This window comes from Pelobates fuscus, chromosome 10 (genome assembly GCF_036172605.1).
Source record: "Pelobates fuscus isolate aPelFus1 chromosome 10, aPelFus1.pri, whole genome shotgun sequence".
Taxonomy (NCBI): Eukaryota; Metazoa; Chordata; class Amphibia; order Anura; family Pelobatidae; genus Pelobates; species Pelobates fuscus.
In genome coordinates, this window is record NC_086326.1 from 5,961,466 (window position 1) to 6,033,554 (window position 72,089).

General features: G+C 42.2%; 1 protein-coding gene across 1 annotated transcript; it reads right to left on the bottom strand.

Moving 5' to 3' along the window:
- Positions 1–15,915: 15,915 nt before the first annotated feature.
- Positions 15,916–50,573, bottom strand: LOC134574896 (pancreatic triacylglycerol lipase-like). Its single transcript, XM_063433944.1, has 10 exons — positions 50,525–50,573; positions 48,510–48,558; positions 48,248–48,402; positions 47,634–47,759; positions 46,947–47,081; positions 39,779–39,887; positions 36,485–36,604; positions 36,221–36,340; positions 17,211–17,329; positions 15,916–16,156 (listed from the first exon to the last, which is right to left on the bottom strand). Exons 2-10 carry the CDS (start codon positions 48,556–48,558, stop codon positions 16,046–16,048), a joined length of 1,044 nt encoding a protein of 347 aa, XP_063290014.1. The 5' UTR covers positions 50,525–50,573; the 3' UTR covers positions 15,916–16,045.
- Positions 50,574–72,089: the final 21,516 nt, after the last annotated feature.

Below are 72,089 nucleotides of genomic sequence, written 5' to 3' on the forward strand. Positions count from 1 at the left end.
GTGTGCTGCCAATTTACCTCCCTGAAGCTGCGGTTAACCACAGCTTAATTGATTGTTACTGGGTGGCCGCTGTTACACTTAGAGGCCGCTAGGTGGCGGTGTTCTGGAGCTCCCCAGGCAGCCAGCGCTTTTCTGCCCGGCTTTCATGCACCAAACCCGGACACTTTTACGTGCAGGCACCGCTGAACCTCCAGCCCCTGGTTCTAATTCGTATGGATTAAGCAAATGCATGCAAATTCGGTATTTTGTGTTGGAGGAATGTTTTAACCCAGATAGCCATGCCATGGAGCATATTAGTGTAATTAAAGACTTTGGCTCCATGGCAATTAAACTGTATTCGTGTGATCTGAGTGCCATTCACCTAATAATGTGCACTCAGACCTGAGCTATCTGGGGATATGTGACATGTCTGTGTTTTATGTATAAAATGTGTCTTTATGTATTTTAAAGTGATAGTCTGTCTTTGTGTCCCCACGTGTGTAATGGAGTTTTGCCTTTGTCCTGGGAGATAATTGAATTACTTCTCCAGGGCAGAGGGGAGGAAGCCAGGATGCATTGTGGGGATGTTTTACTGCTGTATGTCTGTAATTGGTACTTGTCTGTCCGTCGTTACTGTCTCCCATTTGGTCCCCTAGGGGAGTGTCCACCAGGTGGGAGACCTGCATAAATACAGGGGCAGGTAGCCCTCAATAAACAGACCACGGCTTGACCCTCAACATGGAGCCTTGTCTCGTTCTTGGGGGGATTCACTGTATGCTGATAGAGACTGATTGGCAGGAGTGTAAGCCGCTTGGGAGCTTTTCCTGTTCGTCTGCTAGCAGCTATTCGTGAGGTTTCAGTTCGGGAGTTTGGAGTGCTACCTTATTCCCTTGTATGCAGTTCGGGAGTTTGGTGCATTCACTTATATCCAATTCGTGAGTTTTGGTGATTTTACAGTAGCTGTGCCTGTCTGTGAAAAGGGGATTATCGCCTAAACGATTTTTACCCCTTGTCTGCTGAGACGGTCCGTTACATATAGGTTTAAGTAGAAATTGCGTTCACAAATGGCCACTCACACTTTCACAGAAGTTTGCAAGCCTTGAGATTGTTTTCTTTTCAGAATAGGAGTTCCAAATCTTCCAAATTCTATCTGGGTTGGAATCTTCATAGATGTATTTGTTTATATGTGTTCAAGAAGAAAATATAATAAAAATAAGATGCACATTCAGAGTGAAGTACAAAAATAAGTAATTTAATAACTTACATCAAGGTTTAAAATCATCAATGTAGTCCCTCTATGTCACCACCAGGGGTCCTACGCGTTTCATCCAACAAAATAGGACTTCCTCAGGGACTTGTGTGGTGTTTGACAAGTACAGATAAACAAGCAATGAACAATAACATTCCCCTCCCACCCCAGTCCTTATATACACCCCTCTGTGTCCACATAATCACGGAATTAAGCCGCGAAAAAAAGAAAAATGAAGCACCTGCAAGATATCATCGATTATGTGGACACAGAGGGGTGTATATAAGGACTGGGGTGGGAGGGGAATGTTATTGTTCATTGCTTGTTTATCTGTACTTGTCAAACACCACACAAGTCCCTGAGGAAGTCCTATTTTGTTGGATGAAACGCGTAGGACCCCTGGTGGTGACATAGAGGGACTACATTGATGATTTTAAACCTTGATGTAAGTTATTAAATTACTTATTTTGTACTTCACTCTGAATGTGCATCTTATTTTATTATATTTTCTTCTTGAACACATATAAACAAATACATCTATGAAGATTCCAACCCAGATAGAAGATTTGGAACTCCTATTCTGAAAAGAAAAAAATCTCAAGGCTTGCAAACTTCTGTGAAAGTGTGAGTGGCCATTTGTGAACGCAATTTCTACTTAAACCTATATATACAGTTACACACTATGTTGTTTTATTTGTAATTGGTTCAGCAGATCATCCCTTATTTTTTGTCTGTAAGCTCGTTTGAGCAGGGCCCTCTTCAACCTATTGATCCGGTAAGTTTTCTTGTAATTATCTCATTTATTGCTAAATCTCCCCCTTTGATAATATTGTAAAGCGCTACGGAATATGCTGGCGCTATATAAATACCAGTAATAATAATATATATATATATAGTACAACAGTCTCAATGTGCGACAGTGCTATGTCCTGATACATATTATTATAATTTCTTATAAGAAAGAATCTCAAAACATTACCCATGCGGGCAATTTAAAAAGGATTTACCAAAATATCTACTTCATTGTTTTTATTTCTGTTAGTTTTGGACTAGATTTCCCCTTGCATTTCGTAAATAAACGCTAATAAATCTTTCTCTTATTTGGCTCAGGAGAATACATGCACCCACGTACATCTTTTTGAAATTTTAAACACGTCTCATTATCATTCCTTTGTTAATGACAAGCTATATCAAAATTGTAAAAGCATTTTGGAAATGTTTTAAAAATCCTAGAAACTCCTATTTCTATATTATATATGGTTGGAATATCTATTCCTGTGCTTATAGATCAAATCGGAAGAAATAAAGCATTGCTTTCCGAGTCACAGTAAACTAAGAGTGGTAGATGAATGGCTCGACAAAAGCATGGTATGGTGTAGTCATGTGCCATGAATTAGTTTATATACTGTCGGAGCGTCTATAGAGACAAATCATTGGATGGGATACACATATGCCCACGTATCACAAAACTTTACATTATTTTCTCTTGTTATAAATAGTGAGAAACATGAGACTTAAACACGTGAATACAAGGTCGCAGGAGTTTTTTCCATCACCTGGTTCTAAATGTGATTTGTTTGTTGAAAGCAAAGATGGTATCACTAAATGTAATCGTACAGCCAAGGACATAGAAACATAGACATATGGACGTAGCTATTACAGAGGTATTTAAAAACTCTAATATCTCATGATTTAACCATTTCATAACTTGAGAGAATCCCCTAACATTTCTAATTACATTTCTATTTTTCTATCATGGATGGAGCTAGTCATGATGATAATCCTCTATGTAGGACAAACCAGCGTTTGACTAGTCATAAAGTCAAGCTTTTAGTAGCATTTACTTATAAATATGGCATTATATACAGGAGGTCTCTCATTGGGCGTTCTATGCGTTAGTTATAACACACAATGACTTTACCTGTCTCTTTCACCTATGTTTTATTTTTTTAATTCTTTATTTGTATTGTGTGTTTAATAGACAAGTCAGCATTAGACACGGCATCGTTTCCAAACATTAAAGAGTCATAACATTGTGATTCAAGTTGGCCGGCAGAACAGCACATTATTACTAACAAGACATTAGGGTATTAGGTGCTCAAAGAGCTAATTCCCCCTGGAGGCCCCTTGTTAATGATATAAGGCAAGTAATACTAAAGTATCAGGTATGGCTAGATACTGTGTGCTAAGAAATGTCCCAGACTCCCCATTCACCCTATGCCCACAATGGGCAGAGAGCTGTACATAACTTTGAATGGATGCTTCAAGCCTATGTGCTTAAATGGGAGCCGGTGGTACACAGCATACCCCACCTTTTCACGAGCCCAAGCATTGGTCTGTGTCTGAACCCGCTTCAGTGCCACTGTTTGGTTAGGCGATTAACGTGTAAGCCCACCCGCCACCTAGTGTAGGTGAGTCCTACACTAACCATTCACCTTGCTTACTTCAGCTTCAGGTAAAAAAAAATCTCTAACGAGACAGAGAGGGTTATTTTTCTAAACCCCTATATACTTATTAACCCTTAATAGGGGACACATGGGGTGGGCGGCAGCATTGTAACATGACTGTGTTATACAAAAAGTAAATACAAATACACAAAATGAAGCCCTGCGCTCAAACTCCCACTATTCTAAACGGCAGCAATGACCATAGTGCACATTAGCCCCAATATATACAAGTGAGCTTACACCTGAACAGCCACTGTAACGATACTAAAAACGTCCAGCTATTTAAATGTGCATTGGGGATTTATACAAATGCTCAAGTTTTTTCTTTGAGTTTTATTGTATGTATTCGGCTGATACAAAGGTATGCTGTATGTTGCCTCATTTGCTAAATAAAACGAATGGGAAACATGAAGCTTTGTAATTATATTAAAGAAAGAACTAATCGCTTTAATGTCTACAGTTACCAGAGGAACAGGTTTTGTGTACACCAGCAGAATTTTCACACAGCCCCATAAAACAGAAAACCTTTGCTTTATCACTGATTTGATCACATTCTAACTTTAGAATTAAATTGCCTGCTGTTATCAAGCTATTTATTTTATATCCCTGTTGAGAAATAAGTCGATGTAAAAAATAAATGATACGGTTGGTATGGCTTCACCATCTAATAAACTGATTTCTTAAAATACTTGTTAATATAAGAGAAAAACAAAATATTAGAACAAAACACTAGCGGCCAGTTGTAAGGTTTTAGCTCACTTTAAAGAAATAAATAGTAACACAATTGTTAAAGACGGATCTCCTTGCTCAATGTAGACCTCAAATTGCTTACTAAGATCTTGTCTGCATGACTGGGAGTGATTCTGCCAAAATTAGTCCATCCAGATCAAGTGGGATTCATCCCAGGTAGTGAGGCAAGGGATAGCACCTTACCAGTCACCTCTCTGTCCAACACATGGCGAGACAGACTGGAAAACCTCTGCTCTTGCTCTTTACTGATGCTGAAAAGGCATTTGACCGGATGGACTGGGCCTTCCTCCTGGCTACACTACGTGGCATGGGCTTCCAAGCATTTTCAATCTGCAACAGTACCACACATGGGTGCCCGGTATCACCTATGCTTTTTGCATTTACATTATAACCATTCTTAGTGGCAGTATGGAGCAATGCTGTCATTGTGGTTTCATTTGGTTACGGACGATCTTCAGCTTTTCATTAAAAACCCCAGGATGACTTTGCTACCCTTGGTGGAGCTGATTGAATTCGACGGTGCCCTATCAGGCTTTAAACTCAAATGTCAAAATGTGGGCTACTTAATGTCTCGTTGACTGCTACGCCACTAATTTCCATTTCACTGGTGCAGCTCCCACATGAAGTATCTGGGTATCCTGAGCACAACGAACCCTGCTCACCTATATCACACGTGCTTTGCTTTGTTAGACATAGCCTTAAATTAGAGGGGCAAAGGTTTAAACATAATATCAGGAAGTATTACTTTACTGAGAGGGTAGTGGATGCATGGAATAGCCTTCCAGCTGAAGTGGTAGAGGTTAACACAGTAAAGGAGTTTAAGCATGCGTGGGTTCGGTATAAGGCTATCCTAACTATAAGATAAGGCCAGGGACTAATGAAAGTATTTAGAAAACTGGGCAGACTAGATGGGCCGAATGGTTCTTATCTGCCGTCACATTCTATGTTTCTATGTTTCTACGAATACAAGAAGACATAAAAAAATTAGAACTACCCGCATATTTTCTGTTTTTGCAGAATTGCCATATTAAATATGAACATCCTACTTAGACTCTTGTACCTTTATCAGATGATTCCTATAGTATTTCTGACAGCTCATTTTACATCACTTCGATCAACTGTGCTAAAATACAGGATAAATAGAACATGGTGCATTGGGAAAGGGAATACTTTGTGATATTCTGTCCTTCAAATAAATACCAGTAGCACCATGGTGTGCACACAACAACTTTTTGCGCACCTCTTGTTTGTTCCTTCTACCCTGTATGTTTCCACTGCATGAGCAGCAGTGTGGGGCTTTTTGCTGCATGAGTACTATATTTTTTTCAAAGGTTTTTTTTATTTTTTCGGGAACCCCTGTCCAGATCCTCATATCTTCTTCTTTTTGTACTAAAATACATGTGAAGGGAGAAAGGTCGAGACTCCGACACAAGCTACTCTGTTTACCAAGAAGTTGGGATGGCCTAGCTCTTAAGAAACCAATTTTCTTAAGTATCACCATGAAACTGCATTGCAAAGAATTTTGGAATGGCATACTCACCCACCACAAAAACAATTGATCTCTTTGGAACATGGAAGCTTAGACCCGTTCCTCATTGCTTCCGTATGGACCTCGAAAGGAATGGCACTAAAAAGACAGACCACATTCACCATGGCGAAAAAACATGGGAGGCTTTCAGGAAGGCTTCCTGTGTATCTCCTAAACCGAGTCAGATGATCCCACTCATGATTAATGCTCAGATGGGTGGTGGCTGCGTGCCCAATATATTTTGTTTTAGAAATGCTTTTTGTACCTTTTCATGCTATCTCCAATAAAAGCTTTGGTTTTCAAGAAAAATAAAATTGTATTTTCTATAAAATCGTACAAAATTTAGGGATTTATTGATGAATTGGCACCACAAAAAAAAATAGCTCTACTGCCTTTTTGCACCAAAATGCTATTAGCTGTATAATTAATCAGTGCCCCAGAAGTAAATAAATCACAGAAACAATGGTGCCATGCATGTTTATTTTGGCATTTTGTATTGCATAGTCTCACATTGAATCCTATCACACAAAAAGTTTCAATGGACATCTACAGGATTGTCCTCATTAGCCCTGTGGAATCTGGGTACATCCAGAATGTGACATAATTAGTGATATAATTAGGGAAGACTGATGTCACCAGGAGCTAGGCTTTCCCATTGTAGCATTGTGATTAATTAGCTTAAAGGGACTCTCCAGTGCCAGGAAAACAATCCGTTTTCATGGCACTGCAGGTCCCCTCTCCCTCCCACCTCCCATTCTCCGGATGCTGAAGGGGTCCATTTTAGATCAAGGGCCATCTTAATCAATCCTCACGTACCTGTTTTGGCCCATCCTCCCTCCCTTTAAGAGGGTTTTAGATCCTGTTTGGTCACGGCGGCGGGGGATGGATAAACAAGTAGATTTTGGTTGGTTCAAGCTCCTCGGTAGCTCCGAACCTGGTGTGTGTAGGATGTATCTTGGTATACCCCTACATGGTGGGACATGGTAAATCATGCCCTCGGTGGCAATGGTTTAAGTGGTTAGATATTATTTATGTTAATATATGGTAATATTGTTTATTTATGGGGGTCATTGTCAGAGTCGAAATGTTAAAAGAGTTGGGGCTGAGATGTTATGTTAAATATGTTGGCAATGACCTTTAATAATTTATATATTTTATTTATTAATAAAGCTGTGATAATTTTCCCAAATATAAGGTGTCTGAGTATCCTTGGGGTTTGTTTTTTTTTTTTTATACCACATATGCCGAAAAGGCGACTATGCATATGTCATGTTTTGTTTGTACTCTCTTTGTAAATTTTATGTATGTATCTCCAAATACAATTTGTCTTGTATGTATTCAATATAAACATACTGCATATATTGATGTAAACATATAAAACCTTTAATGAAAAATATTTGAAAATAAAGAATACGTGGCTCACAGGCCGCGCCGCGGGTTATAACTCCCGTATAAAGGCTGTAGCAGAGTTCTACAGCTGGTTTCACAATTTAATGTCTTTATATCAGGGAGTTCATTGATCTGCAATTTACAGTTTTACAAGACATGGACCGATTCATTATCTCTGTTATAATATTTCACATCCTGCTTATCTATATTGCATGTCTCCACCCAATTCAGATCATCTCAGATTGCCCAGCCGCTGATAATAATGTAACTGTGTTTTGTTTGGTGGAGATTAATGTTTGATTGTTTCTCCTGCTTTGGTATGGGTTTAAGAGAGGCCGTTTGTAACGCAGAGTATATATGTAAATATTATAATCCAGAATTAAACCTGGGTTAGGGTCCACCTCGAATTCTGGAATTATAACAGAATTTGACAATTAAGAAGAGTATCCCAAGGCATGGGGTTATCCTAAAAAAAAAAGAGTTCTTAAATGAACACTATAGTCACCTAAATTACTTTAGCTAAATAAAGCAGTTTTAGTGTATAGATCATTCCCCTGCAATTTCACTGCTCAATTCACTGTCATTTAGGAGTTAAATCACTTTGTTTCCGTTTATGCAGCCCTAGCCACACCTCCCCTGGCTATGATTGACAGAGCCTGCATGAAAAAAAACAACTGGTTTCACTTTCAAACAGATGTAATTTACCTTAAATAATTGTATCTCAATCTCTTAATTGAACTTTAATCACATACAGGAGGCTCTTGCATGATCTAGCAAGCTATTAACATAGCAGGGGATAAGAAAATCTTAATTAAACAGAGCTTGCAATAAAGAAAGCCTGAATAGGGCTCTCTTTACAGGAAGTATTTATGGAAGGCTGTGCAAGTCACATGCAGGGAGGTGTGACTAGGTTTCATAAACAAAGGGATTTAACTCCTAAATGGCAGAGGATTGAGCAGTGAGGCTGCAGGGGCATGTTCTATACACCAAAACTGATTCATTAGGCTAAAATTGTTCAGGTGACTATAGTGTCCCTTTAATGAATTTCCAGGAACCAAACCGAAAATAGTGTTTAGAGAGGCTCCCTGCCTTAAGCAGAAATTAATACACAGTTTAATTAAAAACGTAAAGAGAATTTTAGACAATACAGAAAGGGTTTCTTTCGATGTGGGGATTGTATGCAGTGAGAGCAAACCCAGACGCGAAGATAGCTGTAAGGAGTATAAGGAATGTAAGATCCAGAAAATGTTGAGCTGCCAAAGTTTTGACAAATATTTCTAGATCTGTTAGGACAGATTTAGCTTGCGTTTTTATCCCCCCCTTTCCCCGGAGGCTTCAGAATTTTCAGATTCAGGAAGCGCGGAGTGCCGCCGGGCAGGGGCGTGCTAATAGGATGAGAGCGGTCAGCTGACACTCTCAACCAATCAGTTATTCCCCATTCACTAAACTGGATTGCAAAGAACCCTTTTGTGAATGGGGAGTCACTGATTGACTGAGAGTGTCAGCAGACTGCTCTCATCCTATCAGCAGACGGAAATCAGAAAATCAGTGTTGCCTATATTAGACTGGTGCGAAGGGGGGCAATGTGTTTAAATTGGGGTGAGGGCAGTGTATTAATTTGGGGGAAGGAGGGGCAGTGTATTAAATTGGGGGAAGGAGTGGGGCAGTGTATTAGAGTGTTGGGGGGCAGTGTGTTACGTTGGGGGGGTCATTGTGCTAATTTGGGGGAAGCACAGTGTATTAAACTGGGGGATGGAGGTGGGCAGTGTATTAAATTAGAGTGGAGGAAGAGGGGCAGCGTATTAGATTAAGAGGCAATGTATGATATTGGGGGTGGGGGCAATGTATTAGAGTAAATCGAGGGGGGAGTTTATTAGATTAAGGGGCAATGTATTAGATTGGAGGGGGGGCCAGTGTGTTGGATTTGTGGGCAATTTATTAGAATGGGCAGAGGGGGCAGTGTATTAGATTGGGTCTTCATGGAGGCGCTAAACGCTCCATACAGAGATGGGAAAAGCATTGGGTTGGCTGAGATCATCAAGTTTGATGATCTCAGCCAAAGTGAAGAACACACTCATAGGACTTCAAAGTCTACAAGATAACATCATTTGTTTTTTTACAGCTGTGCAACAGCATACATTCACCATTTCAGTCCTATTATCAAAATTCTCTTAATATGTCATGGGAGTTAGACTGAAACGTTGGTTATATGCAAATACACGTCTCCTTAAAATAAATCCGCTCTTTTGTTTACTTTGAAGCCCTACGAGCGCAAGGATGTCCAGTGTCAGTTAGGCACTTTGTTTATACTGTATTTACTAAATAAGAATAGAAACAACAAAACATGGGAAATGGCTGTATAATCTAAAAGAGAACACAACACAGACAATAGTGTAATATTGTTATAAATTATATATGTGCGCTAATAATTTTTTGCACTCACAAGATTGAAGATATAAACACATTCAAAGGGTGCCTCCCCCGATGGTGTTGGGGGGCTATGAACCCATGCTTTGGTCCGTGTGTACTCCTTTGAGAAGAGGAATCCAGAAGATGGTGGTAAAAATATATTCGGCTTTATTTTTAAATAAAAGGTGAAAATACACCAATAGAATAAGAACAGAAGTTTGTTCACCCATTTCATCCAAGTGCAATTGGACTTCCTCAGGAACCTATAATAAATCTGTATCACAGTAGCATGCAAAATGACACACAAGAATAAAGCAACCTGACCCTCCCACCCTCAAGTCCTCTTAAATAGGGCTAGTCCCTAAGTTCATTGGTGGATCCATGGGCGTGTGTTCTCCTTTGGAATCAGGAGAGTTAGTTCACCTGTGTGGATCTTCAATAACCAGCTTTCTCGGTAAGTGTACAGGTGGCCGTAGTTACTCGAAACCGGAAGTGTAATATCCTCAATACTTCAGTGCGTTCCACCTGTGGTTTATAGTTGAAGTTAATTTGGCCGTGCTTTCCACCGATGGTGATACAGGCGCAATGTGCGACCCCTGGTGCTGATTAATTAATGAACACTATCTATAACGTGAAGCATGGATAAAAATCCTATAACAGATCTGCTGAAGAAAATGAAGATTATTCCCACATAGTGATCCAATATATCAACGTTTTGTAACTACAAGACATTTTTAAACAAATTGTGAAAGCTCTCTTGTAATTTATCTGATAAAACTTTAATTACGTGAAAAAGAGATGATTTAAGAGACCTTCCTTGTCTCCATGTGATCTTAATTATTCAAATGAGAATTTGTCTCATCTTATATATAACCAATTAATATCCAATCATTGGTAAGATCTTTCCAAGTGCATTAATGTGTTCTCTATAAAATTAATAATATAAGTGAATGTATGTAGCCACGCATACCTATCTTCATCCTAAAATTAATCTCGGTTAGTTAGTGGAAACAGAGTTACAATGGAAGTGTATCAAATCCCTATTACATAAAGGGTTAAATAAACAGTATAATAAAAAAGTTCATCTGATCCATAACAAGGTTTCTCAGACACTATTTACATAGCTGTTTTTGACAGAAAAAAACAAACAAGAAATATCATAAAAAGCTAACAAAATCTATATCTACATTTAATCCCTTTGGTTCTAAAGTTTGAAGTTTGTGTATCCAAAAGGTTTTTTTATTCCTATCACCCCCTCCCCCCTCCAATATGGTGTAACCCTCTCAATGCCAATGCACTTAAAATTCCTAAAAGAAAATAGAGGGCACGAATTACAGTGGGCCGGGACTGAATGTGTCCTCAAATTCCTTCCTAATATTGCCTATATGCTCTAGGACCCAGATTTTAAAAGCTCTCTTAGTACGGCCTACATATTCTTTGCCACACGGACACTGTAGCAAATAAACCACAAAGTGTGTGTGGCATCCAATGGGGGATTTTATGCAAAAGCGATCACCTGTAACAAAGCTAATAAATTGATCTGTTCTTTGGAGACAGATGGTCAGACAGGCATTACAGGAATTACAACCTCTGAACATACCAGCCATCTCTTTGGTGTTATTCACATGAGTTTTGATTGTAATTTTAGGGTATATCGGTAAACAGTTTCCCAGAACTGGATCTTGCAAAGTATTGACCAATGTTTTGATAGACCTCTTTTGATTCTGTCATGATACAAATTATACTGGGCCATAAATGCTGTCATAAATAAGTCATGTTGGGATAATTGTTAAGGTTTATCCATTAGTAATTGGTTTCTATCCATTTGTGTGGTTATACGGATCTCTCTTTCCAAGGCCCTTTTCCCAAACCCCTTCTCCATGAGTTTATTCTTAATATGTTGGGACTGGAGAGAAAAATCACGTAGGTGTGAACAGTTGTGTCTAAGATGTGTGAATTGCCCTTTCACTATGCCCTTCAGCCAAGGACGGTGTTGGCAGCTGGCATGATGGACATATCCGTTGCCATCAGTTGACTTAAAATAACATCTGGTTTTAATCTGTCCATTCTCACCAAATAAAGTCAAATCAAGAAAATGAATTTCATATTTATTCCAGATGGGGTAAATTTCAAATTATATTGATTATGATGAAGGAAATTAACTAAATCCGGAAAAATAAACAAGGGCCCTTTCCAAATAATGATAATATCATCAATAAATCTCCGCCAGAGCACCAGGTTCTCCCTCCAGTCATGACCGGACCACACAAAACGCCTCATGTAGGTGTTGGCATAACTGGGGGCAAACCTGGTGCCCATGGTAGTGCCCATGGTTTGTGAATAAAACTGACCATTAAAGAAAAGATTATTGTGTTCCAAAAATGATTTTAACCAAAATTAAAATGAATTGATGTACATCACATGGTAGCCCAGAATCTTTGGTCATAAAATGGCCAATGGCTTCTAAACCTGAATCAATATTGATAACAGTATAGAGTGAGGTTACATCGAGTGTAACCCAACGATAACTGGGATCCCACTTGATGTTCTCAATCTCCTGTAGGAAAGACTTAGTGTATTTTATATAAGAAGGGGCTCCTTGAGCGTATTTTTGTAAAAAGGAGTCAGCAAAGGCTGATAAATTTGCAGTTATTGAATCGACCCGCTTATGACAGTTAAACAAATGTCAACGAATTTTCGGTAAAAAAAAAATGGGAATGGCTGGATATTTTTGAAATAGAAAATTATAATTCTGTTGTGAAATAATATTCTGATCTTTAGCTTTATCCAGTATTGTTTTCAGTTGTGTATTGAACTGAGTAGTGGGATCATTTTTTTAAATGAGATAAGTATTTTTATCACCCAGGATATTTAAAGACTCCTGTAGATAATAATCAGTTGTCAATAATATGATACCCCCCCCCCCTCCCCCTGTTTATCTGCTTCCTTGATAATTATACCTCTCCTCTCTATTAGATTTTTAAGGCACAGTTCCTCCTTTTTAGTAAGATTATGGGTATGTTTGTTTATATTTCTTCTGGAAAAGGCCTGGAATTCTTGCTCAACCATGTGTTCAAAAGTTTCCAAAAAAGGTCCCCTACTCTGTATAAGAAAAGAATGAGACTTGGGTTTAGAACTTTTAGATTGGAAATGTATTATCATCTGTATTTACAACGCCTGGAGAAGAGGGATGGAGAAGAAAATGCCTTTTAACCCCTTAAGGACACATGACATGTGTGTCATGTCATGATTCCCTTTTATTCCAGAAGTTTGGTCCTTAAGGGGTTAATGGTAAACGACCTCTATAGAGATCAAATCAGTTAGCTGTTTTATTCGGGGCAAATTTTAACCCTTTCGATAGTAGATCAGTTTCATCATCTGACAAGTGTGTACCCGTTAAATTAAAGATACCCTTCTCAACCTATCATATCCAAAGCTGGTTGTGTCAAAAGGTTATCTTTTAATCATCCACCCTTATTCTTTATTGAGGGGAGTCCAGATGTAGAAGGGAAAATCTGTTGTGATGTAACCATGTTTGGCCCCTGGGGTGAAAATAATTGGTTATAGTTTTTTCTTCTGGCCCTCTGGGTCTCCCGTGAAAATGTGTTTCCCTCTCATTGTACTGACTATTGGTACAATGTGTCTGGTTAAAAATAAAGCCGAATATATTTTTACCACCATCTTCTGGATTCCTCTTCTTAAAGGAGTACACACGGACCAAAGCGTGGGTTCATAGCTACCCAACACCATCGGGGGAGGCACCCTTTGAATGCGTTTATATCTTCAATCTTGTGAGTGCAAAAGATTATTAGCGCACATATATAATTTATAACAATATTACACTATCGTCTGTGTTGTGTTCTCTTTTAGATTATACAGCCATTTCCCATGATTTGTTGTTTCTATTCCTATTTGATGTAAGATCACCACCTGAGAGGTGATCAGTGGGAGGCTGCCCAGTTTACTATTAGGATAAGTATATGTTATACTTTATCACATTATCTACACATTTATCTCTGTGCTGATAGCACATCAGTTTTCTAAATAAACCTACGTTTCTATGAAAACTGAAGTTTTTGTTTTTTTTTGTGGCCCATATAAATTTAAACCTTGTTTGTTTGGCCCGTGTTAGTCTTTGAGTTTGACATGCTCGATGTAATATGTAACATGAAGAAAACACAAAGAAAAGTTCAGAGTGCAGTATCCCTCCTTAGCGCTCCCCCGTGTTACCTTTTGTGCTTTATACTGTATAGATATAGTTTATGTATTTATATCTCTTAAGATAGCGCAGTTCATGGCATTTTGTGGTATTTCTTTGGTGTTTTACCAGGTAATGTCTTTTCTGTTTTAATGAGCAGCGGCTTTTTTTTTAACATAGTTTACCGTTTAGCCCTTTCAGACTTTTTTGTATATTTTCAGGATATGTAAATGTTGATTGCTGGGCAGGTAAGTGGTCTTATGTTTGTATGAAGATTTCGTTTTCTGTGTCTATGAGTTGTCATGTTACATTTTTTTGTCCTTGTTACTTCGTTATGTTTTGAAAAACAATCCAATTAAAAGGTTATTCACTAAAGAAGAGAAAGCAAAGTGAACTCAAAGTTGATTTCAAATTCAAGCCGAAAGTAGCTGAATTGGGGTGAAAAGTCAGCAATGCTTCAACACCTCCCAACTTTTCAAATGGACAGAGAGGGAGACTTTAATTTTAGGAATTTAAGTGTGACTGTGGTCAAGGGCGGGGCTGTTCTAAGTCTGAGGGTGGGTGTCCACGGGTGGGGCTGTTCTGAGTGTGGCCATGCGTCGGAATGTTCTGAGTCTGAGTGAGGGTGACCAGGGGCAGGACTGTTCTGAGTCTGATTGGGGGGGTGTCCTGTTCTGAGTCTGAATGGGGGGGTGTCCAGGAGCAGGGCTGTTCTGAGTCTGAGTGGGGGGTGTCCTGTTCTGAGTTTGAGTGGGGGGGTGACCAGGGGCAGGGCTGTTCTGAGTCTGAGTGGGGGGTGTCCAGGAGCAGGGCTGTTCTGAGTCTGAGTGGGGGGTGGCCAGGGGCAGGACTGTTCTGAGTCTGAGTGGGGGGTGACCAGGGGCAGGACTGTTCTGAGTCTGAGTGGGGGGTGACCAGGAGCAGGGCTGTTCTGAGTCTGAGTGGGGGGTGTCCAGGAACAGGACTGTTCTGAGATATTTTGGGTGACTTCTACTAAATATTTATACAACTAAAATGTAATTTTAGAAGAAGAAAGGATCTAATTTACACAAAATGATTTCTAAACACATCTTTGCATTTTAATTGTGTTCTGTATTTGCCATGGGTAGAGAAGACTCCTTCCTTTTTTAACTTGTTAAAATAAGAATGCAGTAAGATTTTGTATTTTCAGAGTATTTTTCAGGCACTGACAAGGCGAGTAAGGGAGGGTATTATTTACTACAATGAGGGGATTACGGACCCATGGTCAAATGATGGTCAATTGATGAGGCAGGTTTAGTTATTCTCACTTTGGGATTGGTAATACACTTGTTCTATATTATAAGGTTATAGGGGGCTCATAGTTGACATCAGGCCAGTGTCTATGGGGTTCAGGGGACTGGATTCCTCCTGATTGGTTTTATATTTGGACTTGAGTAACCCAGTCCACCATTTATCTTCTAAAGCGCGTGGCATAGGACTAAAGGGTAGCAGCCAAAATCAAGGCAATGATCCCAATCTTAGTACCTTCCACCTCACTGTGCACACTATAAAGGGAGAGGGGGTAATCCATCGGTCCCTTCTGGTTTTAGGTAGGATTATTACATTGGTCTTTCCATGTTACTAGAATGTGTTTGGGAAAATCTCTTTTTGTCACCATGTGCCCCATTCTGCTTCCATTCTGGTAATATAGGGGTTCTAGGTCCTTGTCTGTAGTCTGACGTATACATGTTCTGCTAAATGCAGATATATAGTACACCTAATGAAGGCTCAGAACCAAGTAAGCAGTTTTTATGAGTGGATTTAAAGACATTTTTAGTCATTGTGAGGAAGATTCATCCACATAACATATGGAGTATGTTATTTATCTTTTTGAGGTTTCCTCCTGACATTAAACTATATTTACAAATGTGGCATTATAACCTTGCCACCTCTTTCAACGCAGAACCAACTGAACATCACTAAGAAACCTATAGTGAGCCAGGCACGTGCTGTTAATATTTATTTAATCATCAAATACAATGGCCTCTGAATATCTGATGGAAGCAATGGTCATTGTCTTTCATGGAAAATATGTTTATAACCAGCATATCAATCAATGTTTTATCAAGCTCGGTTTAAGGTGTGTTTAGATAGAAGATTTGACTGGAAGATGTCAGCCCCTTGAAGGTATCAGCATAGTGACCCATCTTAGGACATCCAGCGCTGGGGCAGGATTTGCAGCTACCCTGTAAAAAACAAAACAAATAGGGATATAGGTCAAGCATGCTGTGGCAGATTGTGTGGGTTAATGCAGACTCAAAAGACTGTAAAATGCAGATGGCAAGACCAGTCTCACTTCCCTTGGATAATTTGTTTCCTGTTACTATTGCAGTTTTATAACATCTGGCCATCGCCTTCGATACTCTAGTCTTAAAAAGTTCTATGAGTCAGGAAGCCAAGTAACCGTGATATTATTTATGGTGTCCGTATTTATATTTTCATGAGAATCAACACTGTTTCTAAAATGGAACAATAAATGATTACCCATCACACTCGTTTTTATCTGCAATCCTAAATCGCCATATAGACTTGATGAACAAATGATTCATGGTTCGGAGAGTTCCACTCATGGAGCCAAAACAAGAGATGTTTGATTGCTAAAAATATGACTGATGGGTAGGAGACAGTCACTAAATGTTGGATTTATTCACAGATTTAGTGAGAAGTAAACAATAGAAGGATAAAAGGAGGCGTAAAGAAAAGCTATACATTTAATAACGTTATACAATATAAATATATTAATTTACTGCTTTCTCTATATTGGTTACTGGAAAATGCTCCTATCAGTGCAAAATATATACATAATATTTATATAATAATATTATAATTCTTATTATCAATAATACTATGTATATTAGGTATATATTTTACTAAACACCGATTACTCTATTTCCACACCCTGTTTGGCAAAGTCAAATGAAACAGTGTCAGAAGTCACAAACGAAATTTAAATTTTTAGAAAAAATGGTTCAAGTGAGCCAAATCATTCGTCGGTACCGAAGCTGAGTGTTCGATGTATTTTCATGGCATGTCTGAGAAAAATAAACTTGGTCCCAGCAAGCGTATTACTGGGTAAATCCCAACATGGCCAAACTACTTGTGATAGGAGTGATTAGTCGTGACGGAGATGCTATGTACTATTTACTTTGTAACTGAAAACACAGTAAAATTCCCCGTTTCATTGAACAAACCATTTCATCCCCAGTTGACCCATTTTATATATAAAAAAAGACCACTTACCGCTTTATAAGTGTTGTAATCTTTGCAGGGATAGCTAACGAAGCTGCCAGTCTGGCCAATGCTGTCGGTATAGTACTTGATGGCGCGCATGTGGTTGCAAGTCACAAAGTTCACAACACCTGAAAAAAATAACATAATACTCGTAAGTTAATGGGGAGGGGGCGGTGACCCAATCTGCAATGTCCAAAATACACCACTGGAAAGTCAATGATGGGCTCATGAGTGCGGAGATGTTTTCCCGATGTATCCAACATTGGAACACTGCCGATGTCCCAGCCAGTAACTATTTAAGTGCCAGGATTTGTTGTATGCTCTGTATGTTGTTGTTTATGTTAATAAACCTACCACCCTGCTTTAAAATGAGTTTTTATTGAAAGGAGTCTGTTTATGGTTTCTATGTGTAACTCGGAGTCTGTTTATGGTGTACTATGTGTAACTAGGAGTCTGTTTATGGTGTACTATGTGTAACTAGGGGCTGTTTATGGTGTACTATGTGTAACTAGGGGCTGTTTATGGTGTACTATGTGTAACTAGGGGCTGTTTATGGTTTCTATGTGTAACTAGGGGCTGTTTATGGTATACTATGTGTAACTCGGAGTCTGTTTATGGTGTACTATGTGTAACTAGGAGTCTGTTTATGGTATACTATGTGTAAATAGGGGCTGTTTATGGTATACTATGTGTAACTAGGAGTCTGTTTATGGTTTCTATGTGTAACTAGGAGTCTGTTTATGGTATACTATGTGTAACTAGGGGCTGTTTACGGTATACTATGTGTAACTAGGGGCTGTTTACGGTATACTATGTGTAACTAGGGGCTGTTTATGGTATACTATGTGTAAATAGGGGCTGTTTATGGTATACTATGTGTAACTAGGGGCTGTTTATGGTATACTATGTGGAACTAGGGGCTGTTTATGGTATACTATGTGTAACTAGGGGCTGTTTACGGTATACTATGTGTAACTAGGGGCTGTTTATGGTATACTATGTGTAAATAGGGGCTGTTTATGGTATACTATGTGTAACTAGGGGCTGTTTATGGTATACTATGTGGAACTAGGGGCTGTTTATGGTATACTATGTGTAACTAGGAGTCTGTTTATGGTATACTATGTGTAACTAGGGACTGTTTATGGTATACTATGTGTAACTAGGAGTCTGTTTATGGTGTACTATGTGTAACTAGGGGCTGTTTATGGTATACTATGTGTAACTAGGAGTCTGTTTATGGTATACTATGTGTAACTAGGAGTCTGTTTATGGTGTACTATGTGTAACTAGGGGCTGTTTATGGTATACTATGTGTAACTAGGGGCTGTTTATGGTGTACTATGTGTAACTAGGGGCTGTTTATGGTATACTATGTGTAACTAGGAGTCTGTTTATGGTGTACTATGTGTAACTAGGGGCTGTTTATGGTATACTATGTGTAACTAGGGGCTGTTTATGGTGTACTATGTGTAACTAAGAGCTGTTTATGGTGTACTGTGTGTAACTAGGAGTCTGTTTATGGTATACTGTGTGTAACTAGGAGTCTATTTATGGTATACTATGTGTAACTAAGAGTCTGTGTATGGTATACTATGTGTAACTAGGGGCTTTTTATGGTGTACTATGTGTTACTAGGGCTGTTTACTGTGTACTATGTGTAACTAGGAGTCTGTTTATGGTATACTATGTGTAACTAGAAAAGCTACAATTTCTGGGGAAATTGTGTGAAGTGTTCTTGTCTCCACCAGTAGTCTACAAATGGAGTGGGCGCAGTAACTGTTATCATTTATATAGCACATTTAATTGCAATGTTGTTGCACAGTTACATTAACCCCTTAACGCCGTTATGGCGTACCATGCCGTCACGCATTAAATGGGCTTTAAAGCCGTTGCGACGGCATGGTACGCCGTAACGGCTTAAGCCCCCAAGAAGAGAGGTGTACTTACCTCCGCCGCGATCCTCTTCTGGGGGGCTGCCTGAGAGCCCAGGCAGTCCCCTTCCGGCAAATGAGGCCCCCGGGGGCCATGTGATCGCTCCAAAAGAGCGATCACATGGCCTCCTATAGCTGGCTGTGGATCTGCCAGCAGGGGGACTGTCTGAAATATCAGACAGTCCCCCTGCTGGTAGGAGGTGTAAAAAAAATAAATTAGACATGTGTAAAAATAAAATAAATATATTTATATATATATATAATATGTATATATATTATATATATATAATATATACATATTATATATATGTAACGTCATACAAAGTGTATTTTAATATTAATATAAGTACATATATTAATATTAAAATACACTTAGAATGATGTTACATATATATATATATATTATATATGTATATATATTATATATATAATAGATGTACATATATATATTATATATAAATACGTATAATTAAAATAATAAATAAATAAAATAATAAAATAAATAAATAAAATATTGAAACAAAATTTAATATAAATTATATATGCATATGTAATTTCATTCTAACTGTATTTTGTTATTAATATATATATATCGGTAACAAAATACACTTAGAATGACATTCTATATATATCTATCTATATATAAAATACAAAAAAACGCAAATATATATATATAGATAAATACATATAATTACATAAAAGATTACATTAGTATACGCGTAGAATTTAAATACCTATAAATGCATATATATTAAAATTCTACGTGTATATTTAAATAATCTTTTAACGTAATTATGTGATTTGATTAATTAAAATTTGATTGACATGCCTGACAACACAGGGAGAAAGTGCAGAGAATTTAATTCGCAAGCACTATATTTGACCCTGTAACTCTCCAAGACACCATAAAACCTGTACATAGGGGGTACTGTTTTACTCGGGAGACTTCGCTGAACTCAAATATTAGTGTTTCAAACTGGTAAATTGTATTACAACGATGATATTTTAAGTAAAAGTGACGTTTTTCGCATTTTTTACAAGCGAACGGCACTTTTATGGTCTATATTATTGTTGTAATATGTTTTACTGTTTTAAAACACTAATATTTGTGTTTAGTGAAGTCTCCCGAGAATAACAGTACCCCCCATGTACAGGTTTCATGGTGTTTTGGAAAGTTAGAGAGTCACATATAAGGCTTGCATTTCATTTTTTTCACATTGAAATTTGCCAGATTGGTTATGTTGCCTTTGAGAGCGTATGGTAGCCCAGGAATGAGAATTACCCCCATGATGGCATACCATTTGCAAAAGTAGACAACCCGAGGTATTGCAAGTGGGGTATGTCCAGTCTTTCTTAGTAGCCACTTAGTCACACTGGCCAAATATTTGTTTTTTGCTTTTTTCACACAAAAACAAATATGAACGCTAACTTTGGCCAGTGTTTGTGACTAAGTGGCTACTAAAAAAGACTAAACATACCCCACTTTCAATACCTTGGCTTGTCTACTTTTTCAAATGCTATGCCATTATGGGGGTAATGCTCATTCCTGGCTACCACACCGTCTCAAAGGTAACATTACTAATCTGGAAAATTTCAATTTGAAAATGGAATGTTCTATATTTGACCCTGTAACTTTCCAAAACAACATAAAACCTGTTAATGGGGGGGTACTGTTGTACTCGTGAGACATTGCTGATTACAAATCTGTGCATTTTTTTTTGCAGTAAAACCTAACAGTGTTATGACATTCACAGTTAAAATGTCAGACGGAAATGCACATTTTAAAAAAAATCTAATTTTCTCACATTTTTTTTAATTTTATTCATAATAAATTATGTTCCATATATGAATAGTTAATGATAGATTAAAGCCCTGTTTCTCCTGAACAAAATGATATATAATAAGTGTGGGTGCATATAATTTGAAAGAGGGGAACTACGGGTAAACAGACATATAGCGCAAATTCCAGTTTTTGTTTACGTTTTGTTTTGATCAGAACGTGCACTATTGACTCCGTCCTGAAGGGGTTAAACCATACATTTATAAAAACATTAGCAGGTGCAAAAGGCCCTGTCTATGACATCACTTGCTGCTGCAGCCTTGCACAGGTCAGAGTATGTTTGCGGTTGCCATCTTCAAACGGTCGTATTTTAAAAACTATAACTCCTACAGTGAAGAGCTTTATATTGTGAGAATCACAAGACCCAGACCTACATTTTGATGTATAGTATGTCTCTGAGATATTAACAATGAAGGCACAGTCGCAGTTTAGAAATTGCCCTTCAAATGTGAGCTTTGCAGAGTGGAGTTTCAATGAATGTCAATGGATGGTGTGAGTTGCAAACAAATGGTCATATTGTGAAAACTATTCGGACTATGGCTTAGCCGTGGACATTTTTAGTGACAGCAGGGATAGCTGAACGTTTTGATATACGATTTGTGTAGGTGGGCCTGAAAATGAGGGAGTGGTGGCAGTTTAGAAATCATGTCCTGATTTTTCAGCTTTTGCCAGCTCCCACTCTAGCTTTGCCATTCATTCCTATGGGACAAATTTTGCCTCAAGAACAACGATATTCCGTGAACCATTCGGCGAAACGTTCCACAAAGTAATAGCAATCCGATCGGGAACAATCTGCACGTTGTGGTAAATTTTTGTATATGTAGTGTAAAAACTGTGGGAGGAGTTAGGGTGGCAAATTTGGCTATAATAAGAATAAGAATAACTAGAAAAGCTACAATTTCTGGGGAAATTGTGAAGTGTTCTTGCCTCCACCAGTAGTATACAACTGGAGTGGGCGGAGTAACTGTTATTTATTTATATAGCACATTTAATTGCAACGTTGTTGCACAGTTACATTAAAACATACAGTTATAAAAACATTAGCAGGTGCAAATGGCCCTGTCTATGACATCACTTGCTGCTGCAGCCTTGCACAGGTCAGAGTATTTTTGCGGTTGCCATCTTCAAACGGTCGTATTTTAAAAACTATAAATCCTACAGTGAAGAGCTTTATATTGTGAGAATCACAAGACCCAGACCTACATTTTGATGTATAGTATGTCTCTGAGATATTAACAAGGAAGGCAGAGTCGCAGTTTAGAAATTGCCCTTCAAATGTGAGCTTTGCAGAGTGGCGTTTCAATGAATGTCAATGGACTGCGTGAGTTGCAAACAAATGGTCATATTGCGAAAACAATCAGGACTATGGCTTAGCCGTGGACATTTTTAGTGGCAGCAGGGATAGCTGAACGTTTTGATATAAGATTTGTGTAGGTGGGCTTGAAAATGAGGGAGTAGTGGCAGTTTAGAAATCATGTCCTGATTTTTCAGATTTTGCCAGCTCCCACTCTAGCTTTGCCATTCATTCCTATGGGACAAATTTCGCCACAAGAACGACGATATTCCGAGAACCATTCAGCGAAATGTTCCACAAAGTAATAGCAACGCGATCGGGAACAATCTGCACGTTTTGGTAAATTTTTGTCTATGTAGTGTAAAAACTGTGGGAGGAGTTAGGGTGGCAAATTTGGCTATAATAAGAATAATAATAACTAGAAAAGCTACAATTTCTGGGGAAATTGTGTGAAGTGTTCTTGCCTCCATCAGTAGTCTACAATTAGAGTGGGCGGAGTAACTGTTAGTATTTATTTATATAGCACATTTAATTGCAATGTTGTTGCCCAAAGTGCTTCACAGTTACATTAAAACATACAGTTATAAAAAATTAGCAGGTGTAAAAGGCTTTGTCTATGACATCACTTGCTGCTGCAGCCTTGCACAGGTCAGAGTATTTTGGCGGTTGCCATCTTCAAACGGTCGTATTTTAAAAACTATAATTCCTACAGTGAAGAGCTTTATATTGTGAGAATCACAAGACCCAGACCTACATTTTGATGTATAGTATGTCTCTGAGATATTAACAATGAAGGCACAGTCGCAGTTTAGAAATTGCCCTTCAAATGTGAGCTTTGCAGAGTGGAGTTTCAATGAATGTCAATGGACAGCGTGAGTTGCAAACAAATGGTCATATTGTGAAAACTATCAGGACTATGGCTTAGCCGTGGACATTTCTAGTGGCAGCAGGGATAGCTGAACGTTTTGATATAAGATTTGTGTAGGTGGTCCTGAAAATGAGGGAGTGGTGGCAGTTTAGAAATCATGTCCTGATTTTTCAGCTTTTGCCAGCTCCCACTCTAGCTTTGCCATTCATTCCTATGGGACAAATTTCGCCACAAGAACGACGATATTCCGTGAACCATTCGGCGAAACGTTCCACAAAGTAATAGCAATCCGATCGGGAACAATCTGCACGTTTTGGTATATTTTTGTCTATGTAGTGTAAAAACTGTGGGAGGAGTTAGGGTGGCAAATTTGGCTATAATAAGAATAATAAGAATAATAATAATAATATATATGTGAGATAACATTAAGTGGTCTTGCTATGCAAGAACACTTAACTAGAAAAGCTACAATTTATGGGGAAATTGTGTGAAGTGTTCTTGCCTCCACCAGTAGTCTACAACTGGAGTGGGCGGAGTAACTGTTATTATTTATTTATATAGCACATTTAATTGCAACGTTGTTGCCCAAAGTGCTTCACAGTTACATTAAAACATACAGTTATACAAACCATTAGCAGGTGCAAAATGTCCTGTCTATGACATCACTTGCTGCTGCAGCCTTGCACAGGTCAGAGTATTTTTGCGGTTGCCATCTTCAAACAGTCGTATTTTAAAAACTATAAATCCTACAGCGAAGAGCTTTATATTGTGAGAATCACAAGACCCAGACCTACATTTTGATGTATAGTATGTCTCTGAGATATTAACAATGAAGGCACAGTCGCAGTTTAGAAATTGCCCTTCAAATGTGAGCTTTGCAGAGTGGAGTTTCAATGAATGTCAATGGACTGCGTGAGTTGCAAACAAATGGTCATATTGTGAAAACTATCAGAACTATGGCTTAGCTGTGGACATTTTTAGTGGCAGCAGGGATAGCTGAACGTTTTGATATAAGATTTGAGTAGGTGGGCCTAAAAATGAGGGAGTGGTGGCAGTTTAGAAATCATGTCCTGATTTTTCAACTTTTGCCAGCTCCCACTCTAGCTTTGCCATTCATTCCTATGGGACAAATTTCGCCACAAGAACGACGATATTCCGAGAACCATTCGGCAAAACGTTCCACAAAGTAATAGCAATCCGATCGGGAACAATCTGCACGTTTTGGTAAATTTTTGTCTATGTAGTGTAAAAACTGTGGGAGGAGTTAGGGTGGCAAATTTGGCTATAATAAGAATAAGAATAAGAATAATATATATGTGAGATAACATTAAGTGGTCTTGCTATGCAAGAACACTTAATAACTAGAAAAGCTACAATTTCTGGGGAAATTGTGAAGTGTTCTTGCCTCCACCAGTAGTATACAACTGGAGTGGGCGGAGTAACTATTATTTATTTATATAGCACATTTAATTGCAACGTTGTTGCACAGTTACATTAAAACATACAGTTATAAAAACATTAGCAGGTGCAAATGGCCCTGTCTATGACATCACTTGCTGCTGCAGCCTTGCACAGGTCAGAGTATTTTTGCGGTTGCCATCTTCAAACGGTCGTATTTTAAAAACTATAAATCCTACAGTGAAGAGCTTTATATTGTGAGAATCACAAGACCCAGACCTACATTTTGATGTATAGTATGTCTCTGAGATATTAACAAGGAAGGCACAGTCGCAGTTTAGAAATTGCCCTTCAAATGTGAGCTTTGCAGAGTGGCGTTTCAATGAATGTCAATGGACTGCGTGAGTTGCAAACAAATGGTCATATTGCGAGAACAATCAGGACTATGGCTTAGCCGTGGACATTTTTAGTGGCAGCAGGGATAGCTGAACGTTTTGATATAAGATTTGTGTAGGTGGGCTTGAAAATGAGGGAGTAGTGGCAGTTTAGAAATCATGTCCTGATTTTTCAGCTTTTGCCAGCTCCCACTCTAGCTTTGCCATTCATTCCTATGGGACAAATTTCGCCACAAGAATGACGATATTCCGAGAACCATTCAGCGAAACGTTCCACAAAGTAATAGCAACGCGATCGGGAACAATCTGCACGTTTTGGTAAATTTTTGTCTATGTAGTGTAAAAACTGTGGGAGGAGTTAGGGTGGCAAATTTGGCTATAATAAGAATAATAATAATAATATATATGTGAGATAACATTAAGTGGTCTTGCTATGCAAGAACACTTAATAATAATATATATGTGAGATAACATTAAGTGGTCTTGCTATGCAAGAACACTTAACTAGAAAAGCTACAATTTCTGGGGAAATTGTGTGAAGTGTTCTTGCCTCCACCAGTAGTCTACAACTGGAGTGGGCGGAGTAATTGTTATTATTTATTTATGTAGCACATTTAATTGCAACGTTGTTGCCCAAAGTGCTTCACAGTTACATTAAAACATGCAGTTATAAAAACATTAGCAGGTGCAAAAGGCCCTGTCTATGACATCACTTGCTGCTGCAGACTGGCACAGGTCAGAGTATTTTTGCGGTTGCCACCTTCAAATGGTTGTATTTTAAAAACTATAAATCCTACAGTGAAGAACTTTATATTGTGAGAATCACAAGACCCAGACCTACATTTCGATGTATAGTATGTCTGTGAGATATTAACAATGAAGGCACAGTTGCAGTTTAGAAATTGCCCTTAAAATGTGAGCTTTGCAGAGTGGAGTTTCAATGAATGTCAATGGACTGCGTGAGTTGCAAACAAATGGTCATATTGTGAAAACTATAAAGACTATGGCTTAGCCGTGGACATTTTTAGTGGCAGCAGGGATAGCTGAACGTTTTGATATAAGATTTGTGTAGGTGGGCCTGAAAATGAGGGAGTGGTGGCAGTTTAGAAATCATGTCCTGATTTTTCAGCTTTTGCCAGCTCCCACTCTAGCTTTGCCATTCATTCCTATGGGACAAATTTCGCCACAAGAACGACGATATTCCGAGAACCATTCGCCGTAACGTTCTACAAAGTAATAGCAATCCGATCGGGAACAATCTGCACGTTTTGGTATATTTTTGTCTATGTAGTGTAAAAACTGTGGGAGGAGTTAGGGTGGAAAATTTGGCTATAATAATAATAATAATATATATGTGAGATAACAGTAAGTGGTCTTGCTTTGCAAGAACACTTAATAATAATAATAATAACTAGAAAAGCTACAATTTCTTGGGAAATTGTGTGAAGTGTTCTTGCCTCCACCAGTAGTCTACAACTGGAGTGGGCGGAGTAACTGTTATTATTTATTTATATAGCACATTTAATTGCAACGTTGTTGCCCAAAGTGCTTCACAGTTACATTAAAACATACAGTTATAAAAACATTAGCAGGTGTACAAAAGGCTTTGTCTATGACATCACTTGCTGCTGCAGACTGGCACAGGTCAGAGTATTTTGGCGGTTGCCATCTTCAAACGGTCGTATTTTAAAAACTATAAATCCTACAGCGAAGAGTTTTATATTGTGAGAATCACAAGACCCAGACCTACATTTTGATGCATAGTATGTCTCTGCAATATTAACAATGAAGGCACAGTCGCAGTTTAGAAATTGCCCTTCAAATGTGAGCTTTGCAGAGTGGAGTTTCAATGAATGTCAATGGACAGCGTGAGTTGCAAACAAATGGTCATATTGTGAAAACTATCAGGACTATGGCTTAGCTGTGGACATTTTTAGTGGCAGCAGGGACAGCTGAACGTTTTGATATTGTCAGGGTACCTGTAGTCTCTACCTCTGATAAGAGGAGAGACTTAGACGTTTTCCCGTTCAGAAGGGCTGTTTCCTCCGTTCCTCGCGGTCCCTCCGGTCGATTACACGCCGGCCGCGAGGGATCCACGCCCTTTTATGACGTGACGCTCAGTAGCCGACGTCATGACGCCAGGCCGGCTCGACCTGTCACTCAAACCCTGAACACGAACCAGGACTCGTCGGGGGTGTGATTACCTCCTAGAACCGGGGTATTTAATAGAGCTTGCCGCATTTGCTCATTGCCCTGTCGTGGTTCTAGCCAGTCTAGTCACTCAGTGCTCTTGTATGTCTATTGTCTCTTTGGTTCTGACCCGGCTTGTTTGTATCACTCTGCTTATCTCTGTTATCCTTTGACCCGGCTTGTCTCTCGCTTACCTGTCTTCTCGTTCCCTCGACCTCGGCTTGCCTCTGACCATTCTCTACTTACTCCTTACGTTAAGTCCGGCCATTCTAAGGTCCAGTATACGTACCTACTACACTTTGTACTCTGCGTGTTGGATCCCTGTCCCGATCCTGACATTACGACAGGGCCAATGGATCCTGCAGGTATATGTAGTCAGCTTGGTCCTTCCGATCCTAGGTTTGACGCCATGGAACATAGAATGGATCAGATGGCCTTAGCACTACAGGCGTTATTATCTCGTCCTAATAACCCACCAGAAGAGATGCGTAATAATTCTATCTCCCCTGTAAGTTCAGGTTTAGAGGTAGCCACTGTAGGTGCCTCCTCTCGTATTACCCCACCTGTACGTTATGGTGGTTCTCCTGAGAAGTGTCGAGGTTTTTTAAACCAAATCAGTATCCACTTCGAATTACAACCCCGTTCCTATCCTACAGATAGGGCGAAGGTCGGATTTATTATCACCTTACTCGTTGAGAAAGCTCTGAGATGGGCCAATCCGTTGTGGGAAAACGATAATCCGTTAGTATATAATTATAATGCCTTTGTAGCTCCTTTTAGAAGAACTTTTGACCCTCCTGGTAGAAAGGTCAATGCAGCCAGATTACTGTTGCACCTTAGACAAGATAACCAAACTCTTGTGGAGTATGCACTAGAGTTCAGGTCCTTGGCGGCAGAAGTTAAGTGGAATGAACAGGCTTATATAGACGTATTTTTAAACGGATTATCAGATGTAATACTTGATGAGGTTGCTACTAGAGAGCTTCCTGAGAATTTGGAGGATTTAATTTCTTTTATCTCTCGCATTGATGAACGCTTAAGAGAGAGACAGAACACTCGAGATAGAACCTGTAGACCTTCCTTCAAACTAGCTCCCTCATTTCTAAGTCCTTAGATCAAAACCTTACCTTTTCCAGAACCTATGCAGATAGGCAATACTCATCTCTCAGAAGAGGAGAGACAGTACAGGAGAAGGGAGGGGCTGTGTATGTACTGTGGAGCCAGAGGTCACTTACGCCTAAATTGTCCTAATCGATCGGGAAACGCTCGCACCTAAGTTTCTCTAGAGGACAGGCCTTGAGTGTTTCTATTTTGTCCTCTACTCATAATTATAAAGATCATAGGCTTGTGCTACCCGTTTCCTTAACTTGGGAGAGGGGAGTAGTAGAGACTGTGGCATTGATAGATTCCGGAGCTGCTGAGAGCTTTATCGACCAAGTTTTTGTCACTAAACACACTATTCCATCTCAGTTAAGGGACACGCCCTTGGCCGTTGAGGCCATAGATGGTAGACCTTTAGTTGAGCCTGTGATTTTTCGTGAAACCATACCCGTTAACTTAACTGTTGGTATTTTACACGAGGAAGACATATCTCTGTTACTCATTTCATCTCCTTCTGTTCCCATAGTCCTGGGGTATTCTTGGTTAAAGAGACATAACCCTATTATTGATTGGGAATTAGGGGAGATAATCTCATGGGGTCAGAATTGTCAGGAGAAGTGTTTACAGAAAGTCTCACCGCTTTGCATAGTTAATGCATCCACTCAGTCTACCGACCCTACAGAAGTACAAATACCTCCACTGTATCTGGACTTAAAGGCGGTATTTGACAAAAAGAAGGCCGATACTTTACCCCCACACAGGTCCTTTGATTGTAAGATTAATCTACTCCCTGGTACCATGCCTCCCAGGGGCAATGTATACCCTTTGTCTACTAAAGAGAACTTAGTCCTAGAGGAGTATATTCGTGAAAATCTAGACAAAGGATTTATTAGGAGATCTTCCTCCCCTGCCGGGGCTGGGTTTTTTTTTGTTAAAAAGAAGGATGGTACACTGAGACCTTGCATTGACTACCGAGGTTTGAACAAAATAACCGTTAGAAATGCCTACCCGATTCCTTTGATTACCGAGCTCTTTGATCGTTTAAAGGGTTCCAAGATTTTCACCAAGTTAGATCTCAGAGGGGCATATAACTTGGTGAGGATTCAGCAGGGTCACGAGTGGATGACGGCGTTCAACACTCGATATGGGCACTACGAGTATACCGTAATGCCTTTTGGTCTCTGCAATGCGCCGGCAGTATTTCAGGACTTGATCAATGAAGTTCTTAGGGAGTTTCAACAGGACTGCGTTATTGTATACCTGGATGATATTCTTATACATTCTAGGGACATTGAGACTCACCACAGACAAGTCAGAAGGGTTTTGCGCAAACTTCTTCAACATGGCTTGTACTGCAAACTGGAGAAATTTAGTTTTGATCAGTCCCAGACAAACTTTCTTGGTTATGTGATTTCTGGGGAAGGGTTTAAGATGGATCCGGATAAACTCCAGTCCATTTTAGACTGGCCCTTACCTAAGGGTCTCAAGGCCATTCAGAGGTTTATTGGATTCTCCAATTATTATAGGCGCTTCATTAACGGTTACTCATCGATTATTGCTCCTATCACCAATATGACCAGACAGGGGGCTGACACTAAGAATTGGTCTACTGAAGCACTTCTTGCTTTCAAAACCCTCAAAGAACTTTTTGCTTCCGCACCAATTTTAGTTCACCCTGATACTACTCTGCCTTTCCTACTCGAAGTAGACGCCTCAGAGACAGGTGTAGGCGCTATCCTGTCCCAAAGGTTAGGTGTGGATAAACCATTACATCCATGTGGTTTGTTTTCCAAAAAGCTATCTGGCCCGGAGAGCAGATATGACATTGGTGACAGGGAACTACTAGCAGTTATCATGGCTTTAAAAGAATGGAGACATTTATTGGAAGGGACCTTACATCCTGTTACTATTTTGACGGACCACAAGAACTTGTCCTATATTGGGGAGGCCAAGCGATTGTCCTCCAGGCAAGCTCGTTGGTCTTTATTTCTCACCCATTTCAATTACGTACTTTAGACCTGGAGTTTCAATGAATGTCAATGGACTGCGTGAGTTGCAAACAAATGGTCATATTGCGAAAACAATCAGGACTATGGCTTAGCCGTGGACATTTTTAGTGGCAGCAGGGATAGCTGAACGTTTTGATATAAGATTTGTGTAGGTGGGCCTGAAAATGAGGGAGTGGTGGCAGTTTAGAAATCATGTCCTGATTTTTCAGCTTTTGCCAGCTCCCACTCTAGCTTTGCCATTCATTCCTATGGGACAAATTTCGCCACAAGAACGACGATATTCCGAGAACCATACGGCGAAACGTTCCACAAAGTAATAGCAATCCGATCGGGAACAATCTGCACGTTTTGGTATATTTTTGTCTATGTAGTGTAAAAACTGTGGGAGGAGTTAGGGTGGCAAATTTGGCTATAATAAGAATAATAATATATATGTGAGATAACAGTAAGTGGTTTTGCTTTGCAAGAACACTTAAATATATATGTGAGATAACATTAAGTGGTCTTGCTATGCAAGAACACTTAATAATATATATGTGAGATAACAGTAAGTGGTCTTGCTATGCAAGAACACTTATTAATAATAATAATAATAATATATATGTGAGATAACATTAAGTGGTCTTGCTATGCAAGAACACTTAACTAGGGGCTGTTTATGGTATACTATGTGTAACTAGGAGTCTGTTTATGGTATACTATGTGTAACTAGGAGTCTGTTTATGGTGTACTATGTGTAACTAGGGGCTGTTTATGGTATACTATGTGTAACTAGGAGTCTGTTTATGGTGTACTATGTGTAACTAGGAGTCTGTTTATGGTATACTATGTATAACTAGGAGTCTGTTTATGGTGTACTATGTGTAACTAGGGCTGTTTATGGTATACTATGTGTAACTAAGAGCTGTTTATGGTATACTATGTGTAACTAGGGGCTGTTTATGGTATACTATGTGTAACTAGGAGTCTGTTTATGGTGTACTATGTGTAACTAGGGCTGTTTATGGTATACTATGTGTAACTAAGAGCTGTTTATGGTATACTATGTGTAACTAGGGGCTGTTTATGGTATACTATGTGTAACTAGGAGTCTGTTTATGGTATACTATGTGTAACTAGGAGTCTGTTTATGGTATACTATGTGTAACTAGGGGCTGTTTATGGTGTACTATGTTTAACTAGGGGCTGTTTATAGTATACTATGTGTAACTAGGAGTCTGTTATGCTATACTATGTGTAACTAAGAGCTGTTTATGGTGTACTATGTGTAATTAGGAGTCTGTTTATGGTGTACTATGTGTAACTAGGTGTCTGTTTATGGTATACTATGTGTAACTAGGAGTCTGTTTATGGTATACTATGTGTAACTAGGGGCTGTTTATGGTATACTATGTGTAACTAAGAGCTGTTTATGGTGTACTATGTGTAATTAGGAGTCTGTTTATGGTGTACTATGTGTAACTAGGAGTCTGTTTATGGTATACTATGTGTAACTAAGAGCTGTTTATGGTGTACTATGTGTAATTAGGAGTCTGTTTATGGAATACTATGTGTAACTAGGAGTCTGTTTATGGTATACTGTGGCGAAACCAACTTCGCCACTGTGGGCTGGAGAAGCCTGGCTGCTAGCCTCCTGCCCGCTGACTATGGCCCCTGGACATATTGCACTTTAAAGACTATATTTGGGCATGTACTAATTTATATTGCTGCTACTGGCCCTTTAAAATCAGCAATGGACATTTTGGGACTACTGTCCCTTTAAGACTGTGAAGCATATCCTATTGTACTGCCTGTATATTGTATATGTATTTATGTATGCAGTTAACCTGGGTTATATATATATATGCAGCCTTCATCTGATTGTTCGGTAGAATCACTCCATTCATTGTATTGAGGAAACTACCGAACAACCAGACCACCCAGGATTAAGTGTGCCTCCAATTACCGTTTGCAACAATGTTGCAAACAGGTAATTGGCAATCCATGTAATGTGTTCTGTGTCCTCTGGTTGGCCGCCATTCAGGAAACCAACACGTGGCGGCGGCCATCTTAAACTACCGAACAGCGGTGTTTTGCCGTCGAGTGTCTGGAACTAAAATCGGACACTTGACTAGGCAAACACCGCTGAGACCTCCATACTTCCAGAAATTCGTATGGAAACTACCGAATGACCCGCCGTTCGGTAGAAAGAACCCCATAAACAAGGGAATTCATTCAAACCCTCTCCAGGCTCTATAACACAGGCAATTCGCCTGTTTTCATTCCCTTGTTTGTGACCGACCGCAGGGCCAAAATGCATGGAACTGTTTTCGGATACTTTACCCATGCGGTCGGTCAATACTTTAAAGTCCCATAACTTCCGAACCGTTTATCCGAATGGGCTGATTCTTGCATATGTTGTCCCCCTGAATAAGGGCTATCAGGGGATACCTGTTTTGGAGGTGTAGCATATGTATTTGGGGTACATCCAGGAATTGGGGAAAAAGGTGTACAGTATAATTGTGTTAAGTGTTAATCTAAGGGGAGGAAATGTGTGGGAGGTACATCCATGTGATTGGTTAATTTCATCCTCCCCCTGGGAGTGTCCTGTATGTACTTGTTTGTAATAAAAGCCAGACTGGGTGTCCCAGTCCACAGTTCCTGCTTAACCCTCAAAATGAAGTGTCGTCTCGTTCTTGGGGGGGATTGGATTGTAAGCTGACTGCCAAGAGTGTAAGCCGATTGTATGCTTTTCTTGTTCAGCTGTTCCAGTTCGGAGTGTTATTTCGTATCCAGATCGGGAGTGTGATGTTCTGCAGTAGCTGTGCCTGTCTTTAGAAAAGGGGATTATCGCCTAAACGGATTTTAACCCCTCATATGCTGAAACGGTCCGTTACATATACTATGTGTAACTAGGGGCTGTTTATGGTATACTATGTGTAACTAGGAGTCTGTTTATGGTGTACTATGTGTAACTAGGGGCTGTTTATGGTATACTATGTGTAACTAGGAGTCTGTTTATGGTATACTATGTGTAACTAGGGGCTGTTTATGGTATACTATGTGTAACTAGGAGTCTGTTTATGGTATACTATGTTCAACTAGGGGCTGTTTATGGTATACTATGTGTAACTAGGAGTCTGTTTATGGTATACTATGTGTAACTAGGAGTCTGTTTATGGTATACTATGTTCAACTAGGGCTGTTTATGGTATACTATGTGTAACTAGGGGCTGTTTATGGTATACTATGTGTAACTAGGGCTGTTTATGGTGTACTATGTGTAACTAGGAGTCTGTTTATGGTATACTATGTGTAACTAGGGGCTGTTTATGGTGTACTATGTGTAACTAGGAGTCTGTTTATGGTGTACTATTTGTAACTAGGGGCTGTTTATGGTATACTATGTGTAACTAGGGGCTGTTTATGGTGGACTATGTGTTACTAGGGCTGTTTATTGTGTACTATGTGTAACTAGGGGCTGTTTATGGTATACTATGTGTAACTAGGAGTCTGTTTATGGTGTACTATATGTAACTAGGGGCTGTTTATGGTACACTATGTGTAACTAGGGGCTGTTTATGATATACTATGTGTAACTACGAGTCTGTTTATGGTATACTATGTGTAACTAGGGGCTGTTTATGGTGTACTATGTGTAACTAGGGGCTGTTTATTGTGTACTATGTGTAACTAGGGGCTGTTTATGGTATACTATGTGTAACTAGGAGTCTGTTTATGGTATACTATGTGTAACTAGGGACTGTTTATGGTGTACTATGTGTTACTAAAGCTGTTTATGGTATACCATGTGTAACTAGGGACTGTTTATGGTGTACTATGTGTAACTACGAGTCTGTTTATGGTATACTATATGTAACTAGGGGCTGTTTATGGTGTACTATGTGTTACTAGGGCTGTTTATTGTGTACTATGTGTAACTAGGGGCTGTTTATGGTATACTATGTGTAACTATGAGTCTGTTTATGGTATGCTATATGTAACTAGATGCTGTATATGGTATACTATGTGTAACTAGGAGTCTGTTTATGGTATACTATATGTAACTAGGGACTGTTTATGGTGTACTATGTGTAACTAGGGGCTGTTTATGGTATACTATGTGCAACTATGAGTCTGTTTATGGTATGCTATATGTAACTAGGAGTCTGTTTATGGTATACTATGTGTAACTAGGAGTCTGTTTATGGTATACTATGTGTAACTAGGAGTCTGTTTATGGTGTACTATGTGTACTATGTCTATGGTGTACTCATATTATATATGAGATTTGGTGTATAATGGGGTGGAGCATGTATGTATGTATGTGTGTGTGGGGGGGTGAAGGTATGTGGGGAAGAAGTGTGTATGTGGGAGAAGAGATGATGTGTATGTATGCAAAGGTGTTCTCTGTGTTGGTGGTGTACTGTATGTGGGGAGTTCACTGTCTGTTAGGGTGTAATGTGTTGAGGGGGTGTAGAGAGTGGGATAGAAAAGAGCTTTACAATTTTTACTTCAATAATTGTTTAAAAAAAAAAATATTCCCCTTTCCCTGATTTTACCTTGTAGGGAGGGGGTGGCACAATCAGATCCGTGGTGGTTGAGAAGGCTGCCTATCCAACGGTTACAAGGGAGGTCACGAGATGAGAGGTATCTCTCTTGGAGCTCAAGCACTTACACAGACTGACCCATACAAACACATAGACTGACACCCCCTCCTCCCCCTCCCCCACACACACTGACCTATACACACACAGAGATTGCCCTACACATATATACACAGACTGACCCATGCAAACCCACAGACTGATACCCCCTCCTCCCCCCACACACACCCTCCTCCACCCCCCAAATACAAACACAGAGATTGCCCGATACACACACATACACAGACTGACCCATGCAAACCCACAGACTGACCCATACACAGACACAGACTGACCTATACACACACACACACACACACCCATACAAACCCAAAGACTGACCCATACAAACCCACAGACTGACCCATACAAACCCACAGACTGCCCGCCCACACAGACTGACCCATATACCCATATATGACCCATACACACACACACACACACACACACACAGACTGACCCATGCACACACACAGACTGACACCCCTCCCCCCCCCCACACACACACATTGACCTATACACACACAGAGATTGCCCTATACACACACATACACAGACTGACCCATACAAACCCGCAGACTGACCTATACACGTACACAAACTGACCCATACACATACACAGACTGACCCATACAAACCCACAGACTGACCCATACAAACCCACAGACTGACACCACCTCCCCCCCCCCACACACACACACACCTTGACCTATACACACACAGAGATTGCCCTATACACACACATACACAGACTGACCCATACAAACCCACAGACTGACCCATACAAACCCACAGACTGACCCATACAAACCCACAGACTGACCCATACTAACCCATAGACTGACCTATACAAACCCATAGACTGACCCATACAAACCCATAGACTGACCCACACACAGAGAATGACCCATACACACATACACAGACTGACCCATACAAACCCATAGACTAACCCATACACACACAGAGAATGACCCATACACACACAAACTGCTCCCCCCATACAGACTGACCCATACAAACACAAACTGCTCCCCCCACAAAGACTGACCCATACACACACACACACAGACTGACCCATACACACAGACTGACTCCCCCCTCCTCACCCCACACACGCTGACTGACTCCACCCTCCTCCTCCCACCCCCCTCCACCCAAACACACACACACACTAAACCACACACCACAACTTGTTTTTGTTATTTCTTTCTGAGCTGCCATTTACTTGGAGGTGAGAATACAGTGCAGATAAGCTGAGCTGGGTGCACAGTATTATACAACTTATACGGCACATGATATCATGGGATGAGATACAAATATAATAAACACAAAATGTTAAAGTCTCGAAAGTGATGATTTTACCATTCCAAATGTCTTCAACGGTTATACTTGGAATTTGAATGTTCTGTGGACATCCGGGCATGTGGATTCCACCGTTGGGAAAAAAATCCAAGTGGCCACTGGCCTGGTTTGTTCCAAATCCTGGAACAAATACAATCACAAAGTCATATTACTGATTAATTAGAGGGGAACTATTACATCATTACCCTATGGGGTGGTCAACCTTTTGCTCCATTCTATTTGAAACATATTAAGAACTTATATGGTTGTAATATTATTACCCACCTAAACTAGGAACCAGAGGTCCAGCATCAGTGTGAATGACATCAACAAGATTAGCGTCTGAGATATCCAACCTGACGGCTACAGGTGTGTTTTGGAAATATGGCTCAGCAGGGTCCAGACCTTGAGATGGAGAATAAAGAAGATAAATCATTTCACCTAGAAGCCTGCTGAAAACTATAGCTCAGAAACATCCATTCCCTCTCCCTAGACTCAGTCCCGAGGCTCACTAATTATGCTCACTCCCCTGGCTCACTATCCATGCTCACTCCCTGGGCGCACTCGCTAGACTCACTCCCCTGGCTCACTATCCATGCTCACTCCCTAGGCGCACTCCCTAGACTCACTCACCTGGCTCACTATCCATGCTCATTCCCTGGGCGCACTCCCTAGACTCACTCCCCTGGCTCACTATCCATGCTCACTCCCTGGGCGCACTCTCTAGACTCACTCCCCTGGCTCACTATCCATGCTCACTCCCTGGTCGCACTCCCTAGACTCACTCCCTTCGCTCACTATCCATGCTCACTCCCAGGGCCACTCCCTAGACTCAATCACCTGGCTCACTATCCATGCTCATTCCCTGGGCGCACTCCCTAGACTCACTACCCTGGCTCACTATCCATGCTCATTCCCTGGGCGCACTCCCTAGACTCACTCCCCTGGCTCACTATCAATGCTCATTCCCTGGGCACACTCCCTAGACTCACTCCCCTGGCTTACTATCCATGCTCACTCCCTGGCCGCACTCCCTAGACTCACTCCCCTCGCTCACCATCCATGCTCACTCCCTGGGCGCACTCCCTAGACTCACTCCCCTGGCTCACTATCCATGCTCATTCCCTGGGCGCACTCCCTAGACTCACTCCCCTGGCTCACTATCCATGCTCACTCCCTGGGCGCACTCTCTAGACTCACTCCACTGGCTCACTATCCATGCTCACTCCCTGGTCGCACTCCCTAGACTCACTCCCTTCGCTCACTATCCATGCTCACTCCCAGGGCGCACTCCCTAGACTCACTCACCTGGCTCACTATCCATGCTCATTCCCTGGGCGTACTCCCTAGACTCACTCCCCTGGCTCACTATCCATGCTTACTCCCTGGGCACACTCCCTAGACTCACTCACCTGGCTCACTATCCATGCTCATTCCCTGGGCGCACTCCCTAGACTCACTCCCCTGGCTCACTATCCATGCTCATTCCCTGGGCGCACTCCCTAGACTCACTCCCCTGGCTAACTATCAATGCTCATTCCCTGGGCACACTCCCTAGACTCACTCTCCTGGCTTACTATCCATGCTCACTCCCTGGCCGCACTCCCTAGACTCACTCCCCTCGCTCACTATCCATGCTCACTCCCTGGGCGCACTCCCTAGACTCACTCCCCTGGCTCACTATCCACGCTCACTCCCTGGGCGCACTCCCCAGGCGCACTCCCCTGGCTCACTATCCATGCTCACTCCTAGGGCGCACTCCCTAGACTCACTCTTCTGGCTCACTATCCATGCTCACTCCCTGGCCGCACTCCCTAGACTCACTCCCCTTGCTCACTATCCATGCTCACTCCCTGGGCGCACTCCCTGGGCGCACACCCTAGACTCATTCCCCTGGCTCACTATCCATTCTCACTCCCTGGGCGCACTCCATAGACTCACTCCCCTGGCTCACAATCCACGCTCACTCCCTGGGTGCACTCCCCAGTCGCACTCCCCTGGCTCACTATCCATGCTCATTCCCTGGGCGCACTCCCTAGACTCACTCCCCTGGCTTACTATCCATGCTCACTCCCTGGCCGCACTACCTAGACTCACTCCCCTCGCTAACTATCCATGCTCACTCCCTGGGCGCACTCCCTAGACTCACTCCCCTTGCTCACTATCCATGCTCATTCCCTGGGCGCACTCCCTAGACTCACTCCCCTGGCTCACTATCCATGCTCACTCCCTGGGCGCACTCTCTAGACTCACTCCACTGGCTCACTATCCATGCTCACTACCTGGTCGCACTCCCTAGACTCACTCCCTTCGCTCACTATCCATTCTCACTCCCAGGGCGCACTCCCTAGACTCACTCACCTGGCTCACTATCCATGCTCATGTCCTGGGCGCACTCCCTAGACTCACTCCCCTGGCTCAGTATCCATGCTCATTCCCTGGGCGCACTCCCTAGACTCACTCCCCTGGCTCACTATCCATGCTCACTCCCTGGGCGCACTCTCTAGACTCACTCCACTGGCTCACTATCCATGCTCACTCCCAGGGCGCACTCCCTAGACTCACTCACCTGGCTCACTATCCATGCTCATTCCCTGGGCGCACTCCCTAGACTCACTCCCCTGGCTCACTATCCATGCTCACTCCCTGGGCACACTCCCTAGACTCACTCACCTGGCTCACTATCCATGCTCATTCCCTGGGCGCACTCCCTAGACTCACTCCCCTGGCTCACTATCCATGCTCATTCCCTGGGCGCACTCCCTAGACTCACTCCCCTGGCTCACTATCAATGCTCAATCCCTGGGCACACTCCCTAGACTCACTCTTCTGGCTTACTATCCATGCTCACTCCCTGGCCGCACTCCCTAAACTCACTCCCCTCGCTCACTATCCATGCTCACTCCCTGGGCGCACTCCCTAGACTCACTCCCCTGGCTCACTATCCACGCTCACTCCCTGGGCGCACTCCCCAGGTGCACTTCCCTGGCTCACTATCCATGCTCACTCCCAGGGCGCACTCCCTAGACTCACTCTTCTGGCTCACTATCCATGCTCACTCCCTGGCCGCACTCCCTAGACTCACTCCCCTTGCTCACTATCCATGCTCACTCCCTGGGCGCACTCCCTGGGCTCACTCCCTAGACTCACTCCCCTGGCTCACTATCCATTCTCACTCCCTGGGCGCACTCCATAGACTCACTCCCCTGGCTCACTATCCACGCTCACTCCCTGGGTGCACTCCCCAGACGCACTCCCCTGGCTCACTATCCATGCTCACTCCCAGGGCGCACTCCCTAGACTCACTCCTCTGGCTCACTATCCATGCTCACTCCCAGGGCGCACTCCCTAGACTCACTCCTCTGGCTCACTATCCATGCTCACTCCCTGGGCACACTCCCTAGACTCAGTCCACAGACTCACTCTCCAGACTCGTTACCCAGGTTCTCTCCTTAAACACACTCCCCAGACTCTCTGCCAAGACTCACTAACAATGCACACTCCCCAGACTTACTATCAATACACACTCCCCAGACTCACTTCCCATACTTACTCCCAATGCTAACTGATTATGCTTACCTGTAATTCTTCCAATTCCTCTTTTCCTAGTACCAGCCTCTCCTGCAGCGTGGGCTCCCAGACTGTGGCCAATCAAATGGACATTGGCAGGGGCATAGCCAAAATTTTTCTGTTTATAGAAAAGTTACATCACAATTGTGGTATTGCTAAATACTAACAAGTTTCAGTTATAACTGGGTGTATTATTTGCTAAAATATGTAAAGCAAACATTCCTGGATACATATTCATGTCGTACGTCTGAGAGTGTGGTCTTGTGCACGTCTCCTGTTTGGTGTAAAACATTGTACTCTTATTGTGCATTTTTTCGGTGAAGGAGAAGGAACAGAAGGCAGCCCAGCTCTGTACGGTGTTTAATTGAACCTAAAATGTTGGGGGGTAACCATGCCTGTCATTACCATAGAGCATACAGAGCAGTGAATCTTGGAGTACACCTCAGATCACAAAGCCTGACACCAATTATGGCCCCTGTTTCCAGTGACCCAGATTACAAAAAGAATGAAAACACCACTTAATATGTCAAATATCCAGTGTAATCACTCTATGGAATATCAGAGGAAGAAGGGGACGGAGGCAACCCCAATCAGCTTTATACCTTTAACTATTCTATACCTCCAACTATTCTATACTGCCCACTGTTATATACCGCCAACTATTCTATACTGCCCACTGTTATATACCGCCACCTGTTCTATACCTCCAACTATTCTATACTGCCCACTGTTATATACCGCCACCTGTTCTATACCTCCAACTATTCTATACTGCCCACTGTTATATACCGCCACCTGTTCTATACCTCCAACTATTCTATACTGCCCACTGTTATATACTGCCACCTGTTCTATACCTCCAACTATTCTATACTGCCCACTGTTATATACCGCCAGCTGTTATAAACCGCCAACTATTCTATACTGCCCACTGTTATATACCGCCAGCTGTTATATACCGCCACCTGTTATATACCTCCAACTATTCTATACTGCCCACTGTTATATACCGCCAGCTGTTATATACCGCCAACTATTCTATACCGCCCACTGTTATATACTGCCCACTGTTATATACCGCCAGCTGTTATAAACCGCCAACTATTCTATACTGCCCACTGTTATATACCGCCAGCTGTTATATACCGCCACCTGTTCTATACCTCCAACTATTCTATACTGCCCACTGTTATATACCGCCAGCTGTTATATACCGCCAACTATTCTATACCGCCCACTGTTATATACTGCCCACTGTTATATACTGCCCGCTGTTATATACTGCCAGCTGTTATATACCACCAGCTGTTCTATACCTCCAACTATTCTATACTGCCCACTGTTATATACTGCCAACTATTCTATACTGCCCACTGTTATATACCGCCAGCTGTTATATACCGCCAACTATTCTATACTGCCCGCTGTTATATACCGCCAGCTGTTATATACCTCCAACTATTCTATACTGCCTGCTGTTATATACTGCCAGCTGTTATATACCACCAGCTGTTCTATACTGCCCACTGTTATATACTGCCACCTGTTCTATACCTCCAACTATTCTATACTGCCCACTGTTATATACCGCCAGCTGTTCTATACCTCCAACTATTCTATACCGCCCACTGTTATATACTGCCACCTGTTCTATACCTCCAACTATTCTATACTGCCCACTGTTATATACCGCCAGCTGTTCTATACCTCCAACTATTCTATACCGCCCACTGTTATATACTGCCACCTGTTCTATACCTCCAACTATTCTATACTGCCCGCTGTTATATACCACCGGCTGTTCTATACCTCCAACTATTCTATACTGCCCACTGTTATATACCGCCAGCTGTTCTATACCTCCAACTATTCTATACTGCCCACTGTTATATACCTCCAGCTGTTCTATACCTCCAACTATTCTATACTGCCCACTGTTATATACTGCCACCTGTTCTATACCTCCAACTATTCTATACTGCCCACTGTTATATACCACCAGCTGTTCTATACCTCCAACTATTCTATGCTGCCCACTGTTATATACCGCCAGCTGTTATATACCACCAGTTGTTCTATACTGCCCACTGTTATATACCGCCAGCTGTTCTATACCTCCAACTATTCTATACTGCCCACTGTTATATACCGCCAGCTGTTATATACTGCCAACTATTCTATACTGCCCACTGTTATATACCGCCAACTATTCTATACTGCCCACTGTTATATACCGCCAGCTATTCTATACTGCCCACTGTTATATACCGCCAGCTGTTATATACTGCCAACTATTCTATACTGCCCACTGTTATATACTGCCAGCTGTTATATACCGCCAACTATTCTATACCGCCCACTGTTATATACCGCCAGCTGTTATATACCGCCAACTATTCTATACTGCCCACTGTTATATACCGCCAGCTGTTATATACCGCCAACTATTCTATACTGCCCACTGTTATATACCGCCAACTATTCTATACTGCCCACTGTTATATACCGCCAACTATTCTATACTGCCCACTGTTATATACCGCCAGCTGTTATATACCACCAACTATTCTATACTGCCCACTGTTATATACTGCCAGCTGTTCTATACCTCCAACTATTCTATACTGCCCACTGTTCTATACCGCCAGCTGTTATATACCGCCAACTATTCTATACCGCCCACTGTTATATACCGCCAGCTGTTATATACCTCCAACTATTCTATACTGCCCACTGTTATATACCACCAGCTGTTATATACCTCCAACTATTCTATACTGCCCACTGTTATATACCGCCAGCTGTTATATACCGCCAACTATTCTATACTGCCCACTGTTATATACCACCAGCTGTTATATACCTCCAACTATTCTATACTGCCCACTGTTATATACCGCCAGCTGTTATATACCTCCAACTATTCTATACTGCCCACTGTTATATACCGCCAGCTGTTATATACCGCCAACTATTCTATACTGCCCACTGTTATATACCACCAGCTGTTATATACCGCCAACTATTCTATACTGCCCACTGTTATATACCGCCAGCTGTTATATACCGCCAACTATTCTATACTGCCCACTGTTATATACCACCAGCTGTTCTATACCTCCAACTATTCTATACTGCCCACTGTTATATACCGCCAGCTATTCTATACTGCCCACTGTTATATACCGCCAGCTGTTATATACTGCCAACTATTCTATACTGCCCACTGTTATATACCGCCAGCTGTTATATACCGCCAACTATTCTATACCGCCCACTGTTATATACCGCCAGCTGTTATATACCGCCAACTATTCTATACTGCCCACTGTTATATACCGCCAGCTGTTATATACCGCCAACTATTCTATACTGCCCACTGTTATATACCGCCAACTATTCTATACTGCCCACTGTTATATACCGCCAACTATTCTATACTGCCCACTGTTATATACCGCCAGCTGTTATATACCACCAACTATTCTATACTGCCCACTGTTATATACTGCCAGCTGTTCTATACCTCCAACTATTCTATACTGCCCACTGTTCTATACCGCCAGCTGTTATATACCGCCAACTATTCTATACTGCCCACTGTTATATACCGCCAGCTGTTATATACCTCCAACTATTCTATACTGCCCACTGTTATATATCACCAGCTGTTATATACCTCCAACTATTCTATACTGCCCACTGTTATATACCGCCAGCTGTTATATACCGCCAACTATTCTATACTGCCCACTGTTATATACCACCAGCTGTTATATACCTCCAACTATTCTCTACTGCCCACTGTTATATACCGCCAGCTGTTATATACCTCCAACTATTCTATACTGCCCACTGTTATATACCGCCAGCTGTTATATACCGCCAACTATTCTATACTGCCCACTGTTATATACCGCCAGCTGTTATATACCGCCAACTATTCTATACTGCCCACTGTTATATACCGCCAGCTGTTATATACCGCCAACTATTCTATACTGCCCACTGTTATATACCACCAGCTGTTCTATACCTCCAACTATTCTATACCTCCAACTATTCTATACTGCCCACTGTTATATACCGCCAGCTGTTCTATACCTCCAACTATTCTATACCGCCCACTGTTATATACTGCCACCTGTTCTATACCTCCAACTATTCTATACCGCCCACTGTTAAATACCACCAGCTGTTCTATACCTCCAACTATTCTATACCGCCCACTGTTAAATACCACCAGCTGTTCTATACCTCCAACTATTCTATACTGCCCACTGTTATATACCGCCAGCTGTTATATACCGCCAACTATTCTATACTGCCCACTGTTATATACCGCCACCTGTTCTATACCGCCAGCTGTTATATACCTCCAACTCTTCTATACTGCCCACTGTTATATACCGCCATCTGTTCTATACCACCAGCTGTTCTATACCTCCAACTATTCTATACTGCCCACTGTTATATACTGCCAGCTGTTCTATACCTCCAACTATTCTATACTGTCCACTGTTATATACTGCCACCTGTTCTATACCTCCAACTATTCTATACCGCCCACTGTTAAATACCACCAGCTGTTCTATACCTCCAACTATTCTATACTGCCCACTGTTATATACTGCCACCTGTTCTATACCTCCAACTATTCTATACCGCCCACTGTTAAATACCACCAGCTGTTCTATACCTCCAACTATTCTATACCGCCCACTGTTAAATACCACCAGCTGTTCTATACCTCCAACTATTCTATACTGCCCACTGTTAAATACCGCCAGCTGTTATATACCTCCAACTATTCTATACTGCCCACTGTTATATACCTACAGCTGTTATATACCGCCAACTATTCTATACTGCCCACTGTTATATACCGCCACCTGTTCTATACCGCCAGCTGTTCTATACCTCCAACTATTCTATACTGCCCACTGTTATATACCGCCATCTGTTCTATACCACCAGCTGTTCTATACCTCCAACTATTCTATACTGCCCACTGTTATATACCGCCATCTGTTCTATACCACCAGCTGTTCTATACCTCCAACTATTCTATACTGCCCACTGTTATATACCGCCAGCTGTTATATACCGCCAACTATTCTATACTGCCCACTGTTATATACCGCCAGCTGTTATATACCGCCAACTATTCTATACTGCCCACTTTTATATACCGCCAGCTGTTATATACTGCCCACTGTTATATACCGCCAGCTGTTATATACTGCCCACTGTTATATACCGCCAGCTGTTATATACCGCCAGCTGTTCTATACCTCCTACTATTCTATACTGCCCACTGTTATATACCGCCAGCTGTTATATACCACCAGCTGTTCTATACCTCCAACTATTCTATACTGCCCACTGTTATATACCGCCAGCTGTTATATACCGCCAGCTGTTCTATACCTCCAACTATTCTATACTGCCCACTGTTATATACTGCCACCTGTTCTATACCTCCAGCTGTTCTATACCTCCAACTATTCTATACTGCCCACTGTTATATACCGCCAGCTGTTATATACCACCAACTATTCTATACTGCCCACTGTTATATACCGCCAGCTGTTATATACTGCCCACTGTTATATACCGCCAGCTGTTATATACTGCCCACTGTTATATACCGCCACCTGTTCTATACCTCCAACTATTCTATACTGCCCACTGTTATATACCGCCACCTGTTCTATACCTCCAACTATTCTATACTGCCCACTGTTATATACCGCCACCTGTTCTATACCTCCAACTATTCTATACTGCCCACTGTTATATACCGCCAGCTGTTCTATACCTCCAACTATTCTATACCTCCAACTATTCTATACTGCCCACTGTTATATACCGCCACCTGTTCTATACCTCCAACTATTCTATACTGCCCACTGTTATATACCGCCACCTGTTCTATACCTCCAACTATTCTATACTGCCCACTGTTATATACCGCCAGCTGTTCTATACCTCCAACTATTCTATACCTCCAACTATTCTATACTGCCCACTTTTATATACTGCCACCTGTTCTATACCTCCAGCTGTTCTATACATCCAACTATTCTATACTGCCCACTGTTATATACTGCCACCTGTTCTATACCTCCAACTATTCTATACTGCCCACTGTTATATACTGCCACCTGTTCTATACCTCCAACTATTCTATACTGCCCACTGTTATATACCGCCAGCTGTTATATACTGCCCACTGTTATATACTGCTAACTGTTCTATATCTCACACTGTTCTATCAATCTAACTGTTCTATAATTCCAATTATTCTATACCACCAACTGTTCTATATCTCTAAACATTAAATGTCTTACATTGTTCTATAAATCCAACCATACTATACCTCTAACTGCTCTATAAATCCAATTGTTCTATAAATCCAACCATACTATACCTCTAACTGCTCTATAAATCCAATTGTTCTATGCCTCCAAACACTATATTCCTTAAATTGTTCTATAAACCCAACTGTTCTATACCTCCAAATGTTCTATACCTCCAACTGGTGTATACAGCCAACTGTTCTACGAATCCAACCATTTTACAGAACTAACCTTCTATACCTTCAATTGTTTTATATCTCCAATCATTCTACACCTCCAACTGTTCTATACCTACATCTGTTCTATATCTCAAACAGTTTTTTTTACCTACAACTGTTGTATACATTCAGCTAATTTATAAATCCGACCATTCTATAAATCCATCTGTTCTATAGTATTATATGCCTCCAACTGCTCTACACTGTGCTATGTGTAAACTTCCTCTCTTCCCCTCTCTATAGTGGGTCATGGCATGCTGGTTTATTCTTCATTCTTTACCGTTTAAATGTGAAAGAATCCAATAAAAGGACCCACAGACAATCTGATAGATATAGACAAATCAATGATCAATAACAAATGTAGAAATGACAGACATGCAGGCAGAACAACAGACATAGATACCAATAGATCAGTAACAGATACAAAGATGACAGACAGATTGACAGACATATGCCCGGATTGACAGATAGATGAGCAGACAAGTAGACAGACTGGCTCACAGAAGGACAGACAAAAACAACCAAAAGGACTGACAGACAGAAGGGTAGTGAGGGATATACTGTTATAATCTAGAGATAATTCTAAAGTTATTTTACCTGAAGAATGTCCACAAAATAGGCAACTTCTGCTCCCACAACACGGACGTTATTTGCCGCTTGAGAGTATTGAGTTCTTGATCCTCCGCTCCAATCCACAGTGATGCAGTTCACATCCTCAATTGTGAAAAGTTTCTGGAAAAATAGATATATAGTTAGGTTTTTTCAATGTTCACTCTGAACCAAGGCTAACCGGGTCAACCAGGAGGTGCAATTTCACTCCCATAATGCAACATTTGTGAGTGATCCAGCTATGAAGTTAATAATGTGATTTATGTGAGCTATGCTGGTTGTGCTATGAGACTCAGCTCCAAATGTTTAATATTCTGGTTTACAGCCAGGAAAAAAAAACATTTACAATGAAAATATTGCTCAGAAAAATTCTTTAATGTGTGAATTGTGAGATGTTCAAAGTGAATTTAAATATTTACAATAACATTTACAAATTAGAAAAAACAAAAAACGTATTCATGCTATCATTCAAGGTTTCAGTTTGGCTATTGTAGCTTAAAATGGGAAATTTACATTGAATTCCCAACAATATGAATACTTTAGTGAATATCTTTATACCTGGTAAATGTTGGGACAGAAATTGTGTTCAGTGTACATGTAGGCAGACCTGAGCTCACAGCCCATGGGATTCCCATGATGCATTTTGGTAGCGTTTGATAAGGGATACATTCTTACCCTGCAAATATCAGAAAGCCAACTAGCCTCTCCACTGTCAGTAAAGCCATGAATTACGAAACGCGTCTTCTTGGAGGTACGGAAATTCGAGGAGGAGATGGTGGATGGATTTATGGCACTGATTACCTGATAAGACATAAAGTTAAAATACTGTTAAAACCCAAGCATGTGATTGCCCCCTTACCCTGAGCAACTTAATGCTGCAATAATGTGTGTAATATCTTCAATTACTAGCTACATAATACTGATGAAGGCCACCAAGGCTGAAACAATCATCTGGGATTAACGTGTCTCTCATGCAAAGAGAGCTTGTCAGAATTTCCATTCTCGAGTCTACTGTCCTTGTGAGTGAGATCAGTCTACAAATTATATAGGCTCTGCCTGTAATGTCATAAGTGAGACCTGGTTGGAGACTTATCGAAGAGTAAGATAGTGAATTGTTGCCCTTTCTCAGAATTCAATGGCTCTCTGTCTGTTTGGGGGTTTAGAGCCACACTCTAGAACTTCACGATTCCATATTCTAATCCCCAGCCCAGGAAAATTATAGAGAATACAAATCAGTGATGGTGATGCACATTTATAATAATATTACAGTGAGATTTTCCTGCTTTTACCTGAAAACTGTTTTGGTTGCTTCTTGTAAAAAGCAGGAAACGAGTGTTAATCTTTTCCGAAGTCCATGGTAATTTGGTAATAGGTCTTTCGATGGTACCAGCCCATGGTTTGGCATCAGAAAAGCACCCAATTCTGTTGTAGCAGACTTCAGCCGCTGTAAAACACAGTAAAATGCTATAGAGTGACAAACAAAACGCACCACAAAATGAATATAAAGCATTATCAATGACATTAAGGGAAACAAAAAGACACAATTATTACCTTGTACAGCTCCCAGGACAAAGAAGAATAGGCTCCAGTTTAGCAACATCTATAGATAGAAAACATATTGTATAATTCTAAAATAAAATCATTCTGTTATATGTCTACTTTCTGATGATTATTGGTTGTTGTTTTTTTCAATGTTTGGCAAAAATAGCATTTATTAGATTTGCATCAACCCCCCCCCCCCCCCCCCCCCCCCCCCCACCCACATATACACAATATATAGAAAGCTTTGTTTGTTAAACTAAAGACATTCTGTAGGTCACCAGAGATGGGACAGACTAGTGAGTTTCTTGAAATATCAGTCTGTAATGTTCCATATAGTATAGATACCTGCGATTGCTGTACTTATTGTTTGTGTTTATTATGCCGATATGCATACTGTGTTTTACATTTTGATGGTATAAACCCATAAACACGGTATTTTGTAATTTTGTTATTTTAATCTCTCTATTTTTGTCACACTTGCTGTATGCGTATACCTAATGTTATTTCTGCTTCTGAAATGTTGCAAAATAAAATAAGATATGATACCATATAATATTTCAAATGTTTCAATCTCTCCAATAGTTTTCCAAACTATAAATGGAAAATAATTCTGTTACTGATGCATCACATGTTATATTAGTATTTCTAAAAAGAAAACACTTTTGTCAGTGGATTCAGAACTATCGCCAGTGCAGCTGGTGTGAAAACTCAGGGAGTCCGTTGGGTGGCCAATGCACATAGGGCTACCCAAAGACCATCTTTAATCAAGGGGAAAACAATAGAGGGGAGGGGGAGCCTGGACCAGAGAGGAGGTAGAGCCTGGACCAGAAGAATAAGACTCAGCCAGATGCCACTGGAACCCAGGGAAGCAAACCTCCTGCATGAAAAATGTATGGAAGCAGGAGGTGGTTAAAATGTGTAATTTGTGATCTTTGTGTGTATGTGCATGTGTGTGTGTGGTATCTATCTGTGTATATGTGTGTATGTATCAGTGTGTGTTTATATGTGCTATTTCTGTGTGTGTGTGTGTGTGTGTGTGCATCTTTGTGTGTGTTTGTGTATGTGTCAGTGTGTATCTGTTTGTATGTGTCAGTGTATATGTTTCTGTGTGCATGAGTCAGTGTGTTATGTGTGTCTGTGTATTTTTCAATGCGTATGTGCAGGGCAGTAAATGTGAATATATGCATACAACCTAGCACTCAAATGCCAACTTTACATACACCAATCACTGTCGTCTTATTATTTGAACCTTTTTGCCCTTGCACAGCTTTGAAATATTGTAAAAATAACACAAGCAATGACTGGCTATGAGTCTGCAGTCTGATCTCTCATTGGCTGAGCTGAGTACATACTCAGAATACGCCTAATAAGGACGCTGGTTCATAAAACGAGGGGGTGTTGCTAAAGATACAGGGTTGTGCTAAAGAAAAACTTTATTTTAGCAAAACTAAAGAGATTTGAACAGTAATAAAAACACAGCACAAGTATCAGGCTAAACCCTATTAAAACCTAACAAATCCAGTTATGTTATGTTGGTGCTCTGAGTGTTCCTTTAACCCTATTATTTAGGACAGTAATAGTAATAGTGATAACAAAGCTATTGTTTCAGGGTCTGCCTACATTGTAGCCATAAGTTACATTCTGTGCTGTAACATCACCAGGTCGCCAATCACAGCGAGGGGTGTTTTCATTTAGCTGAGCAGAAAGGTAAAGGAGAGGGGGTGTTTAATGAGAAGTCAATGAGGAGAGGATGTGTCGGAAATTTGTCGTTGATTCTTTGATTTGTGCACAGGTTTGGGCCCCTGGTCTTAATAACATACCCCATTATTGTCCCACCATGTCTGCTTTAAAAGTTCACATATAGTATTCTAAATTGAAATAATTCAAATAAAATACAGATGGACCGATAACGAAAACATTCTATGCAATTTCTAGAAACAAATGTAATAATATAGAAAAAAAAAGGGGGTCAAGGTATAATGAGTAATCCAATTTCTCAGGCATTCAACATTATAGTCACTTACCTTCGTGTCTTATATGGCAAAATCAGGTGCACAGTTATGAAGACTTTCAGAGTATATATAGAAGGTAAAGCATTGCGTAAACTAATGGGAGGGACTACACACCCCTAGTCCATTAATGATTAAGGGAAGTTTGATACGACTTGCTGTTCACTTGTTTGTCTGTCCGTGAAACAAGTATTGGGTAATGATGGGAAATAGTAAAAGTAACATCAATATAATCCTTCGTAGGTAGACTATTAAATTAATGAAATAACTCCTTTATAAAACCACAGGAGCTCCTTACAAAATGCTAAGATTTACCTTGAGATTAAAACCTGCACGAATTTCTTTCTTCTGGGTTTCATTCATATAATAAATCGAAAGAAAAATAAAAACCTCAATCGTGGGGCGAAAGTATAAACTCTCGAGTATGTGTAGATCTTGGTGAGTGCCGGTCTAAATGCACTGACTTTATCACTTTACACCATTTAGGAAATTCACTAACAGCTAAACAGTATGAACTCCCAAATAGTGAGCTAAAAGTTACCCAAAATATACCCAAATTACAGACTAACCGAACCGTGCATTGCCAAACCTGTCTGGGGGAGAGGGAATGTTCCACCTGTGTCAATAAAAAAAGAGGTGATCGATGGTTAGGAGCCGCTAAATGTTGATTTTATGCACAGATCAAGTTAGAAGTGAATATTTACATATTAGATATTTAATACATACATAATGTGTACAAATATAAATAAAGCAGGGTTTTTATTGGTTGCTTTTTCTCACTAGATCTGTGAAATGGCAGGAAGATGCTCAGTATACTGCCAAATGTATACACAACATAATTATAATATATATATTGCACCATGATGATTGGACCATGTTTGCTCCTTTTTGGTTCATTATTCTGATTCACTTCCTGATTCAACATTTGTCCGAGCCGAACTGACATCCAACCGAATTTGGAAAATGTTCTATCTCAAAAAAAAACTGATTCAGCAGAACCAACATGTTTCTTTCAGCTGCCATGATCGAGTAACTTTAATTGTGAACTGAACCCATATTTTAATGAATAATAAGCCCATGCATTACAGTAGCACAGATATCTCCAACATACCCAGTGTACAGATTTGCAAAGTGTTTAATTTTTAGGCCTATGGTTTTCTTAATTCAAGTTTAGTTGATAAGCTGTCTCTGAATGAGTACTAGAGTTTGGTGGATGGAACTCATTCTTCTGCTCTCCGTAGAAATATAAAGACACAATGAGCTACATGTGACCGAATACCCCTTCACTTGTTTTGGCATATTTCGAACATTGAAGTGTTAAGTACCAAAACCACAAAGGAAACAATTACTAGAATGCTCCAGTGGGTGGCCACCATTTTGTGCAACCGAACGCACGTTGTCGACAAAATGGAAGGCAGCCATCTTCTCTCCCGAACCCAGACAGCGGGACTTGGTCGTCGAGTGTCTGGAATTGATTTCGGTCAGGCACTCCTGCGAACGCCAGTGAAGATAGACCTGCTGCCCGTTCGAATTCCCGAAAACCTTTCCGAACGGCGTTCAGGAGATGTGACCTACCGAATGAGGGGAGAATTCTACACTAATCAGATTTCGTATGAACTGTGTGGTTTTCATACAAAAACCCCACAACTTCCCTGGAACTATTTTGGGCTTCGACCTCGTGGCAGACTGGTCAAAACTTCCACGTGATGGCAATCCAAAACTACAAAACTGATCTGAGTGATTTTTGGACCTGATGGGGTTTCCGTGGATTTCTGGGGTACTTTTGGATTGTTTGAAAATTGTTATGTGTTTCTATCCCTGGAGATAATTGAGTTTGTACAGTTCCTGACTCAATTATCTCTCAGGCACAAGGGAGGAGTTTTGTACATATATAAATTCTGTGACTGTGCTTCCATTAAACAGTTCTGCTCCCAGCATTAAGCCTCAGCTCACGTGTGGGGGGATATGTCATACTGGTGATATTTTACTTCAGTATTATTGGAGCTATTTTATTCGGGGAAAAGGAAATCCATGGCAGTGATATATTGGTGGACCGCCACTCTACATATCGCTCTTGCTTTTCTGAAGATATAGCAGTTTTAAGAAAAAAACTGTATACTGGTATCATTGGCATAAACCACAAAATGTAACAAAAATATACCCCAACACGCAGGATTCAGCTAAACATAAGACAACACAGAGGGAAGATACGTCTACCGGACCTTAGAATGTCCGGACTCGACGTATATAGGAGAAGTACAGAGTCAGGAACGATCTGAGGTCAAGGGCACAAAGAAACAACGTAAACTAGGACTAGCCGGGGTCTGGTACACAGTAAACAGCAAGCCGGCAAACAAAACAGATAAGGATAAAGAGAATACGTAGTCAGAAACAAAGCCAAGGTCAATACAAAGTAACACAACTGAACACAACAAGCGCTAAAGGGAACTGAAACAGAAACCACGATAGGGCAAGGAACCAAGGGAAAAAGGTGAGTTTAATTAGCTAAACAACTATTTTGATTGGTCCCTGTCATCTCCACGCCCCCAAAAGGTAAGTGTATGGGGAGTGTGGCATGACAGGGACCAATGCGAGGCCTTTTCCAATTTAGGCTTTTACTGTCCCTTTAAGAGCGTGTTCGAGACCCGCGGCGCGCTCTTAGAGTCAGGCGGGACACGTGACCGCTTCTCGCGGTCACTGCCCGCCTTCCTGTTCCTGCCTTCGGATGATCCGCTCGTGGCTCGTGCAGCAGCAGGACCACACGCGGCTCGAACAGAGGACCCCGGCCGGCCCCTGGAAAGGGTAAGTACCGCTACACAAAATTTCCATTATTAATGTGGAAGTGAAACAAAAGGGTTGGTCTGGGCTATGACTTTCCGGGAAAGTTAAAACACCATTTGAAAGTGGTTCTGCACACAACTGAAAGACAGCGCGAAGGACGGTAACCACCTTGAGCTGCAAATTAGATGGATTTTTTCACTAAATGTATTGAGAGTTTGAAGTCGTAAATTTGTCTTTTCTTCATTACACTTAGATGAGTCTAGTGCAATTCAGTTACTGACATGTGCATTTTTTTTTTACCATTTAGCGTGGAAACCAGGTGGTAAATAAATAGTATTTATCAACTTCTATTAAAGGAAAACTCCAGTGCCAGGAAAACAATCCGTTTTCCTGGCACTGCAGGTTCCCTCTCCCTCCCACCCCCCAATCCCCAGTTGCTTAAGAATGAAAACCCCTTCAGTCACTTACCTGAGGCAGCGATGATGTCCCTCGTCGCTGCCTCCTCCTCCGCGCCGCTCCTCCTACTGACTCCGTCGGCCGGTGGGTGAGACTGATCCCGCCCACCGGCCGGGGAGACCTAATGCGCATGCACGGCAATGCCACGCATGCGCATTAGCGCTCCCCATAAGAAAGCATTGAAAATGATATTCAATGCTTTCCTATGGGGAAATGAGCGACGCTGGAGAAAATCTTTGCTATGATTCAGGAAGTTCCCTCTAGTGACTGTCTAGTAGACAGCCACTAGAGGAGGAGTTAACCCTGCAAGGTAATTATTGCAGTTTATAAAAACCTGCAATAATTACACTTGCAGGGTTAAGAGTAGTGGGAGTTGGCACCCAGACCACTCCAATGGGCAGAAGTGGTCTGGGTGCCTGGAGTGTCCCTTTAATCTCTTGCACTATAAACTCTGCCTGTCAGTCAATAAACATTATATATCATGGAAACTAAGGGTGGTTGCTAACATTAGTGACATCCATTTTAGCGATAAGTGACTCATTGGTAAATGATGACTCTAACAGTTGGTTCAGAGTCAGGTGATCCCAAATACTGTGACAACGGACCTCCTCCTGTGTCCGCTGCATTATTTACTTTTGAAGACAAATTATCATTGTTGTATTACCATTATAGTTGAATTGTAAACCTTGTGTCTCAAGTGCGCATTAAGTGAGCCTTATGATTGGCCAAGTAGATTCCTGGTTTGGGCATAGCTCATTGCAGAAGCTTTTAGAGTCTGAGGATTTAGAGGAAAATCAAGTATGCTTTATTATTATTTACTATTGTTGTTGCAAATAATTATGAATACATTGTCAATATGATACATAATAAATAATGGGATAAATTCAGTCTGGCATGTCCCTTTGCTATTTGTTGTCTCCAACCTCCGTTAAACCTTGGTAAAACATAATGCTTGTCCTAGACAAGTCTCCATAAAGATCTCACCACTGAAATACTGGCAGTTCTTACAACCCCTGATGGACTAATTCCATTTGAAACCTCAGCAAGGGGCCACCCTGATTTCTATGGAGATCTACAGTGTAAAAGTCCTGCATTCCCAACACTTTAAACCATTAGTACGGAGAGCACGGCTGTTGGAGGCCATTGATGTAACATAAATATATTGTAGCTTGTTAGGCGACTTATCGGTAAAATAGGTATGTCAGCCTAATTCTTTCAAATACCTAATCATTTTATTTGATGATTTGGATTTGATTTGATTGTAATCCAGTGAGTAGGTTAACAGGGCCCGCAGAATGCTTCTTGAAACTTGTTTTTTTAAATCAAAATACGACTCGTTCCACTTTTGAAGAATTTCAGATTGAAGAGGTCTCATACGAAACTTAACCCAAGGGAGATCTGGAATCGCCGCTGTGAATAACCTCAGGAATTTCATTTCTTTTCTAATAGAGATAGATTTTCTAACTGGAACAAACGTTATCACTTGCCGAAGCTTACTTTGTCTCTCTGCCTAAGAGAAGATGTTTTGTAATTGTTTGTTTACCAATATTCCTAAACTTCATCCTTCGTGATGACTGCAGCAAAAAAATTTTCCACAAATGGTTTTTTAGAGAGTCTTTTGATTGACCCTTTACCAGACAAACGTGCAGGTACGGGATGGCATAGATACACCTTCTACCTAACAGCTCCTGCCAAGGAAGTAAGGATTTTTGAAAACACTCTTAGTCTGCGTGCGGAAATTCTCCATTCCCTTTGCGTTGCTTTAAGGAATTTATGATAAAAATGAAAGGAACATGATTTGTTAAATGCACCAGAACCCTCTTTAATACATCAACTGATCTCCTCCTTTTAAAAACAGCAGAATTTCTCAGATATTTTCCTTCTTCTGAAAAAGATATTGTATACATCAAATCCGTTATCTCCTTTGATTCAGATAAAGTTTCTGAGTCTAATTAAAAAAAGTTTTTCCTAACCTTCTAAAGTTGGGGTGGCCATTTACTCGATCTCAGTCGCAATCAGCTGACTACTAGATCGCAGCAAACATCAAAGCAGGAACTCGTACTATGCACAGAATCCGGACTGGAATCACTAAACAGGGGCATTCTGCATATGTACGGCGTGAATGCCGAATGCCGTCAGGTGGCTTGTGTGTTCAGCCACTGGAAAGCATTAACATTTTATGTTCTACAAGTAGTTGTCGCACGTATGCCGTACTTTCACTGAACTATGGAGCCCAATGTGTTATATAGAAGGCCCGTGGGGCTAAAATGAATTCATATTTTTTACGTTTTCTCACTACTGGGTTTCCAGATTAATTAAGCATGGCATCAAGTGATGGCTGCATGCTAGGGGACCGATGATATTAATGTTGCCCCCTTCTTTTTGGACAATATCAGGTACCATCAGCAGAAGATCCAGGCAGAGGACCAGACAGTAAGGGTTTTTTTACAGTAAGAGCAATAAGGATATGGAATTCTCTGCCTGGAGAGGTGGCTTTATCAGAGTCCATACAGATGTTTAAACAGCAATTGGATAAATACTTACGAGGGGAGGCAGCTATAGTGATAGGAATACAGCTTTGTGATCCTAGCACTATAGTATCCCTTTAGAGTTTGGGAAGAGTTTTCAGATGCAGTTTTATTTCGGAAGCTATATGCATGAAACATACATCATGTTTGATCTCATATTAATTGACAGGCTTCATGGAGATGATCTGACCTGTTTACAAAGTGACCGGGAGTATCTCAACTTAAATATTGTACATGTTCAGCCACGGTTAGAAACTCAACAATTACCCCCTGAACGGGGAGACGAGGCAGCCTGTCCGATAGATTAAGTGTAGAGGAGCTAATTTTTATACATTCATCTTTAGCTCTTAAATTGAGCCTGTTCGGCACTCAGGGTAGTAGTTGGAGAATTTTAACAATTTGCTTATTCATCAACAATCTTATAATTAAATGATGTCTGAATTCAGAGGGGGGAGATTTCCCTTCACTTATATTAACTGCTGTAAATATTAAGATGCTGAAAAATTGTTTGGGTACAATGAAATAGAATTTTAGTAATTCAGTCCCATTCAGAGATTATATGGTAATATCGTAACTTTATATCTAATTTTAATCCATTTTTTATTTTATTAAATGTACTTGTCAGTTATAACATCACATTTCAATGAAACTGAAAAACAAATAGAAACCAAACGGAATGAATTTTAGAGACAGATTTGCTGCTTAGTGGATAAATTCCTTTGTAAATTTCCACGAACTTCAGCATCGAATCACAATATCTGTGTTTACTGGATATAATGGAATCTGCGTAATGCTGTGCCATAAAAATCATTTGCAAAGTAAATCTGAAAACTTGGCTTAACGTCAGCTTGTGAAAACACAGGAATAGATAAGTAACACGTTTTATGTAAATAATTGGGAACCAATCCAATCCTAAACCGAACAGCTGGGAAAGATCAGCAGAAAATCATTGATATTTCACTTTACATTGACACAGCCAGGTGAGCATCAGGGACAATGGAAGGTGAGCCAGAACACGGCTTAACTGATAGACAATGGCCTATAGTCACCAGATACATCAGTATTATTGGAATAAAAAGGAATACTATGTAACTTGAGAGAGAAGGAAAGAAAGTGTTTATGGGACAAGATTATTACTTTTAAAAGACTAAAGCACAATAAAAAAAATCCTAGTATAACTGACTAAATAACATAGAAACATAGAATGTGACGGCAGATAAGAACCATTCGGCCCATCTAGTCTGCCCAGTTTTCTAAATACTTTCATTAGTCCCTAGCCTTATCTTATAGTTAGGATAGCCTTATGCCTATCCCACGCATGCTTAAACTCCGTCACTGTGTTAACCTCTACCACTTCAACTGGAAGGCTATTCCATGCATCCACTACCCTCTCAGTAAAGTAATACTTCCTGATATTATTTTTAAACCTTTGTCCCTTTAATTTAAGACTATGTCCTCTTGTTGTGGCTGTTACATATCTTAGTATAATCAGCAAGAAGACATACCAGCAAGACCTTCTTCAAAATCACTAATAAAAATATTGAAGAAAATAAGTATAGATTCCTGAGGTACCCCACTGGTAACAAGACCTTCCTTCGAATATACTCCATTGACTACAACCCTCTGTTGCCTGTCACTGAGCCACTGCCTTACCTATTCAACAACATTGAAGCCAAACTTAAAGATTGTAGTTTATGGATAAGCCTTCTAACAAAGTGCATCTAACGTGTGGAGTAACCTGGAGTGTTCCTTTAATAATATAAACCCACCCAGTATAACTAACAGTAACCTAACCTACACAGTGCATCTAACGTGTGGAGTAACCTGGAGTGTTCCTTTAATAATATAAACCCACCCAGTATAACTAATGGTAACCTAACCTCCACAGTGCACCTAACGTGTGTGGGAGCCTGGAGTGTCCCTTTATTAATATAAACCCACCCAGTATAACTAACTGTAACCTAACCTACACAGTGCATCTAACGTGTGTGGGAGCCTGGAGTGTCTCTTTAATAATATAAACCCACCCGATATAACTAACTGTAACCTAACCTACACAGTGCATCTAACGTGTGTGGGAGCCTGGAGTGTCCCTTTAATAATATAAACCCACCCAGTATAACTAGCTGTAACCTAACCTACACAGTGCACCTAACGTGTGTGGGAGCCTGGAGTATCTCTTAAATAATATAAACCCACCCAGTATAACTAACTGTAACCTAACCTACACAGTGTATCTAACGTGTGTGGGAGCCTGGAGTGTCCCTTTAATAATATAAACCCACCCAGTATAGCTTACTGTAACCTAACCTACACAGTGCACCTAACATGTGTGGAAACCTGGAGTGTCCCTTTAATAATATAAACCCACCCAGTATAAAAAACTGTAACCTAACCTACACAGTGCATCTAACGTGTGTCGGAGCCCGGAGTGTCTCTTTAATAATATAAACCCACCCAGTATAACTAACTGTAACCTAACCTACACAATGCATCTAATGTGTGTGGGATCCTGGAGTGTCCCTTTAATAATATAAACCCACCCAGTATAACTAACTGTAACCTAACCTACACAGTGCATCTAAAGTGTGTGGGATCCTGGAGTGTCCCTTTAATAATATAAACCCAACCAGTATAACTAACTGTAACCTAACCTACACAGTGCACCTAACGTGTGTGGGAGCCTGGAGTGTCTCTTTTATAATATAAACCCACCCAGTATAACTAACTGTAACCTAACCTACACAGTGTATCTAGCGTGTTGGAGCCTGGAGTGTCCCTTTAATAATATAAACCCACCCAGTATAGCTAACTGTAACCTAATGATTGTGTGGAGTAACCTGGAGTGTTCCTTTAATAATATAAACCCACCCAGTATAACTAACTGTAACCTAACCTACACAGTGCACCTAACATGTGTGGGAGCCTGGAGTGCCCCTTTAATCAGGGCCGCCATCAGGGCATGACAACCATAACAGTTGTCATGGGCCCGGCGGCCCTGGGGGGCCCGGCCGCCCGGGCCCCAGTGTGGGGCCCATCAGGTGGCCCACACACTTAGGGCCACCCGATGAGCCCCCTCCTTCAGGGGCCCGGTCAGCGCTGTGGCCGTTGTATAGCGCGACCGGGCCCCTTTAAAAAAAAAAAAAAGCAGCCGCAAGTGCTGCTGGGAGGAAGTGCTCACTTCCTCCCAGCTCACTCCGCGCGGGAGGAGCGCGCCCGCCCAGCCGTAAAGAGGGAGAGCCCAGCAATGAAGAGGGAGCAGCGCCGACTCCCATCATCCCCAGCCACCCTCCTGCAAAGAAAAGGTAAGAGACAGGAGGGTGGCTGGAAAATGAGCTGTGTGTGTGCATGTATGTATGTATGTCTGTCTGTCTGTGTCTGTATGCATGTATGTGTATGTCTGTCTGTCTGCATGTATGTGTATGTATGTATGTGTGTGTGTCTGTATGCATGTATGTGTATGTGTGTCTGTCTGTATGTATGTCTGTATGTATGTGTGTGTGTCTGTATGCATGTATGTGTATGTGTGTCTGTCTGTATGTATGTCTGTATGTATGTGTGTGTGTCTGTATGCATGTATGTGTATGTGTGTCTGTCTGTCTGTATGTCTGTATGTATGTGTGTGTGTCTGTATGCATGTATGTGTATGTGTGTCTGTCTGTATGTATGTCTGTATGTATGTGTGTGTGTATGTATGCATGTCTGTGTGTCTGTATGCATGTATGTGTATGTCTGTATGTATGCATGTGTGTCTGTATGCATGTCTGTATGCATGTATGTCTGTCTGTCTGTATGTGTATGTCTGTATGCATGTATGTCTATGTATGTATGTCTGTCTGGATGCATGCATGTCTGTATGTATGTTTATGTCTGTCTGTATGCGTGTATGTCTGTGTGTCTGGATGCATGTATGTGTATGTATGTCTAGATGCATGTATGTCTATGTATGTATGTCTGTCTGCATGTCTGTATGCATGTATGTCTATGTATGTATGTATGTCTGTCTGGATGCATGCATGTCTCTCTGTATGTCTCTGTCTGTCTGTCTGTATGCGTGTATGTCTGTCTGTATGCGTGTATGTGTGTCTGTATGCATGTATGTCTGTATGTATGTCTATGTATGTGTATATGTATGTCTGTATGTCATTATATATGTATATATGTATGTCTGTATGTCAGTATGAATGTATGTCTGCATATTATTATGAACGTAGGTCTGTGTGTATGTGTGTATGGATGTCTGTATGCATGTATGTCAGTCTGTATGTCTGTATGCCATTATGAATGTATGTGTGTATGGATGTCAGTGTCTGTATGTATGAATGTGTTTGTGTGTGTGTGTGTATGTATGTATGTATGTATGTATGTCGGTGTCTGTATGTATGTGTGTCTGTCTGTCACTATGTATGCCTGTGTGTATGTCTCAGTATGTGTGTGTCAGTATGTATGCCTGTATGCGTGTATGTCTGTTTCAGTATGTGTGTCTGTTAGTATGTATCAGTGTGTGCGTTTGTGTCTGTGTGTGGACCCAGTGAGCGGTATTTGGAGGCGGGCCCCAGGGGGCCCAGACCCTGAGCTGAGTTAGGGGCCCCAAAATTTCTGGTGGCGGCCCTGCCTTTAATAATATAAACTCACCCAGTATAACAAACTGTAACCTAACCTACACAGTGCATCTAACGTGTGTCGGAGCCCGGAGTGTCTCTTTAATAATATAAACCCACCCAGTATAACTAACTGTAACCTAACCTACACAGTGCACCTAACGTGTGTGGGAGCCTGGAGTGTCCCTTTAATAATATAAACCCACCCTGTATAACTAACTGTAACCTAACCTACACAGTGCACCTAACGTGTGTGGGAGCCTGGAGTGTCTCTTTAATAATATAAACCCACCCAGTATAACTAACTGTAACATAACCTACACAGTGTATCTAGCGTGTGGGAGCCTGGAGTGTCCCTTTAATAATATAAACCCACCCAGTATAACTAACTGTAACCTAATGATTGTGTGGAGTAACCTGGAGTGTTCCTTTAATAATATAAACCCACCCAGTATAACTAACTGTAACCTAACCTACACAGTGCATCTAACATGTGTGGGAGCCTGGAGTGTCCCTTTAATAATATAAACCCACCCAGTATAACAAACTGTAACCTAACCTACACAGTGCATCTAACGTGTGTCGGAGCCCGGAGTGTCTCTTTAATAATATAAACCCACCCAGTATAACTAACTGTAACCTAACCTACACAGTGCTTCTAACGTGTATGGGAGCCTGGAGTGTCCCTTTAATAATATAAACCCACCCAGTATAACTAACTGTAACCTAACCTACACAGTGCATCTAACGTCTGTGGGAGCCTGGAGTGTCCCTTTAATAATATAAACCCACCCAGTATAACTAACTGTAACCTAACCTACACAGTGCACCTAACGTGTGTGGGAGCCTGGAGTGTCTCTTTAATAATATGAAACCCACCCAGTATAACTAACTGTAACCTAACCTACACAGTGTATCTAGCGTGTGGGAGCCTGGAGTGTCCCTTTAATAATATAAACCCACCCAGTATAACTAACTGTAACATAACCAACACAGTGCACCTAACATGTGTGGGAGCCTGGAGTGTCCCTTTAATAATATAAACCCACCCAGTATAACAAACTGTAACCTAACCTACACAGTGCATCTAACGTGTGTCGGAGCCCGGAGTGTCTCTTTAATAATATAAACCCACCCAGTATAACTAACTGTAACCTAACCTACACAGTGCACCTAACGTGTATGGGAGCCTGGAGTGTCCCTTTAATAATATAAACCCACCCAGTATAACAAACTGTAACCTAACCTACACAGTGCATCTAACGTGTGTCGGAGCCCGGAGTGTCTCTTTAATAATATAAACCCACCCAGTATAACTAACTGTAACCTAACCTACACAGTGCACCTAACGTGTATGGGAGCCTGGAGTGTCCCTTTAATAATATAAACCCACCCAGTATAACTAACTGTAACCTAACCTACACAGTGCACCTAACGTGTGTCGGAGCCCGGAGTGTCTCTTTAATAATATAAACCCACCCAGTATAACTAACTGTAACCTAACCTACACAGTGCATCTAACGTGTGTGGGATCCTGGAGTGTCCCTTTAATAAAATAAACCCACCCAGTATAACTAACTGTAACCTAACCTACACAGTGCATCTAACATGTGTGGGAGCCTGGAGTGTCCCTTTAATAATATAAACCCACCCAGTATAACTAACTGTAACCTAACCTACACAGTGTATCTAACGTGTGGGAGCCTGGAGTGTCCCTTTAATAATGTAAACCCACCCAGTATAACTAACTGTAACCTAACCTACACAGTGCACCTAACGTGTATTGGTGCCTGGAGCGTCCCTTTAATAATATAAACCCACCCAGTATAACTAATGGTAACCTAACCTCCACAGTGCACCTAACGTGTGTGGGAGCCTGGAGTGTCCCTTTAATAATATAAACCTGTGGCAAAACTAGCCACTTCTGGACTGTAGTTATTAAAGGTTGTCCGTAGGCTGGATATGTACTGTGTATTTTAACCTGTGTATGTACCGTGTTGTGGCCGTTCGCAGGCTGGCCGCCGTATGCGGCCAGCGCACCAAGCAGTCATACGACGAAACACGGCTATCCTGGCCGTTCGCCGTACGAATCCGGGCTCCCCAGGTCGACCACACATTCCCAAGTCGTGTGGTACCAATTCACCGATTGCAACCTTGTTGCAATCGGGGATTAAGGGCTCTCCGAGGTGGCCGTCGATCCACTACCGACCATGCGGCGGTCGGCCATCTTGGATCCTTTGTCCCTACCGCGGTGTTCGGTCGTCGAGAGCCTGGAACTAGAAACGGCTACTCGATGATCTGAACGCCGCTGGACTTCCAGCACGTTCGGGAGTCCCGCGTTCGGTCCATTGTATGTCCCGTATTTATTCGGTGCTTTTAAACTCACTTTAATGTTTTGTTGTATTATGTGCGGCGTTCGGTCAATTCAGCTGGGATCGGAGCGGTATTCTCCCAAAGTGTGCGCTCCGACCCCAGCTATCTACCGAACGTTCAACTATTGCAAAGTACCGAATAATGTGTGATTTCTGTATTTTAATGTAAATTGTCGGTTTCGCTGCACGAGGAGATAATCCACTTAGTCGTCCATTTTAGAGGGAGTATCTCCCTCGTGCAGCGGGGCCTGTTGGGAAAGTCACGATGCATGGTGGGAGAAATCCCCTGGAATTACTGTCGGGAAACCCCTTGCACGGGGAACTGTATAAATATACTGCCTGTGAATAAACCGAGTTCAGTTGACTCCCAAACTGTGTTTCGTCCGGTTATTGGGAGGATGGGGAATATTGCCGTGCTTTCTGTCTTGACTGTGGATTTCCTGAGGATACCAACGGATATCGTGGACTAATATACTGCGTTCCGTAACAATTGGTGGCAGCGGTGGGATCCGAACCTTACAGCCGAAAAACGGAGTTCGTGTAACTGGAACTACCGAACGAGGAAAGCAAAGGCAATTCGTATGGATATTGACTATACCATACTAAAGCGACAGACGTTAAAGGAACTACTGGAAGCCAGAGGGAAAGTAGCCAGCAGCAAAAACAAGGCGACAATCATTGCCGAGCTGATGGAGGGAGACCAAGCCCGCAGCGCTACCCCCCCGGTAGTTATGGAGGAAACGCTCTATGAAAGAGAGATGAGGACCAGGCTAGCGTTTTTGCCGCAACCGATATCAGATGCCATGTTAAATATGGTAATGGCAAATGTGCAGGAATATGTTATGGCACACAGCCCGCAACACACCCTGGCTCGAACCGAGTCAAACCCAGGGTCCCTTTACAACCCAGTCAAGCCCAAGATCCCGTACCAGGCCTTCAGGGCTTTTTGCGAGGAAAAGGACGAGATAGACGGGTACTTGCAGGACTTTGAAAGACTGTGTGATCTGCATGAGCTAGAACGGTCCGTATGGGTGCAACTGCTAGCAAGCAAACTAGCAGGTCGGGCAGCCGAAGCGTACCGTGCTGTACCCAGTGAGGACAGCAAAGATTATGCCAAAGTAAAGCGTGCAATCTTGGAGAGGTATGCCATTAGCCCAGAGGCATACCGGCGCAAGTTCCGACACTTACGCAAACCAGAGCGAGATTCGCACGCAGAATGGGCACACAAATTGGATCAAGCCTCCCAAGGGTGGATCCAGGCCAGCAACGCCACCACCATGGAGGAATTGCGCCAGCTGATGTTGCTGGAACAATTTTTTAATGGATTATCTCCGGAGACGCAAGAATGGGTACGGGATAGGAAACCCCTTACCCTAACGGAAGCGGCTAGATTGGCCGATCAACATTTTGATGCCCGGAGACCCCAGGGACCCGTAGCCAAAAGCTACTCCCGACCCCCAGGACTCCCTAGCGCCACAACACCCCTAGCACCCACCGCTGCCCCGTTCCGTCCCTCACAAGGACAGATACCGCCACCGTCCAGATACAACGGGCGGGCCAACATCCAATGCCATTCCTGCAAACAATGGGGGCATATGGCCCGAGAATGCACCCAGAATCGCAGCAGGCCCACCTGGAATCAGGGCCGTCCAAACCCCGCACCCAGGGCGGCTGCTCACCATTACCAGAGGGACCCCGCCACTCAGGATTTATGGAGTGTGCAGGCAGAGGAACCTCTGGGCATTTTGCACGAAGTCATGTCGGTCCGAGCCACTGATAACCGGCAGCATCACCGACAACTGGTAACTCTTGAAGGAACCGAAGTGCAGGGTCTGCGAGATTCGGGAGCTACCTTAACCCTGGTAGCCCCCCATTTGGTTTCGGAGGGCACGCATACCGGCGGATCTGTGGCCGTTCGGGTAGCCGGGGGAGCTGTATACCGACTACCCACGGCGAAAGTACATTTGAACTGGGGTGCGGGAGAGGGGACAGTGGAAGTGGGCCTAATGCAGAACTTACCAGCAGATGTTGTGTTAGGGAATGATTTGGGTCAGATGACCTCTGCCTTTGTTCCGCAGGCACCCTACCAGGAAGCCCATCCCGTAACCACACGGCAACAGGCACGCACCACGGCTACACCGATACACTCTGAGGCTCAGGTAAGAGACCACGACCCTCACCCGACTTCCATATCCTGGGATACCCCGACTACCTTTATCACCGAGGTACAGACCGATCCCACTCTACAAGTCTATAGGGACCGGGCACAAGCTGCCCAGACCGGGATAGAGGGGGAGCATTACACGTGGGAAAAAGAGTTACTGTACCGTATCACGGCCAAGGATGTGGGGGGGTCCGTCACTTTGACGAACAAACAACTAGTGGTACCCCGGAAGTATAGGCAGGAGCTGCTCAGAATTGCTCACGATATCCCCTTATCAGGACACTTAGGGATGACCCGTACCCGGTACCGCCTAACACACGCGTTCTTCTGGCCCGGGATCTCACAGGATGTGCGACAGTATTGCACGTCCTGCGACGTCTGCCAGAGGGTAGGAAAACGAGGAGATCGCCACAAGGCCAAGTTATGCCCCCTCCCCATTATCGCCAAACCCTTCAGCAGGGTCGCCGTAGATATAGTAGGGCCCCTGCCAAAACCCAGTCCTTCTGGGAAGAAATACATTTTAACTGTGGTGGACTACGCCACCCGATATCCCGAAGCAGTCGCCCTCTCTAACATTCACGCGGAAACCGTGGCGGAAGCTCTGATAAAAGTATTTTCCCGAGTAGGGTTCCCCCAGGAGATAATATCTGACCGGGGCACCCAATTTACTGCTGAGGTTTCCCAACAGATGTGGAAAGTGTGTGGCATTAAGCCCATAGTCAATTCAGCCTACCACCCCCAGTCCAATGGACTATGTGAACGCTTTAATGGGACGCTGAAGCAGATGCTTCGGACGTTCGGGGAAACCCACAAAGACTGGGAGAGGTTTCTACCTCACCTGCTCTTTGCGTATAGAGAGGTTCCCCAAGAATCGACTGGGTTCTCCCCCTTCGAACTACTGTTCGGGAGAAGAGTACGGGGACCTTTAAACTTGATTAGGGAGCACTGGGAGGGGGAGAGTATCGCTAGTGAAACCCCTATAGTATCGTACGTGCTGGAGTTCCGAGACCGACTGGAGGCGCTAACTCAGGCCGTACACACCAACCTCCAGGCGGCCCAACAACGTCAGCGGCGATGGTACGATAGGGGAGCCAGGGACCGCAGCTTTCAAGTGGGGCAGAAGGTTTTAATTTTAAAACCTGTCCGCACAGATAAGCTGCAGGCCGTCTGGCAAGGCCCATACCAGGTAGTGGAGCAGCGATGCGACACTACCTATGTGATTGGCCCCTGCTCCGGGGTAGGGAAGAGACGCATGCTTCACGTCAACCTGCTCAAACCCTACCACGAGCGGATAGAGGATGTGACGGCAATCTGTGCCTCAGCCCTAGAAGATCAGGAGAACTTACCACTACCTGATCTGCTAGAACAGGAAGAGCCGGTAGAGCCCTCCCGGGGGGTTCAACTGGGGGAGCGGCTAAGCCCTCGCGAGCGTGCCCAGATACAGGAGCTGATCGTGGCTAAAGGGGCTACGTTCTCTAATTTACCTGGGTACACTCCGCTGGCCACCCACCGAGTTGAAACCCCGGGACAGCTACCTATGCGGCAGGCCCCGTATAGGGTCCCGGAATCCGTCCGGACTCATATGAAGGCCGAGCTGGATGAAATGCTGCAGTTAGGGGTTATCGAACCCTCAGATAGCCCCTGGGCATCACCGGTAGTCCTGGTGCCTAAAAAGGACGGCACAACCCGATTCTGCGTTGACTACCGGAGGCTGAATGACAAGACCGTGTCTGACGCCTACCCGATGCCCCGTATAGACGAACTGCTAGATAAAATGGCACGAGGCCAGTATCTCACTACAATTGACTTATGTAAGGGATACTGGCAGATTCCTCTAGCCGATGATGCCATCCCCAAGTCGGCGTTCGTCACCCCGTTTGGCCTGTACCAGTTCAAGGTCATGCCCTTCGGGATGAAAAACGCTCCGGCTACGTTTCAGCGGATGGTAGATCGGCTACTGGACGGCTTCCAAGACTATGCCTGTGCCTACCTGGACGACATAGCCATCTTCAGCCAGACTTGGGAGGACCACCTCCAACATATAGGGGCGATCCTAGATCGTATTGGGGGAGCGGGGTTAACGCTGAAACCGAGTAAGTGCCACATAGGGATGGCCGAGGTGCAGTATCTAGGACACCGAGTAGGGTGTGGGCAGCAGAGACCCGAGCCAGCCAAAATTGAGGCCGTGGCCAAGTGGCCTACCCCCAGGACCAAAACCCAGGTGCTAGCGTTTTTAGGGACTGCAGGGTATTATAGGAAATTTGTACCCGACTACAGTACTCTGGCCAAACCCCTGACGAACCTGACCAAAAAGAACCTTCCCCGACTGGTTGTCTGGGCCCCAGAGTGTGAGCAGGCATTCCAACAGCTCAAGACCGCACTAACTAATGCTCCTGTGTTAATGGCTCCTGATCCAACTAAAAGATTTCTTGTCCACACAGACGCTTCAATGTTTGGATTGGGGGCAGTGCTGAGCCAAGTGGGAGCCGATGGCGGAGAACATCCCGTAGCCTACTTAAGCCGCAAGTTGTTACCCCGCGAAGTAAGCTACGCCGCCATCGAGAAAGAATGCCTGGCCGTGGTGTGGGCCCTTAAAAAGTTACAGCCCTATTTGTACGGACAACCTTTTTCTTTACTCACAGATCACAACCCGTTAGTGTGGCTAAACCGTGTGTCTGGAGACAATGCCAGGCTGCTGCGCTGGAGCTTGGCGCTGCAGCCCTTTGACTTTACTATCCATTACCGGCCAGGAAAACAAAACGGTAACGCTGACGGGTTATCTAGACAGACTGAACTCGAGAAGTGATCTGTGAGTACTCTCCCGGACATCCCCAAGCCGATCCGTTTGGATCAGACTGTGTATGCCGGCTTGGTTCTGGGGGAGCAGTGTGGCAAAACTAGCCACTTCTGGACTGTAGTTATTAAAGGTTGTCCGTAGGCTGGATATGTACTGTGTATTTTAACCTGTGTATGTACCGTGTTGTGGCCGTTCGCAGGCTGGCCGCCGTATGCGGCCAGCGCACCAAGCAGTCATACGACGAAACACGGCTATCCTGGCCGTTCGCCGTACGAATCCGGGCTCCCCAGGTCGACCACACATTCCCAAGTCGTGTGGTACCAATTCGCCGATTGCAACCTTGTTGCAATCGGGGATTAAGGGCTCTCCGAGGTGGCCGTCGATCCACTACCGACCATGCGGCGGTCGGCCATCTTGGATCCTTTGTCCCTACCGCGGTGTTCGGTCGTCGAGAGCCTGGAACTAGAAACGGCTACTCGATGATCTGAACGCCGCTGGACTTCCAGCACGTTCGGGAGTCCCGCGTTCGGTCCATTGTATGTCCCGTATTTATTCGGTGCTTTTAAACTCACTTTAATGTTTTGTTGTATTATGTGCGGCGTTCGGTCAATTCAGCTGGGATCGGAGCGGTATTCTCCCAAAGTGTGCGCTCCGACCCCAGCTATCTACCGAACGTTCAACTATTGCAAAGTACCGAATAATGTGTGATTTCTGTATTTTAATGTAAATTGTCGGTTTCGCTGCACGAGGAGATAATCCACTTAGTCGTCCATTTTAGAGGGAGTATCTCCCTCGTGCAGCGGGGCCTGTTGGGAAAGTCACGATGCATGGTGGGAGAAATCCCCTGGAATTACTGTCGGGAAACCCCTTGCACGGGGAACTGTATAAATATACTGCCTGTGAATAAACCGAGTTCAGTTGACTCCCAAACTGTGTTTCGTCCGGTTATTGGGAGGATGGGGAATATTGCCGTGCTTTCTGTCTTGACTGTGGATTTCCTGAGGATACCAACGGATATCGTGGACTAATATACTGCGTTCCGTAACAAAACCCACCCAGTATAACTAACTGTAACCTAACCTACACAATGCATCTAACGTGTGTGGGAGCCTGGAGTGTCTCTTTAATAATATAAACCCACCCGATATAACTAACTGTAACCTAACCTACACAGTGCATCTAACGTGTGTGGGAGCCTGGAGTGTCCCTTTAATAATATAAACCCACCCAGTATAACTAGCTGTAACCTAACCTACACAGTGCACCTAACGTGTGTGGGAGCCTGGAGTATCTCTTAAATAATATAAACCCACCCAGTATAACTAACTGTAACCTAACCTACACAGTGTATCTAACGTGTGTGGGAGCCTGGAGTGTCCCTTTAATAATATAAACCCACCCAGTATAGCTTACTGTAACCTAACCTACACAGTGCACCTAACGTGTGTGGGAGCCTGGAGTGTCCCTTTAATAATATAAACCCAACCAGTATAACTAACTGTAACTAAACCTACACAGTGCACCTAACGTGTGTGGGAGCCTGGAGTGTCCCTTTAATAATATAAACCCACCCAGTATAACTAACTGTAACCTAACCTACACAGTGCATCTAACGTGTGTGGGAGCCTGGAGTGTCTCTTTAATAATATAAACCCACCCAGTATAACTGTAACCTAACCTACACAGTGCATCTAACGTGTGTGGGAGCCTGGAGTGTCCCTTTAATAATATAAACCCACGCTGTATAACTAACTGTAACCTAACCTACACAGTGCATCTAACGTGTGTGGGAGCCTGGAGTGTCACTTTAATAATATAAACCCACCCAGTATAACTAACTGTAACCTAACCTACACAGTGCACCTAACTTGTGTGGGAGTCTGGAGTATCCCTTTAATAATATAAACCCACCCAGTATAACTAACTGTAACCTAACCTACACAGTGCATCTAACGTGTGTGGGAGCCTGGAGTGTTCCTTTAATAATATAAACCCACCCAGTATAACTAACTGTAACCTAACCTACACAGTGCACCTAACGTGTATGGGAGCCTGGAGTGTCCCTTTAATAATATAAACCCACCCAGTATAACAAACTGTAACCTAACCTACACAGTGCATCTAACGTGTGTCGGAGCCCGGAGTGTCTCTTTAATAATATAAACCCACCCAGTATAACTAACTGTAACCTAACCTACACAGTGCACCTAACGTGTATGGGAGCCTGGAGTGTCCCTTTAATAATATAAACCCACCCAGTATAACTAACTGTAACCTAACCTACACAGTGCACCTAACGTGTGTGGGAGCCCGGAGTGTCTCTTTAATAATATAAACCCACCCAGTATAACTAACTGTAACCTAACCTACACAGTGCATCTAACGTGTGTCGGAGCCCGGAGTGTCTCTTTAATAATATAAACCCACCCAGTATAACTAACTGTAACCTAACCTACACAGTGCATCTAACGTGTGTGGGATCCTGGAGTGTCCCTTTAATAAAATAAACCCACCCAGTATAACTAACTGTAACCTAACCTACACAGTGCATCTAACATGTGTGGGAGCCTGGAGTGTCCCTTTAATAATATAAACCCACCCAGTATAACTAACTGTAACCTAACCTACACAGTGTATCTAACGTGTGGGAGCCTGGAGTGTCCCTTTAATAATGTAAACCCACCCAGTATAACTAACTGTAACCTAACCTACACAGTGCACCTAACGTGTGTGGGAGCCCGGAGTGTCTCTTTAATAATATAAACCCACCCAGTATAACTAACTGTAACCTAACCTACACAGTGCATCTAACGTGTGTCGGAGCCCGGAGTGTCTCTTTAATAATATAAACCCACCCAGTATAACTAACTGTAACCTAACCTACACAGTGCATCTAACGTGTGTGGGATCCTGGAGTGTCCCTTTAATAAAATAAACCCACCCAGTATAACTAACTGTAACCTAACCTACACAGTGCATCTAACATGTGTGGGAGCCTGGAGTGTCCCTTTAATAATATAAACCCACCCGATATAACTAACTGTAACCTAACCTACACAGTGTATCTAACGTGTGGGAGCCTGGAGTGTCCCTTTAATAATGTAAACCCACCCAGTATAACTAACTGTAACCTAACCTACACAGTGCACCTAACGTGTATTGGTGCCTGGAGTGTCCCTTTAATAATATAAACCCACCCAGTATAACTAATGGTAACCTAACCTCCACAGTGCACCTAACGTGTGTGGGAGCCTGGAGTGTCCCTTTATTAATATAAACCCACCCAGTATAACTAACTGTAACCTAACCTACACAATGCATCTAACGTGTGTGGGAGCCTGGAGTGTCTCTTTAATAATATAAACCCACCCGATATAACTAACTGTAACCTAACCTACACAGTGCATCTAACGTGTGTGGGAGCCTGGAGTGTCCCTTTAATAATATAAACCCACCCAGTATAACTAGCTGTAACCTAACCTACACAGTGCACCTAACGTGTGTGGGAGCCTGGAGTATCTCTTAAATAATATAAACCCACCCAGTATAACTAACTGTAACCTAACCTACACAGTGTATCTAACGTGTGTGGGAGCCTGGAGTGTCCCTTTAATAATATAAACCCACCCAGTATAGCTTACTGTAACCTAACCTACACAGTGCACCTAACGTGTGTGGGAGCCTGGAGTGTCCCTTTAATAATATAAACCCAACCAGTATAACTAACTGTAACTAAACCTACACAGTGCACCTAACGTGTGTGGGAGCCTGGAGTGTCCCTTTAATAATATAAACCCACCCAGTATAACTAACTGTAACCTAACCTACACAGTGCATCTAACGTGTGTGGGAGCCTGGAGTGTCTCTTTAATAATATAAAC

Bases quoted from the DNA above. Each gene is read 5' to 3' on its own strand.
- LOC134574896 (XM_063433944.1), bottom strand. From the start codon at position 48,558: ATGTTGCTAAACTGGAGCCTATTCTTCTTTGTCCTGGGAGCTGTACAA. The intron at 47,760-48,247 runs GTAAAAGCAGGA...ATGTCTTATCAG, and splicing joins GCAACCAAAACAGTTTTCAG to GTAATCAGTGCCATAAATCC. The intron at 47,082-47,633 runs GTAAGAATGTAT...CTATTTTTCCAG, and splicing joins GGCTTTCTGATATTTGCAGG to AAACTTTTCACAATTGAGGA.